At 41.0% G+C, this 72089-nt stretch overlaps 2 protein-coding genes and 1 long non-coding RNA gene across 3 annotated transcripts in view; 1 reads left to right on the top strand and 2 right to left on the bottom strand.

Annotated features, from left to right (window-relative positions):
• Positions 1 to 16477: 16477 nt before the first annotated feature.
• LOC115369672 (uncharacterized) lies at positions 16478 to 20979 on the bottom strand. The gene is made up of 5 exons (XR_003929190.1): positions 20622 to 20979; positions 19823 to 19896; positions 19627 to 19718; positions 16996 to 17167; positions 16478 to 16906 (listed from the first exon to the last, which is right to left on the bottom strand). It is a non-coding gene; the product is annotated as an uncharacterized LOC115369672 (long non-coding RNA).
• Positions 20980 to 24129: 3150 nt separating this feature from the next.
• Positions 24130 to 38756, bottom strand: LOC115369670 (TRPM8 channel-associated factor homolog). The gene is made up of 11 exons (XM_030066338.1): positions 38110 to 38756; positions 36745 to 36958; positions 35847 to 36144; positions 34575 to 34876; positions 34275 to 34449; positions 34052 to 34146; positions 33184 to 33394; positions 30897 to 31133; positions 28500 to 28723; positions 27853 to 27966; positions 24130 to 24884 (listed from the first exon to the last, which is right to left on the bottom strand). The coding sequence occupies exons 1-11, from the start codon at positions 38754 to 38756 to the stop codon at positions 24642 to 24644; spliced, it is 2760 nt and encodes a 919-aa protein (XP_029922198.1). The 3' UTR covers positions 24130 to 24641.
• A 29991-nt stretch (positions 38757 to 68747) lies between these two features.
• LOC115370508 (uncharacterized) overlaps positions 68748 to 72089 on the top strand; it is a 5417-nt gene continuing 2075 nt past the window's right edge. Inside the window, exons 1-5 of the mRNA XM_030067535.1 lie at positions 68748 to 68827; positions 68954 to 69146; positions 69301 to 69390; positions 69805 to 70027; positions 70139 to 70292. Of these exons, the coding sequence (XP_029923395.1) occupies positions 68748 to 68827; positions 68954 to 69146; positions 69301 to 69390; positions 69805 to 70027; positions 70139 to 70292 (740 nt within the window). The remainder of the gene's footprint in view (positions 68828 to 68953; positions 69147 to 69300; positions 69391 to 69804; positions 70028 to 70138; positions 70293 to 72089) is intronic.

The raw sequence follows: 72089 nt of genomic DNA on the forward strand, positions 1-72089 counted from the left end.
GAGTCTCAGGTATGGTTTCACAGCTGTAGAAAGACATGCTATTTTGAAAAAAACAAATTGCCAAAAAAATAAAGGCAAATGGGCATAAATGCCCACTAAAAATAAAATACTAGACATTTTGTTTTAGGTGTTTGTCACACTGCCACTGTGCTATTTGAGTGTTTTTTTTTGTTTTTGTTTTTTTTGTCTGTTTGTTTACCTACCATATGTAACTTATTTCTTTCCTAGGAGACAGAATGTCAGTCAGGAGGAATGACTTTAGAGGTCAGGGGGAGAGGCACTAAAAAACCTCAAACCTCAATGACCAGCACTAGTACAGACTCCATGGCCAAACTAGAAGCTACAGATGCAAGTAGGGGTAATTTGAATTCTGCGTGATACAATTATTGTGAGTGTGTTCATTGCTATAAACAATAAAATTGTGTATTGTCCCATCCATAGATGCAAATCCTATCAACATCACTAAGAAATCTTGTCTACACAGGCACCAAGAGGAGACCAGAGGCCACAGATGCGAGTCCTAGCTGGATCACAGACACCAGGGGGAGACCAGATGTGACCGGTTGGATACGACTCTGCGTTGTAGGAAGGGTCTGAGACGATTACACCTTTGGAGGCAGTCTCCGTTTATTTCGCACCTGACAAAAGGCATATAAAAAATATTTCCCTCCAGTCAGCTCCCCCAAAACACTGCGCCCCTAAAAATTAAATGATAAATAAACATGTTGAAATACATAGCAAGCACCTCACAGCTAGCTATTAAACATATAAACAAAATCAAACGATGCTAACTCGCATAAACTTCCGAACTACAAGACCGCTTACCTCTCCCATGGAGATCAATAACAAAAGGGGCGGTAAGGGCGCGAAAAACACAATATATAGGGGCGGTGCCACACAATATAAGAACGTTGGGGGGTACAGACTCATTTATGTTACGGTCCCTATGAATTGACTTGGAGGCCCAACCTGTCAGGTACTAAATGAATAAAAATAAAATAAATGTAAAAAACAGTACACAGATTTTGGGTAATTATAACAGTAATAATTATAACAAACAATAACTACTGTACATAATGTTATATATTTGCCTGCTGCACGATTGACCCTGTTACACAGAGACTACAGATGCAAGTAGGTATCATTTGAAATGACAATTTGACATACAGTTGTTGTGTGTTTTATAGAGATGAACGCTATTGTATACTGTCCCATTCTTAGATGCAAATCTTGTCTACACAGGCACCAAGAGGAGACCAGAGGCCACAGATGCGAGTCCTAGCTGGAGCACAGACACCAGGGGGAGACCAGAGGCTACAAATGCAAGTAGGTATTATTTGCATTCGCTGATATAACTATTCTGAGCGTTTTTGTTGCTATAAACATTAACATTGTGTATTGTCACATCCCTAGACGGAAATCCTATCTATAACATGGACACCGGGGAGAGACCAGAGGCCACGGATGCAAGTCCTGTCTACATCACAGAATCCAGGGAGAGGTTGCAGATGTGAGGCCTAAATGCAGAACAAGGTCTAGGGAGGGAGATATGATAGAATTTTTGAGTTCAAGTGTCACTGGTGATGGCACTAAGCCATATCAACCACACCCTAAATTCATTGAGAAACAACCTCTGGCAAAAAAGGCTTTGTCGTTCCAAGAATCATGGTTTAAAGATTTTCCATGGTTGCATTACAGTCCATCTGTAAAAGGTGTCTTGTGTTTTTATTGTAGCAAAGTCTATTCTGGCAACAATTCAGGTTTTGGCAAATCAGTTCAACCTGCTTTACAGGCTTCAGAAACTGGAGAAAAGGCCCAGAAAAATTTGGAGCTCATGGAAGAACCCCCGGTCATTGTCATGCTGTATCAGTGATTGCACATCAGTCTAAACCTGTCAGTGTCCAGTTATCCAGTGCATGGGGAAAACAACAAGAGGAGGCAAGGCATTGTTTAGAGAAAATTACCGGCTCAGTACAGTATCTTGCAAGACAGGGCATAGCCTTAAGAGGCCACACTAGTGAATCTGGGAATCTTAACCAGTTGTTGAAGCTTAGAGCAGAGGACGATCCTGTGTTCAAAAAGTGGCTGACAGCACGTAACACTCAGTACACCAGTTGGTATGCACAGAATGAAATTCTGAATATAATGGCAAATACTATCATTCGACTATTGACATGCACTGTCAGCAGTTTTCTGTGATTGTAGACAGTACGCAAGATGTTTCTGGTAAAGAGCAGGGGCCAGATTCTCCAAAAAGTTCTTACTAATAATCTTAAGACGTTTCGTAAGAGGAAAAAATGAGAAGTTCATAAGAATGTTCTCAAGTGCTATTCCCCATTATTTTCTTAAGAACTGCACATTATCTTAAGAACTTCTTAATTTTTTCCACTTACGAACTTACAAAACAATATCCATTATAGTCTCAACTTTGATTTGATGTTATAAAAGTGTTTTCTCAAAAATTGAAATACATACTTTGTATTGGACAGTGACGATATTACTAACCTATTAGTTAATGGAATCTAAATATAATTGACACATGAATGGTGACTGGTGGCTAAACAAAATGTCCTCATATAGACTCAGAAACAATAGCCTGTGTCTAAATACTGGTTTAGATATTAGGCTGAATTACAGTTTAGATAACGATTATCACTATGTTAACATATACAATGTAAAATTATTAAGGTATTAGCCTACTACATTAATCTATGTTATATAATCAAATTTGGCTCTAAATTAATCAAAGATGTTTGAAAAATAGCTTACCTTCACACAGCATATGGTTACTTAAGACTACCTTTACCTGTCTTAAAGTTACGATACTATTTAAGAAAAATAGTAAGATAATTTCTTTCAAGAATCCCATTTATTCTTAAGAAAAATCTTAAGAATAAAGTTGAGAACATTCTTAAGATCTTTTGTTTGGATTCTTAAGATATTTTGTTTGTGAATTCAAAAATATCTTAAGATTCTTCTTAAACCCAAACTAAGAAAAAAAGTGGAACTCAAGAAGAAATTTAATCTTAAGAACCTTTGGAGAATCCGGCCCCAGGAGTCTGTCTGCCTGCGTTACATTGATTTTAACTTGGTACCGCATGAGGAATTCATTGGGCTGTACATGGTGTCTGAGACAACTGGTCAGGCAATTGCAAACATGATTACTGATGTCCTGCTGAGGCTCAATCTACCCATGACTGGTTTACGTGGCCAAAGTTATGATAGAGCTGCCAACATGGCAGGGAAATACTCTGGTGCACAGGTCATTCTGAGGGAGCAACAGCCGTTAGCTCTCTTTGTCCATTGTGGTGCACATTGTGTCAACTTAATTACACAGGCTGCTTGCTCTGTCTCCCCACTGATTCAGGACTCTCTTTCTTGGGTCCACCAGTTAGGGATTCTCTTTGGCCAGTCAGGGAAGTTTAAAGCTATGTTTGAGAACATTGCCATATCAGAAAATCAGATAGTGACCACCCTGAAATCTCTTTGCCCAACAAGATGGACTGTCAGGCATTCAGCAATAATGGCAGTGCTTCGTCAATATGGGAGTGTACTCAGCAGCTTGGAGAAAATGGCTAGGGGTACATCAAAGACTGCTTCAACTGCCAGTGGCTTATTTGAACACTTTAGGAGGGGCAAAACAGTGTTAGGTCTTACGCTTGCTTCTGCTGTAGTAGGAGAACTGGAATGCCTCAACAAATCTCTGCAGAAGAGAACTGCGACTGTGTCTGTTATGCTAGCTGCTGTTGACTGTGTGCGCTCTGCTTTTCAGGGCAAACATAATGATGAACACTGTTTCCCTATCTAAACAGGCAACTGCAGTGGTTGAGTCTGCACAGCTAAAACCCATTGATTTGCCAAACACCAGAGGCTTTGCTGGGAAAGCACTTGATTTCTATCGTGCAGAGTACTTCAAGATCTTAGACAATTTGGATGTTCAGATTGCTGGCCGCTTTGACCAGGAGAGTTTTAAGATCTTGCAAAAACCAGAGAGTATGCTCCTCACTGGACAGGTGGGTGATGTGGTAGATCAGTACCCTGAGCTGAAAAGGGATGATCTTGCTGTGCAGTTGCCTTTGTTTCACAGTAAATATGACTTCAGTTGCAGTGTGGAGGCAGCAGAGATACTCAGGGGTCTGACAAAGGCAAAGAGGGAGCTATTTGTGCAAGTCGAGGCTCTGGTTAGACTGTTGTTGGTGGTGCCAGCGTCTACCTGTGACCTCAAAACATGGCTAAGAGCCACCATGAACCAGGACAGACTGAACAGCGTTGTTGGATAGGAAAAATATTTTGGTTTGTTTCTTTTGCTCGTTAAATTGCATAGGTCTAGCCACTAGATGTCCCTAGAGCCTATACATAATTATAATAAATAAATAAGTAAATTAAATGATTAATAGGCTGCTTAAGTCAGTGCAACAGCCAGAGAAGGCGCAGACTGGTGACTTGTAGTGTATAACGTGCGACTATTCCAGCGTGTGCATTCTATATTGTACATTGGTTAATATTGGTGTACCCCCTCTCTTGAGATATTGAGGACTTGACCCCCCAGTGTTGGAGTTGGATTTGCACCCATGGCTGCCAGCAAAGCTTGCCATCAATACCCTAGCAGGAGGGTTATTCATTGCACTCTCTCGGGTGCAGGGATGAAAGTAACCCAGTATGATCTGGTTCCTCGCACCACTAAAAGAATTCAGTGGCGGTTAGAGAACCGGTTGTAAATTGGTACCGGCTCCTGACTGGTCGGTACCAAAGTATCGATAAGCTTCTAGATAAACTGTGCTGCTATAGGTATTAAAGCCTCATTCCACTTTTTGGAGTGGTGACTTCCAGCACCAAGCGTAAATGTACACCATTTGTTGCAATATGACAAAAGTGTTTTTCAGAACATATTTTTGGATTTACTGTCATAGCATATGGATGCTACAATGTCCTCATGAACATATGTTCTTTGTAATTTTCCAGCTCATGTCTTCACCTGGTGTCTGTGGAGTGCTACTGCATCTTCTGAAGGCAGTGTTTCCCAAGTTGAATCAGAAACTGAAGATCTTCCTGAAAATGACCCTCTCCAACAGATTGGCTTTGGCACAGGCATGGACTCAGTACTAATATCAGCTGGAACAACAACAAGGGCTGAGGCTGTGCTCATGGTGATGAGTTATGCAGCAAGGCATAACATAACAGGGACACAACTGGATGACATGTTAAAACTCATAAATTCTCTTTTTGGCAAAGAGGTGTTACCCAGATCCAAATAAATGTTTAACACATTTTTTAAAAACAATTCTGACATTGTAGAGTTCCACTTTTACTGCAAAACATGTAAGATATATATTGGTGCACAGGAGGACATAAAGGACAAAAACATCACAGAGTGTGTAAACTGTAAGACTCCTATTGAAACTAATTTGTTGAACAGTGGAAGCTTCTTTATCAATATCCCAATTGCACCTCAAATCCAAACACTACTGGAAACCCCTGAAATTCAAAACAACATTAACTACAAACAACAAAGGGCAGAATGTGACCGTGTCATATCTGACATATATGATGGTGAAATGTATAAAAACTTGTCAAGACCAGGTGGAGTTCTGTCTCATCCAAACAATTTGGGCTTGCTGGTCTTTGGTTTGGTGCTCAAGAGCCAGTAATGTCGATTTTTCTCAGACCTTCTGTTGATCAGGCCAAAACACTGACATCCAAAGGTTTATCATGGAGAAAAAATGAAACCTGTGTGAACAGCAACATTGTTGGACTCTGTTGTTGTGTGGATTCAAAGGCAAGACCAGCAATGCAAAACACCAGACAGTTGAATGGATACTTTGGTTGTGGTTTTTGTTTACACCCTGGCACTCTTGTAGACAAACAGGTGAAATACACTGTGACTGCAACATAATATCTTGAAAGAGAAGCCAAAGAAATGTTGGCAGATATGGAGCAAGCAGTAGCACTAAATAGAAATGTAAGAGTGAAAGGTCCATCATCACTCATAAACATGCCCTATTTTGATATTGTGTGGGAATTTGTTCCGGATTATATGCATGCTGTGTTACTTGGAGTCATTAGACAGCTCACAGAACTTCTCCTGAGCAACAGTGATCAGCATTACTACATTGGGAGTCCCAGTACAATGAGGGTAATAGAGAACAGGATCAAGGGCATTAAACCACCCCACTTGATAACAAGACTGCCCAGACCCCTTGTCGATTTGAAGTACTGGAAGGCCTCGGAGTGGCATGCGTGGCTCTTGTTTTACTGTTTGCCTGTCCTCAGTGGTGTGCTGCAGCCACAACATTCGAAGCACGTAGGCACCGATATGCTGTTAGTGAACAAGTGAAGGAGTTCTGTGTGGAACTGACAAATACCTCAAGAGTTAAGAGTGTCACAAAATGTCAGGATACAACTGTGCTAGATACTGGCAGGGTGACTCAAACAACCCATGATCAGAAGCGCACTTTTGATTCTGCACAGAAACACACACCTGATGAAGTTGTGATCCACAAGAGGATGGTGCATAAAGGACTGGTGTAAACTAGCAAAAACTACAGCCTCCAAAAAGACAGAGGGACTGTTTTGATAAGCTCAGTGATGGTGTTTATGGGGAAATTCAGAACATTGTGAACTTTCCCTCAGGTGGACGTACAGAAATTGCTGTACTCTTTAAAGAACTCCATACACAAATGCTTCCCTTTATCACAAGGGAATGGGTTTGTGCCCCATATCACACTTGTAAATGGAAGTATTTTCTCCCCACTTTGTCTGATATCAGTTGACAGGTTGGAGCAGAAACTTGATATATATTTGTGACTTCCCAAATGCAATTGAGAGAGACTAGTTGCGATCATTTGTTGTGAGTTGATATTTTGCATTTAGCTGCAGTGTCATTAATGAGCACATTAATGAGCTAACAGCCAATTCAGTCATTAAGTACTGAAGTTGAGGGCAACTGGGCTCCCTTTGATTCTTGTAGATGTTTCACCTCTCATCCCAAAGGTCTCTTCAGTTCTAAAGGCTAGTGTGAGAAACCCAGGTATTTTAAGTCTAGCTGGGGACAAAACACCTTGGAGGTGGTCCTGAGGGTTGGCCTAGTCATGCGGGTCTTTAAGGTCACATGAGCCAAGGTGTGACTCAAGAGAGTTGTTGCCCCCACACCCCTCCCCCCACCCTCTCTGTCTGGGATGTTAATTTTAGAGCACTTTAATATTTTATATCCTGTACATATGAATTGATTTTCTTTATGTAAGATACTGTTTTTGCTTACTATTTATATGATGTGTGTACATTACCCATGCCAGTGCATGCCAGACAATGGACAAAACAGCAGTCTGCATTTGATTCTTCTCCCTTACACTGTCAGATAAATGATTGTCAGAGATCACAATGTTTGATGTTGTTTTTGTCATAAAATATCATAGGTTAGAACTGTTGGCTATTGTTATACTGTACTTTATTTGATCATCAACAAATACGAGCCAATTAATTCACATTCTGCCCAATGTATCCCACTCACTTACAGGTGCCATGATGAAGTGTTACTCAGTGTTATTTACAGTATACAATGAATGAATGAATGAAGACCATCTAATAGTAGCAACCAGCGGTCTGTTTCAAAGACCATCATTAGACAGAAACACCTTTTGTTATGCTGCTGCATAGTGTTGACAGTGTAGACTCTCTGTGAAGGCCATACTTTTTTTTTTTTTTTTTTTTACAGCTACAGTATAAAATGCAGAATGAGAGGTTAGGTTACTTTATTGCAGTAAGACAGCTAGCCTTAATTAAATGTCAGTCACTTTCTATAACCAGTTTCACAAGAAAGATCATGCTAGTGGACCAGCATGCTACTATACTCGTGGTAATGGTGGACCAGCATGCTGGTGGTGTTGCTAATGATGCTCGTTCTCCCAGCATCATTAGCAACACCATGCTGGTGTACCAGCATAGCTATGTTGACTCACCAGCTAAACCAGCATCAATCCAGCATAGACCAGCATAGACCAGCATCATTTCCATCTGGTCTATGCTGGTTTTTCTAGCAGGGAGATGTGATGTAGTTTGTTGCAAGCACTCCAGGCCTGTCCCTTCCTTGTCAGGAAGTCTGTTTTGCTGCTGACTACATATGACCCAAGGTACTTGAATTGCCGATATGACACGTACTTCCGCTTCATGGTGTCAGCCACCACATAAACTTTCGGTTTGCGTCTAACACAACAGCAATGGTTGCATTTTTCACCTGCTCCCTCCTTGATCTCCCGAAAATATCAGTGACAGACGTTAACAGAATCATCCAGGCTAATTCAGCCACAGCCGGCACAAGAATGGACAAAGGATTTAAACAACAACTATGAAGGTAAGGTTAACGTTAAGTGTTTTACGTTAGCCTCTAGTCTAGCGTACTTGTTAGCGAGTGGCTAACAACATTAACCTTCAACGTCATCAGTTGCACTAATGATATTGCTGTTGTATTTTGTCCTGTGTCTTTTTGATATAACGTATTTAACCCAAATCTAATGTTAATCACAGTTTCAAACAAGCGTTCGACAGGGCTAACAATTAGATGCCAGTGCTACAGGTCTATGAGGAAAAGTCAACCTCCTCACAGCCTGAGTGTAAGGGAAAGTCATCATGCAGGTTCAGTTCAGGTTCCTGAGAAAACAAGTTACTCAAATCAAGTTTTTGTGAGACATACCATTGTGATAAAAGTCGGTTCGGCTTACAATCGACTCTACTAGTCTTTATTTTGTTCTGTGTGTTAGACTAGTGTATGAAAGCAGGTAGCCTATATGCTAATGAATGTCTCACAGAAACTAGACTGCGTTCAGATTTCTCTAACCTTTCTTTTACTTCTTACTAACCTTCCTCTACTCTTATCTAGAATGAGTGTAATCTTGAAATCTGGACACAGCGTAGTAGGCTACAACCTATTAAGTAGTCTAGACAGGCCAAATTGACTTTTTTATGCTTAACATCTCACTTAACTAATCTTTTCTCCCAAAATAAGTTCTGTTCTTAAACTTAAAAGTTCTCAAAGTACAGTTCTCAAACTGTTTTAAAGATTGTATTGAAGGTGCAGTCAGTAATGTTAGATGATGTGTAAGGCCAAGTAATCTCAACAAAGATATACAGAGGCATGTATGTTTGTTGATAGTCAGCTTTTATCCAACATTTTTTTTTTTTTTTTTTGTAACAGTTAACAGTTTATGGTATTTATAGAACAGGGGCTTGAGAATTATAGGGGTCTTATCAGGTGAATGCTCCTGTTTATTTGCTTACACATCTCTTTATGCTCACTGTACCTGTAATGTGTTGCAAATGCAGTATTTTCTTTTGTCTTAAAGGCTCCATGCTGTGCACTTTTCCAGGGTTTTATTTTAACTGCTGATATCCCTAGCATGATGTATTTGTGGTTTTGAGTACCTGTGGTCTGATATAGTTTTACAGCTCCTTTCTCTTGCCTTTATCTGGAGCTCTGGCAGCATGGTTCGTTTAGCCAATCAGAAGAGAGAATCAGCACCTCTCCACTGATTGGCTGACTGATTTCTGAGTGACATATGGTCGGGCCAATCAACCGACGTCTCTACGCAATGCAGTTTGGGACGTAAACAATAGAGCGAGAGAAAAACGGAGCCAACAAGATACAGTAACTATTTGAAAACATGTCGAAACCGAGTTATCATCTTATGTAAGATTGTCATGGCTACCGCCAAGCGTGATGTTATACAACCGTACGTATCTGAGTCCGACTCCGATCCTGAACCACAGACGAAGCCGGCATTGTGTTGCTATGGTGACGGCAGCGTGCATGGACGCAGCGGCCCCTCCAGGGATCAGCGAGAGTGAATGTTTCAAATGTTTTGCTTAACCCAGACACTCAGACTGCATAACCTACAGCCGAGAGACTTTGCTAAACATCAGGGTAAAGCATGCTGCAAGAACTGAGGCTCTCTGCTTTGATGTGGACATACTACACCAGCACTGGATTTTACCTGTGTCTACACTGGCAGTCACCAGGGAGAGGAGGAAGTGCAAGCGGTGCCAGCGTAAACAAAGGAGGGGGAAGAGAGCCGGGATCCGCGCTAGGCTGACTTTACCCATCACTCAGGGATCCCAAGTGAGAAACGCTATCCCATTTTGTGTGCACTACTGCTGTATGTGCAGCTAAATGACAATAAAGCTTGATTTGATTTGATTGTGTCGGGTTGATAAGACAGTCGGCGCTGAAATGAGCCCAACAGATGAGCAAATTTGGACTAAAACCCTGCGGGGACCCGTGAAACTGGGACCCTGAGCGTGATGGTTTACAACCGTACGATCCTGAACCACAGACAGCAGGAGAAATCGAACCACCTCAAATCTGTTTATTACAAGATGTTTCAGAATGGTACGTTATTTTTGTTAAATATGTCGTGAACTGGCTAATTTAGCTAGCTTGGTAGCTTGTTGGTTGGGGACTTGAAGCTAATTGGCTGGGCTCGTTAGCTTGGTAGCTTGTAGCCCGAGGAGCGTAAACAAACTGAGTTGGCTGGCTTCAGAGTTGGTTACCTGGGGAGGGACGGCGGGCTGTCAGCGGAGTCACTGACATCAGATATACTGACGTCAGGAATTTCCAGGAAGTGAAATCCGCTAGTTTTACAGGGACAGTTTCAAAAAACAGGCTGTGTGCACTTCTCCATTTATCATAGGTGAAATGCATGGGACAGTATAATGTGTCGCCAAGACCTTCCCTATCATGCAAAAACAACGAAAATCTAATTTTTCAGTCCATGGGGCCTTTAACGTGTGTATTGTAACAGATTGTGCTGAGGGATTCACGCCCTGTAGAGCTTGACAGCTGCCAGTGTTCGTGTGTGGCCGGCACCGCCCTGTGCAACCACGTAGCAGCTCTCTTGTACCAGACTGCCCACTACTCGCAGAAGAAGCTCATCTCCCTCCCACCAGTGCAAGCCAAGAACCATGGTAACTATTTGTGTGTAGCTGTCTATAGTGTGTTTACCTAATACTAAATAATTATCTTGTTTCACTGCAGGGTATTAGCCTAGATCCGGTTATGGCATAAGGTTTGTACTGTTACTTTCTGTATCACCTAAATGCTGTCAAACTTGAATCACAATCTCTCTTTGGTTTTATGAGGATTTAAAAGCAGGCAAATTACCCAGTCTGATTGCAACTAGCTGTAATGACCTTACCTACCTCCTCCTACTCGGCAATATCTTCCGAAAATTTGGTATCCATTTTCACTGCTTCGCGGATGACACCCAGCTCTACCTGTCCAGTAAACCCGACTCCTCTCTCCCACTGCCTCTCAGAAATTAAATCCTGGTTCACCTCAAACTTTCTTAAACTCAACAGTGATAAAACAGAACTCCTCCTAGTTGGTACCAAATCCACCTTATCCAAAGCCAACAGTTTTTCCCTCACCATTGACAGCTCCACAGTGTCCCCCTCTCCCCAGGTTAAGAGCTCACTGTCCTTCCACTCTCACATCAATAACATAACCCGCTCTGCATATTTCCATCTACGCAACATTAACCGTCTCCGCCCATCTCTCACCCCTCACTCCACTGCCATCCTGGTTCACAGCCTCGTCACCTCCCGCATTGACTATTGCAACTCACTCCTCTTTGGTGCCCCTCACAAATCCCTCCATAAGCTTCAACTGGTCCAGAATTCTGCAGCCCGTATCATTTCTAGAACCCCCTTCCTTTCATCACATCACTCCCGTCCTCCAGCAGCTTCACTGGCTCCCGGTCAAATTCAGAATCAACTTCAAAATCCTTCTGTATCCTTCCCCCTTCCTCCTCCCTCCACCTCTCTGTACCCACCTCCCGTCTCAGCACTATGGGGAGCAGAGCTTTCAGCCGCTCTGCTCCCCAACTCTGGAACTCTCTTCCATCTGACATCCGTAACATCGACTTTCTTCCCTTGTTCAAATCCAGACTCAAAACTCACATGTTCAAGATAGCCTACTCTCTGTAACTGTTCTGTTCCATTTTTTAAATATATATATATATATATATATATATATATATAATGTAAAAGACATGACCAACAGGCGACTTCCATTACTGAATCCTTAATTATTAGTGGTAGTGATCAAACATGGGTCTGCAAGTGTGAATCAATAGTTGTTGTAGTTTATATTGTGGGGTGGGTGTCACAATGTCTAATTAAGTATTTTTCTATGATGTTTTCTTATGCTGTGATGTCTGTGATGTTTTTATGCTGTTTTTTTCTGTCGTTGCTGTATTCTGTATTTATTTTTACTGTAAGGCGACCTTGAGTGCCATGAAAGGTGCCATAACAAATAAAATGTATTATTATATCATATAGTACATGTACATGGTGATGAAAACCTTAATGCCTGACCTTTCTGACCTCAATGCTCAAATTTCTGACCTTTGTGTTGTTTTGCCCGACCGATTTATTGGCCGGCCGATTTAATCGGCCAATTATAGCCATTAGAGAATAATTGGTAAATGGCCAAAAGTTGGCTGATTGACGCCGATGTCAACACTTACTTTTCACTAATAAAATGCTGGGAATATTGTGAAATGATGTCCTTGTGTTACATATCCAGTAGAGGACGCTCCAGCGCTCCACAGTCACCCCACAGCAGAGTGAAGTAGTAAGAAGACTGAAGAGCCGACAGCGCATTTACTGAGCCGAGCGGTTTGCCTCAGTGGTAAGTTTATAACTAGTTTGTGAAATAAACAGTAACTCAATAAGTTCCCCATTCCCCATGGCGTGCCTCGTTGTGTCTGTCATGCGTGACTGATGTGTTAGCAAACTAAAGGATAACCTAGCTTAAATATTAAATAAATATTACCTTACACTTTAACCGAGTCAGTGACGGCACAATAAACGTAACGATAACATTACAGTACCTCAAAGTAATATTATGCTCACTCAGGCAGCTGCATGCTAGCAGACTAGATAAGACCGGAGCAAATTAGGATAACGCGTCGTCACCGTGCAAAAAACGTTGTGGGCTGCATTTGTTTACAGCAGGTTTTTTCTTTTTATTGAAAAATGTAAAAATTTAATTGGCCAATATATCGGTTATCGGAATTTTTTTATTCCCTAATATTGGAATCGGCAAACAATAAAACAAAAGATAAGGCCATAGCGTTTGCATATATAAAAAAGTCAAAACTCAAATAAAATCAGAAAAGGCTCTCCGCTAAATGTATGTTTTAAGAAGGGATTTAAAAGAGGTTACTGATTCTGCAGACCTAGGGCCCTATCTTGTGCCACCCGCTATCCGCTGCCACGACCCGCTACCCGCAAATTGCGGATTTAGGAACTTCCGCTATCCCTAAACGGTATCTTGCGCCACCTGCTATCCGTTATGCCGACTCCGTCATTTGCGCCTGGAGGTGTGTCCGTGGGCGTGTTTCATGCGCTATCCCTAAAGTTGCTATCTTGCGCACACACTTTAGGGATAGCGGATAGCGGGTGGTCCTGACCACCCGCTATCCGCTATACTGTGTCCACGTTGTGTGATAGGCCAGTCACACACAGCGCCCCTCCCTTACACACACACTGTTCACTGCAGCTGCACCGCTCACACACACACACAGTGACAACATCTCGCTCATTCTCTCAGGTCTGACAGGTCACGTCGTGTCTCTCGTCAGTACCAGTGAGGTTTTTTCAGCTCGCTCTTACCTCGGTCTGTAATCACTGATAGTTTCGAGTTTCTGGTAAACTTGATTAGTAATAGACGTGGTGCTTTTCAGCAGACAGGCTGAATGTGACTCGGGTTGCGTCTCTCACTGTCGACACACCGGACGGGTTTTTTTTTTTTTTTTTTCATCTGCTCTCACTTGGAAAATTTTGCTTGTAGTGGACGTGGTGCAGAGTCACAGTCTCAACACACAGAAAGTAAAATATATATATATATATATATATATATATACAATATTTTTTTTTACAGCAGTTTTAAAAAGAGGTAAATTTTTTGTTCTCTGGGGGGTCCCAAAGTAACTTTTTAAAAAAAAATCTAATATTGCACAAAAAATAATTATGCTTAATGAACAATATTGCCATAAATCAACATATCCCAGACTGTGTTAATATGAGGAGAGGAAAAAATACATAGCATTTAGTTTATAGAACAAAGTAAAATTTGTGTGTGTGTTTTTTGTTTTTTTTTTTGACTATTTGTTTTTAAGGTCATTGCATTAACAAACTTGCATTAAAATCGTAAAAATCCTGAATAATTAATTAATGAATAATTTATAGGAATGGGGAGCACTGAAGTCGGTGAAAGCAATTAATCAGTTGAAGTTGAAATTAATCATTAATATGTAAAATTACACCCTATCAATGCCATCAATACACTAGCACCTTTTCGGCTTGACACGGTTTCTGTCGTTTTCCATAACAATTGAGTACCACCTCACCGTGGCTGGAGTTGTTATAGCAAGGCGGCCCCGCCACCAAGCACAGAAAAGTCTCCATCTCTTCACTTGACCACGGGACCGGTTTGCTTTCCATTTTCCAACTTTGCCAACTTCAGGGATGATCAATATGCAAGGTCGCTGTTGCCGTTTTTTTTTTTTTTTTTTCTTTAAAATGCCGGGTTTGGTTTTCGTGAAGGAGTCACTCTCATGTGTTGTCACTCCCTGTCCAATCAGTGGCCTGCACTCCGTTTATGCCACATTTTTGGCTTGACTCAGCTCAACTGGTACCAGGTACTACCACCTAATGGAAAACCTTACAAACGGAGTAGAGTCGAGCCAAGTAGGTGCTAGTGGAAAAGCGCCAAAAATGTGCCAAGGGGACCCAAGGTATAGTGTTTTAAAGGGGTCCCAGAGGGTCAAGTCTGCAGCCTGACAAGTATAACTAAACAAACCCCCACAGACTGTGTCAGTGGAAAACATCCACATACATCAGTACTAAACAAGTCCATGACATGACTATTTAGGCAAATTGAAGACTAAATGGTAAAATGGTAAAAATGATCGATAGATTCAACAAGGAAAATAATCTTTAGCTGCAGTCACAGTGGACTGTCTCTCTTTAGTGGACAGTCCAGCTGATATCATTCAATGCAGGCACAGCAGTATGCGCAAAGAAGAAAGCCACCACAGACACTGTTGCAGAGGGGGAAAGAGAGATTGAGTAAGAGCAAGAGAGTGTATTTCATAGGAACAGATAAAGATAACAAAGGCTTTGCAGTGAAGTCTAATGACAAACCCAGTTACCAGCAGAGGAGAGCTGCGGTTACACCTCAAGGGCAGCTTGGACAGAGTCAACTGTCTGGCAAGGATATGTGAATAGATTACTGTAAATTTGTGTGTGTGTGTCTGTGTGTGTGTGCGTGCCTGTCAGGCTTCTCCTTTCTGTTCAGGAAACGCCAGTAATTGCAGATGTTGGGAGGAAACATCAATTCAACGGTGACATGAAACACTTATAATCAGCATTTTTATTTCCAATGTGAACTTTTTGCATTGTACTCTGGTTTAGAAACTTGGCTGAAAAGACTTTTCTAAGTCAGAACATGTCAGTAATAAATGACCTGTCATGCATACACATTCCTTTGCTTGAAGGTGAGATGAACTGTGATAAAAGTAGCTGATGACAACATTTTACTCAAGAAATCAAGCAGCACAGAGCTGTTTTGACCTGCTGTGTAGAAATGTTAAGTTAAGTGGGCATGTAATTGATATTTGGATTCATTTTTAATCAACTTCGAGCGAAAATGATAACATTTAATTTGTCAGACTCTCAGAGGGCACTTGGAGGCTGAAATGTCCACTACACCCTCCGTTTTGGTCTGTTTTGTTTTCTTGCTAGAGTGACTGGGTTCATACATAAACATATTTCCAGGCTCTGATACAGTGATCTTGACTCTTCACTGTAGCCACATGAGAAACGATGATGGTGTCTTTGAAGTTAGAAAAGGTCCTCTTCCTCAACATTTTCAGTTTATGTGTTTCTTGGTAAAAGACAGCAGAAATGCTTGCTGAAATAACCAGCAGTTTAACTCCCAGGTTATTTTTGGGAACTTGTCTTGCATCATCATAGCTCTTCATTATCATATCCGTCATGGTCACAGTGACAGAGTGATGAAAAGCTGCTGTCTGTAGGATTTCATTCATATTTCTGTTAACGTGTAGGAAAACACTGTCAAGTCCATGAATTCAGGTTTATTGAGCTCTAAACAATTTAATAATTTCTCCATTTACAAATGTTTAAGGAAACAAATAATTCACCCATTTAACAAGACAGACCTGTGTGCTGTCGCATTATTCAAAGCTGATACTTCAAACTGCCAGCAATTAAAATCCCTATGTAGCTGCTTTAATGAATTTATGCTCAAATACGTTTTATGCATCTGGGGCGGTGGTAGCTCATGTAGCGTGAGGGGGGCTAGTACATAAGGTTGCGACAACGCCACCTGGGGAGTTTCACCCCAGGAAATTATCAGTTAAAGGGCTAATGCACAGGGGGGCCACTCAGGTTCACAGCATCACAGGCAGAGACATTTCAATAAAGAAATGTTTATTAACAAAAAAGAAATAACAACAAATAAACAGAAAAGGGAAAATAAACAAGAAACTCCACAATAATCAATATAAAAAAAAATGTTTAACTTGAAAGACAACAAACCAATAACAATTCACTCAAACAAAACAAAAAATAACTCAAGGCAACTCTCTAAACGATTAAACAACTTAAAAGCAGATCCACACTATGCAGGCGCTTCTGTATTATTATAGGGCCGGCTTCCGGGGTGTGAGGTCCGGCCATGCACTGCCTGCGGGGACAGAACCGGTCCTTATCGCCGCGGGTTAGCGGCTCGCAGCTCCAGCGGCTGGCCGGCGACTTAACCCCGTGAGAGGGAGCATAAACACACACAAACAGAGCCGAGCCAAAGCAGCAGCCGATCCTGGATCAGTAGCTGAAAAACACCAAAAAAATTTAGCACAAACAGATAAAAATTGTCAATGAACCGCTAAATAATGGTTGGAAATTTAGCGTGGTACATACCCTCAAGCTGTGCCACAGTGCAACCTCACTGTGGAGGGCGGGAGTAAACCCATCAAGATGCAAGTCAACAGACAACCACGCGACAGCGGGCCTCCAGCAGAGCAGTCTGTCCGCCCCTGGACCAGTGGTAAGCCACGCTACGAACAGGTGGAGACCGTCACCGAGATGCCTGCTGCGCGTTCCACAGTAAAAGAAAAACAGCACGAGGCCTTACCTGAGCGGTATTATGACCCTCGTCGACCGCCACGCCAAACAGAGGAGCCAAGCTGCCCAGCACGCTGCCTCTATACACCCGGAAGATGCATCGGGGAAAGAGGAAGGCTCAGGCATGGGCGCCCCCGACATATATATAGGCCTCGCTGATAATTAAAGTTTCGGAATGCTGGCACAGTGCCACACAGTGGCCGGGAGGGAAGAACCACTTGCCACACTCAGAAGTTAGAAAAGCTGACTTGTGCTAATTTTAGACCATCAGAGAAAATGTGGGTGGGGGACGTGACTGACCACTTCCTCAAATTTTTCAGTTTACGTGCTTCTTAGTAAAAGACAGGAAAAACACTTGCTGAAGTGACCAGCAGTTTAACACCAAGGTTGTTCTTGTAAACTTCTGTGTCATTCCGTGTCAACTCAGTGAAGGTGGTTGCTTGACCATCTCAGAATCTGTTTGTAGAAATGATCTTTGGCATCTGCGACTGAATCTGCCATTTTTTTTTAGTTTAAATTCCAACATTTTCATAATTTTTTACCGAATAGAAATTTTTAATAAATCACAATAGAAATTTAAAAAAAAAAATCACTTGAGAATAGGAAATTCAACGAGATGCCACTTTCAGATGTCCCTATCTCTTGAAGTATATGTCTTCATATTTTCAGGAGATGTTCAGAAGAGAGATTGCAGCAAATTCTGGCAATCAAGCCTCAGTTTTTTGCTTAAGACCTCCCAAATTCAGGATTTGTTCAAAAATTGCAAATAAAGTGGATTTTCAAAAAAATAGAAAAAATATACCCCCAATTCATAGGATCTATTTTTTTTTTTTTTTTTACTGTTTTTATTTGTCTCTGTGTTTTTATAGTTTTTACTGTTATCCTTTGTTTTTACGGTCATTTTGTGAAGTACTTTGTGAGCCTTTCTCTGTGAAAAGTGCAATATAAATAAATTTTACTTACTTAATATCTGACATTACCAATGCTTAGAAAGCTTTCATATGTTAGTATAAATGGGAGTTATGGCCAATCAGAGTTGACATAGCTAAAAAAGTAATTAATTTCCAAATGGCCAGATGGACCAGTACTTGGTCTCTAGTCTCAGCCTCTCCTGTTGAAAGGCGACCACACATGTGCTCATCCTTGAGCAGACATGTCTTTTTAGGGTTTGCCCAACTCTATGCAGCTTTTCCATCAGGATGTCTGGCATGTATTTCTCTTTGGTCCTGTTCCCATCTAGTATTAAAATGTGTCTTTGGTGATCCAACCACAAGTGGACAATCCGTCCATTCACACCTGGCGTTTAAATAAAATAAATAAATAAATCTCCACGTGTGTCTCGCCTGCCCGCTTGTGATCGGATCTCACTTTCCCATTCTATGTGCAAATAAGTTCTACTGGAAAAGTGACGTCTGGCTGGTGTTGGGGGTGTTGGGCTGGGCACGTGCGTCCTGGGACACATGTCTGTTTATACCTCTAATGCGATGCAGACACAAGCGTCCCAGACCACATCTGAATGCACTTTGAGATCCAGCAAATCAGGACTGTTCTTAGAGATGTCAGCTTGTGAACGGATTTCTCAGGATGAATGTTAATACCCTATGTTATCTGTGTCCCTATGTTATCTGTGTTTTTTATTTCTGTGCTTACAACTTCCATTGCACGTCTGTCCGTCCTGGGGAGCGATCCCTCCTCTGTTGCTCCCCTGAGGTTTCTTCCTATTTTTTTCCCCTTTTAAAGGGGTTTTTTAGGGAGTTGTTCCTCATCCAATGTGAGGGTCCAAGGACAGAGGATGTTGTATCTCCTGTAAAGCCCTTTGTGACAAATTTGTAATTCTGGGCTATATAAATAAAATTGAATTGAATTACCCAGTGGGGACAGGGCCTTTGACCTGCGATGCCCTCTCCATCGTGGTTTTCCACGATGGAGAGGGCACTCGCACCGCAGAAAACCACGACTGAGAGGGCATCGCAGATCATCCATGAAAAGATGACCTGTTGGTCCGTGGTTGTCAGGAAAAAGGACAGTTTGGTCATGACAGCCTTGGTGATGCCCACAGCCGGTGGACTGAGCCACTGTGACGGCACAGCTGAGGACAGGCTCAGGGGATGGACCCAGAAGTCCTGCAGGACTTTGGACACAACGTTAACCTGCCATGTCTGAAACAAAATATGATGGACGATTCAGATTTGATGGATTTTCAGTGTAAAACTTGCATTATGTATTTATTCCAAGTCTTTTCATGATAATGTTCTTATCAGCATGAGGAGAGGCTGGACCTCAGTTTCCGCTTCACCCTCGAGTGAGAGCCTCCACAGAGACCAAATACAAAGGTTTTCTTTATTTTTGCTCTATTGCTGACTCATTGGAAACAGACTGACTTGAATGTGTACAGTTAAGACAGAATCAGAGGTCTGTATGTCTCACCTCTGTCACCAGTCGGTCATGTCCTCGGCTGTCAGGTGGGATAGGAGCTGCTTCTGCTGCTGGAGACAAAACATCTGAACCAGCGTTTAGTTCTACAGGACAACAGCGGAAATCAGAGGCTTTGAGGAATTAACATGAGACCAGAATTCATCATATATTATTTTAGTGTGGGCCTGAAGTATAAAGTGGTTCTTACCTGTGAAAGGTAAGATTTCTCCTCCTAGCAGGTCTGCACAGTCTGATCACACATTGATGCTTACAATAATGGCTCTGAAGGAAATGAGATACAACAATATTACTTAACAGCCTCTGACACTCTTGAATTACAGTACAGCTGAAAATCTTTACAATGTAACCGCAATAAAAGGTAATCAGAAACCCTCATGGTATTCAAGAGGTCTGGAAATGAAATTCTTGCACACGGATAACTGTATTAGCATGATTATTTTGTTGAAAGTTTGAACTTTAGCCTGGGATTTTCAGTTCCTCCAAGCAAATGTAAGATAAAGCCTAAGTTGTTTTAACAGCAACAGCTCCTCACATTCAAACATGTAAATGCTGAGATAAAAGACACATTCTTCTTAATTGACCACAAGGAACATTCATTACGCTCATTAATTTACATGCAGACCAGACAATAAATCAATAAAATAAGTAAGCAAACAAACAAAAACTGTGAACAGTGATACTCTATTTGGCCAGCTGGTGATGCTAAGCAGCAGAAATAATTTGAATTTGTTAGACTGGCTGATTTCAACACTCTGTGGCAACATCACTGAAAATCAAAATAGTCTTCAATTATTTAAAATCTGGAAGATGGGCAGCCTGTTGTCAGTTGCTTTACCAAGAACACACACACACACACACACACACACACACAAACTGACAGTAAACTATTCACATATCTTTGACAGACAGTGGACTCCGTCCAAACTGCCCTTGAGGTGTAACCCCGCCTCTCCTCTGCTGGTAACTGGGTTTGTCATTAGACATACCTGGAGGTCCTTTGTTATCTTTACCTATTCCTACGAAATACACTCTCTTTGTCACGGGGCTGGAGGAAGGTGGAGGACCCAAAAGCAGGAGCCGCAGGCAGGAAAAAAGCTCAGTGGCAACAAAATATTTAATAGACTTGCAGGTGATGCAGGGAACACGAAAAACTCAGGCGGGAAGCAGGAAACAGAATGCAACACAGCACAGAACAGAACAGGACAATACAGCACAATGAACCGACGAAGAACAGAACTCAAACAGGACTTAAATAGACAAGAACTAATCATCAAACAAGACACACCTGGGGAAGGGGCTGGAGCACAAGACAGGAGAACACAGAGGATAGGCTGAGGGAAACACTGGGAGGGATCAGAACAATCAGGGATGATTAACAGACACAGGACAGGTGTGGCACAGGGAGGAGCAAACAAGACACAGGTGAAATCACTAAAAAGAACGAGGCAGATGAAACACATGAAACAGAATCAAACAAAACACAAGAAACAAAACCATGACAGAAACACACATGAAACAGAACCAAACAAAACACAAAACCATGACACTCTTGCTCTTACTCAATCTCTCTTTCCCCGTCTGCAACAGTGTCTGTGGTGGCTTTCTTCTTTGCGCATACTGGTGTGCCTGCGTGGAAGGACATCAGGTGGACCGCACACACACATCTGAAACCTAAAAAGTCCATTTGTGGATGTTCAATGCCAGAGAAGTCAGATATACAGCTCAACTTAAAAAAAAATGAAAATGACTCCCCTACTACTTCATACTTAGAGGCAGTGCACATCCACTCTCAAACAAACAAACAAACAAACAAATGGTAATCTACCTGCATTGAGCTGCATCCCTGATAATATACTTTTATCATAAATCAGTGTGCCTGCACTGGTTTTGTTTAAATTAAAACATGTTACTGGGGGCCATGGGTGACAGCTCGCTGTCTGTCAGCACCCGTCACTTGAATTTAGTTGATTCAATGTTTTGTGTCCATGTGCTGGAGAGGAAAAATTACACACTTCAGTTATATACACTTAAGTTATATAACATAAAAACAAAAAGCAAGGCATCTCTGTGTAGCAAGTGAAGTGGATCAAAGTGGTTCTTTTGTGTATAATAACATTTTGAAATTAAAATTACATCATATATGCCTCATTGTCATTGTCAGTGTATTTATGCGGGTGCTGTTGCCTAAATGTACATATAAATATATATTTTAGGATTCCTGAGACGGAGGCCATCAGACCGGAGCTGCCCGTTGTGATCCCTGGCATTGAAGAAGGTAGGTTTAACAGCAGATATGTAGATTTAAAAAACTTAAAAACTGTGCAGGCCAGTCAAGTTCATCCACACCAGACTCTGTCATCCATGTCTTTATGGACCTTGCTTTGTGCACTGGTGCACAGTCATGTTGGAAGAGGAAGGGGCCCGCTCCAAACTGTTCCCGCAAGGTTGGGAGCATGGAATTGTCCAAAATGTTTTGGTATCCTGAAGCATTCAAAGTTCCTTTCACTGGAACTAAGGGGCCAAGCCCAGCTCCTGAAAAACAACCCCACACCATAATTCCTCCTCCACCAAATTTCACAGTCGGCACAATGCAGTCTGAAATGTACCGTTCTCCTGGCAACCTCCAAACCCAGACTCGTCCATCAGATTGCCAGATGGAAAAGCGTGATTCATCACTCCAGAGAACGCGTCTCCACTGCTCTAGAGGCCAGTGGCGGCGTGCTTTACACCATTGCATCTGACGCTTTGCATTGCACTTGGTGATGTGTGGCTTGGCTGCAGCTGCTCGGCCATGGAAACCCATTCCATGAAGCTCTCTGCATACTGTACTTGGGCTAATCTGAAGGTCACATGAAGTTTGTAGCTCTGTAGCAATTGACTGTGCAGAAAGTCGGCGACCTCTTTGCACTATGCGCTTCAGCATCCGCTGACCCCTCTCCGTCACTTTACGTGGCCTACCACTTCGTGGCTGAGTTGCTGTTGTTCCCAAACGCTTCCATTTTGTTATAATAGAGCTGACAGTTGACTGTGGAATATTTAGGAGCGAGGAAATTTCACGACTGGATTTGTTGCACAGGTGGCATCCTATGACAGTTCCACGCTGGAATTCACTGAGCTCCTGAGAGCGGCCCATTCTTTCACAAATGTCTTGTTTCACAGTCTGCATGCCTGAGTGCTTGATTTTATACACCTGTGGCCAGGCCAAGTGATTAGGACACCTGATTCTGATCATTTGAATGGGTGAGCGAATACTTTTGGTAATATAGTGTATTATATATTATATTATAAGCGAGTTAATTCGGGAGGTGGAGCCACATGTGTCCAAGTGGACGTGTCACAAGGTTGTACTGATTGAGTAAAAACCCCGGGTCACACCACACACACACAAGAGGCAGAGGTGGAACTATGTGTAAACTAATTTATTGACAAGGTGGATTGGGCAAATAAAATATTAAAAATAAAAATATAGCACAGCTGCTGGCTTATGATAAAACAATAAAACATGCTGGCGTAAGTGTCCAATTAAAACAGTCTTTCCTCTAAACAGTCTATATGAGTAATATACTCAGTCCATTCCGGCGGCGTCCCGGTATCAGTCCGACCGTGTGCGTGGCGAGGCTCCGTCGGGGCGCACATTGAAGCCGCCTGGGCGCGCTCTCATAACAGCCCAAACTTTACCGATAGCGGATAGCGGTCCCTAAAGTGTGTGCACAAGATAGCAACTTTAGGGATAGCGCATGGAACACGCCCACGGACACACCTCCAGGCGCAAATGATGGAGTCGGCATAACGGATAGCGGGTAGCGGGTGGCGCAAGATACCGTTTAGGGATAGCGGAAGTTCCTAAATCCGCAATTTGCGGGTAGCGGGTAGTGGCAGCGGATAGCGGGTGGCACAAGATAGGGCCCTATATCTTTTTCAGACCCTTCCAGCACAATTAAGGTCATTACTTTGTTGATGTACACCATCATATTCTTCAAGATGGAAGGAAATAGAAAATACGATGGCAGAAGGGATTCCAATAGAAGCAATAACAGACAATGTACTATAAAAAAAGATGGCAAGCAATGAGAGTCATTGGTTCAATTTATTACTGAAAATCCCGCAGGAACATAATTTACAATCATGTAAATCAGAAGAGGCAGCTAAATTGTTAGGACGGTGTGCTTATGATTCCCATTTTGTACCAAATAGATCTGATGACAGATTCCAAAAATGGAACACAAAAGGTCTTACTAACTACTATACATTTGTCCACAAGGGGGCATTCCCAAGTTTTGAATCCTTGTAGGAAAAATATGACCTGGAAAAGAGTGATTTTTTTTAGCTACCTTCAAGTTCAGCATTACTTCAATCAAAATCTGAATACAGTCTTAGCAACAGATGAATTAGGTATTATCAAATCATTCTTAGCAACATCTAAATCCACCACATGCAATAAAATTATCTCCAGAATGTAGAACAGCATTCTCCAGTGTAGGTCTGAACATACGCTTTATATTAAAGAGAAATGGGAGAAGGAGGGTAATTTTCACTTCCAGCAACCAAGCTCAACAATAAATGACATTTTAACCTCATTCCTGTCTCCCTGCTTCTTTATTCAGTACTTGGGTTCTTTAGCCTTCACAGGCTCTATGATGCAGAGGTTTTGTATTAATTTTCTTTTAGTGTAGAGATAAGAGATATGTGTGAATCTTTTGCATGGAAACAAAGAAAATAGTTCAATGAAAACAGTAATGTTTGAACAAATTCAGAATACCATTTACAGCTACAAAATAAAGAGCTCTGTGTCCTGCTGCCTGGACAAGAACATTGCAAGCTTGGAGATATGCTGCTGCATTGCAAAAATAACCCTCAGATAGTCATTCAATCAATTAATAATAAGAATTAAGACTAAAAACCTTTTTTTTCCCAAACAACAATTTCTCTTGTAAATGTGTGTAAATCAACGTACTTTGAGAGCTTTCTTGATTCTGGTCTAGCTCTATCAGTGATAATCGACACAGTTAGCCGTACTGGACCATGGGGTGGTCAGTCCAGGCAGGCAGGCTGGACAGCTTCTCCTCAGTGGCTGCATCAATCGGCCAGCCCCAGGCCTTGAAGAACCCAGTCAGGTCCATCCCTACGGTCTCGGAGAAAGTCTGGGCGTACAGGTTCATTTTTCCTGGGTTGTCACTGGGAGTGTTGGTCATCTTGTGGTAAGCAGCGAAGACCTTCTTAAAAGCATCCCATCCAAACTTGTCCTGGAGCTACAGGGGAGGAGGCAGAGGTAGAGCAGTAGACCTTCATTATACCACAAGAGGGAACTCCGCTGGGCAGCTTCAAGATATATACATTACAGTTTTTTTCAATTGCTTACACACACAACCTTTATATATCACACTATTTCTAAACTCTTTCACTCAAACCTCACAACTTCACCTCAAATCAGCAAAACCATAAACTAATTCTCAGTCTTGACACAGTTTTCAATTTAGCTATTCACTTTTTGCAAATCAGTACACACAATTCTCTAGCTAACACACAAAAATCTGTCAGGAAGTAACTTGATTTCCCATTTCAAACACAACCAATCAAAATGCCACACTTATTCATCAGTGCCTCAGACTCTGTCCTCACATGTGTAAACAACAGTGATGGGAGTAACGGCGTTACTAACGGCGTTACTTTTATCAGTAACGAGTAATCAAAGAAATTACTGTTTGCCCCGCTGTAACGCCGTTACCGTTACTGACTGTCATGTCTAGAAAATTATGTTGAATGTTGTCTCGTGATTTCCTGTTTTATTTTGAAACCCCACTTCCCTTCTGTGTCAGGTAACTTGCCCTTCCTGTTGTGTTTCCCCAGTTGATTGTCTTTCCCCGCCCTGATTGTTTCCACCTGTTCCCCATTACCTTGTGTGTGTGTGTATATATATAGTCAGTGTTTTCCCTTGTCCTGTGCCAGTTTGTCTTGTGCCGTCTGCCGAGAAAACCACGCCAATCTAGTCTTGTTTGCCACAGCTTGTTTAGTGATTTTCGCCTTATTGCCACAGTTTTTCTGTTGTTACTTTGTCTTGCCATTTACTTTGTTTTCCAGACCACGCCACTGTGAGTACTTCTGTTGATACTTTTGTATTTAGGATTTTAGTTGATACTTTGTTTTATATTTCCTCCTAGTTGAGTGTGAATTCCTCCTAGTCGAGTGATTTTGGTTTTGTTTATGTCCTCCTTGCGAGAGAATATTTAAGTTGTTACTTTTGCCCGAATAAAGACTGTTTTCCCTTCAGAACCTTGTCTGGGGTTGTGCTTTTGGGTTCGCCTTGCTCGGACTTGTCATGACAATAAAATGCGCCGTTACTTGCCGTTACTTTCTACTAATACTTATTATTATTATTTTACTATCCTGTTTGAAAAATGTGCGTCTTGTGGAGAAAAAGCGGTGTGTCAATTTTCAAACCGGTCGGACTTTGCAGTTTTTCGTAACTTATCAACATGCATGGAGAATGACTGAGCACAAATTAGAAGAATCGTCTGTGTTCTCCGACGGCAGAGCGGATAGTTTCGCCGCCTGTCGAACAGCAGACCACGGGTTCAATTCCCCATCCTGACTAACTAACATCACTACTTTAAACTATAATGTATTACTTTTTCAAAGTAACGTGGCCAACAGACAATGATAGATGAAATTTGACAGCAATGTCCACACTGCAACAGCAACGCAAAAATATGTGCATTAATAAGATTTAAGAAAAGAAAAAAGTAATCATAAAAATTACTTTCCCCAGTAATTGAATTACTCTTCTGCAGCAGTAATTAAGTAGTAATCAAAATTACTTTTTTACAGAAGTAATTAGTAATTGTAACTTATTAGTTTTGTGAGTAATTGGTCCAAACACTGGTAAACAATAATTGTTTTACTGAACACCCCCCCCCCCCCCCCCCCCCCCGACGCCGGCAACATAGGCTGACGATGTCGCGCCGGTCAACAATCCCGCTGCTGGCGCCCCTCTGGCCGCTAGCGGTGCCCCTCCAGCAGATGGCGCCCTTGGCAATTGCCTATATCGCCTATGCCAAAAGCCGGCCCTGCCAACACCATCACCATAATGTTTTTTTTTTTTATTTGAAAAATGTATTTTTGTATTAAGAGACTATTACTTTAATAATTCATCAGCACCAAAGAAACATTTTGTAAGCATATTCATTTAAAACAAATATAACTGCCTCTGACAGTGGTGACACTAATCTGAGGGTGGTGACAGTCGCCTCATTACAACATACAATTCCAAAATTTATACCACTCAAGTCAATGGCTTCTTGCTTCACAACTTTATTTAACTATTTGGTACAAAAAAAAAAAAAAACCTACTCTTTCACATGATAAGCATGAGTTGTTCACATTAGCCAGCTTGTTTCCCTCCTGTTGCTACCTACATCAGACCTCTTCTTAAAAAGTATACATTTATTCCATAATCTAATCTAATATTTTTTATACAAAAGTGACGGTGTAGACAATTTATGGTTGTGACAGTAGCAGTGTCCAAAAATATGAAGAGATTTAAGAGAAAACAGCAAACTTACAGGAGCCTGAGTGGTCTTGAAGCATGCAGTAGAGCTGAAGGTTTGAAAAGGGCTCCTCAGGAATGTAATTGACCTTATATTTGTAGAGTTTTTTTTTTTTTTATTAAAACAATATAATAATAAATATAATATAATAAATATCTGACGGTGGTGACGAATATGTAGGACACGTTTTGAGCAACCACAAAATAATAGTAAATGTTGTTCAAAACTCATTGTTTGTAGTTTTTAATACATATTATGATGTACTCTTTCATGTGGTAAATATATTATTCAATGAAATTATTACTTTTTGTTGTTTCAATCAAGTTGAAGTGATTATCTCCTATCCGAGGACAATTGGTTTTGTAGGCCATGGGCCAACATATAATCATTAAATTAATAAAAATTAAAAATAAACCTATAAAAGAACCTTACAAATGTGCAAAGGACCCCCTGATTATGCCCTTGATTCTTTTTATTCATTAAAATGTGGTAAATTTCCAACAGAAATAGCATTTTTCTTAGTGGGGCATGATGTATCCAAATTCCCAACAATCAGTGATGAAATTAAATAGGAAGACAAACACATCCATGACCGCTAATGGCACTCCTACAAAGATACACACTCCAGTGTGACACAATGACTGTTTTTCCTGCAGTGGACTGTAATCCTCACCTGCATGTACGTCTCCAGGGCCACCCAACGATACCAGTTGACCAGACTCCTGCCGCCCTTCACATACTCCTCTGTGCGACTCTTCCTAGCATCGGGGGTCATAGCACCATGTGCCTACATCAAACACATGAGAGTCACCACAATTTTACACTGATCAAAGAGCAATGACCATGATATAGGACAAGTGGAGTAGTAATCATGCAGTTTACATAAGACAAATTCTTTACTATCCATGATATTTACTGCAAAGGAAATTTGTCTTTGGCATTCTGGCAACAGTAAAAACAGACACAGTTTTTTAAAACATAGTTAAAAAACAAACAAACAAACAAAAAAAAAAAAACTGTGCATTCCTAGCAGAAGCAGTAGTGTTCATGGGATTTGTGGGGAAGAGGAACTATTTTATTATGTTTCTGTTGTGAATGGCCACAGCAGAAGGCACAAATAATCTTTTGCATGCAATTTTCCTTGCTAGCGGGGCCTTGCGTCTCCTGCCTGCTGGCATAAGCTGGAAAGCTAAGCAAATTTTTTTGACAGAAAATTAATGGCAGCAGGCTTTTGACAAAACAACAAACACTTTGGACATAATGGCTTGTTAATATACTATGATACATACTGTTACAATACTACACTATGATTTTCTTCACCTTTGCCCTGTTGATCCCCAGCACCTCTTCGTGCACGTACACTGACCACAGGTTGCATGTGCCGTCTGTGGTGTGTGGTGGGAATTCCCAGCATGCTCTCTCCTGGTTGTGGCCCAGCTCATGGATGGGACCCCAGATATCTGTATGTCCGATTTTTTCAGGGTTGACCAAGCTATCTGCGTCAAATGAGTGCATCATGATAGGATAGCCTGAGTGCATCCCACCTGGATGGAGAGAATATAGAGAAAGAGAATGGCTTCATGGTTCAGCGACTCTGGAAATGCATTCAATTTGGAAGAATATTAGAGAGACAGAGTTCTCCTTAACATGGCCTCTGGAAAGATAGAGGAACAGGAGAGAGAGAAAGAGTGATATCAAAAATACATATTAGTTATACTGCATACTTATATGGCTAAAAGAGTTTGTAAAGTGCTTCATGTAAAAACAAGGCACACAGCAAATAAAAGATGACAAATTGAAACAAAAGAGGATAGCCATGCATGAAAACATTAAAAGACAATAAAATAAACTACTATGATTCATCGTTAAAACCTCAGGATACTGTTCAGCATTGACTTTTACTATTAACCTCCCTCAGTAATGAAGCCTCCACTGATAATTGTGAGGAATTTCATTTCTTTTTTTTTATTGTCTTCAACAACAGATTCAGGTGAGAATATGAGAAAAATATGATTATGAAATTTGATCAGTAATTAATCAGTAATGATTATCTCTGACAGGCAACAACCTGGAGGGGATCATGCTTTAAGTTGCGTGTATCTGTCCATATGTGTGTGTTGGTGTGTATCTGTCTGCAGCTAATCTTGCATACTACTACACTGTTATGACTGGATGATGAAGGATTTCTTGTGGTTGTGGTGACTCAAAACATTTGAAAAACCTGTTTTATACCATAATCCTAAGTCCTGCCCCCCTTAGTTACTGTTGCTAGGTCGGACAAGGTTTTTTCACCCAGCCATGGAGAACATGACATTCAGTGAAAGGCTACTCAAAGTGTTGTTTGGACAGTTTTAACATATAGGTTACATATGTATACTGTCTTCTGCTGAATCTAACCATGTCAGGGAAAAGAAATTTGACCTCCACTTTTTACAAGGTGACCTTTGAAAAGGCGGCTCCACCATGACCAAGACACACTTTTCCAGCAGAAAGTAGATTCAACTGCAGAAATGCCTATGTAGGTTAACTTATCACTTATAGTGGCATGATAATGAGCTGTGCATAATGTCTCCTCCTCATTCCGTTCCACAGCTGGCACCTGGAGTGCACTCTACTGAGTGTACTGAGTGCACTTTGAAAGCTGAATATTCAGTCATTTTACAGTTTTTCTCAGTTGCTAAAACACTAAGCTCCATTCTCTGAACCAAATTCTCAGTGGCCTAAACTCATTTTTAAACACTGTTCAGGTACTTGGACACAAGTTGTGAAACTCATCCGCTCTTTTTTGCTAAACCCTAAACACATTCTCAGTCACTAAACACATTTCACAGTGTCATACACTCGTGTTGCAAAACTGTAAACACTGACAGCTAAATGTGAACACAACTCCAACACAGCTGTCACCTTTTACACACAACAACTCAAAACTGAACACACGCGTTTCCAATGAGATCAGACTAGTTGGACGGGATAAAAGTCAGTTCAGAGTGCATACAGAGAGGCAGAGGACGAAGAGTACGTATGTATGAGAAGTGGTGGACGAGGAGGAAGGGGGCGAGGAAGAGGAAGAGGCCAAGGAACACCAAGGACTATCATCACTGATAAAATCTGGGCAACTATTGTACACCATGTCCTTGTTCATGGGATGACAATGAGGGAAGCAGGACAAGGACTTCAACCCAATTTGAGTAAATATTGCCTGTGACATGGATGAAGTCCTCTGGCCAGCCCCCCAACAAAGACATGATGTTAGAGAATGAATCTCAGTGACTTGATTGTGCAGTAATGTGCTTTTCATTTAGTTTTATTTTTTGCTACGAAAGTGCTGAATGTAGTCTACATATTGCTTTGACTATGATATTATTTTGCTAAATGCATTTACAATAAACATTTTCTGTTAACTACATGCCCTGGGTGCTGTGTCCTAAATTATTTTATGTAGTGTCTGACCAATGCTCTGAGGTGACTGTATTTTTACTTGCTGTGCATGATCTGAATACATTGTTTGGTTTTGAACACAGGATAAGTGGTTTTGAGGTGATAGTTTGATTTTGATGGAAAAGTCTAGGGTTTTGTGAATGTAGTTTTGGTTTTTGGATATGTGTTTAAGGTTTTGAGAAAATGGGTGGAGGTTTCAAGAAATGTGTTTTAGCAACTGTAATATGAAAAAAAAAATGCAAATCAGAGGTTGGGGTAAGTTGCTGTGTTCCCACTTACCAATGGAAATCTGCACATCTGCCACAAAGCGTTCCTTGCGGGGGAACTTGTGTGGGATGGCAGCCAGGTCAGCGATGCCCCTCATGATGTCATCCCAGACTGCCGCCACCTTGTTGGGACACTCCAGGCCCCGAACAACATCTGATGGTACGGTAATGATGATGTTCTCAAACTCCAGCTCTGCCCAGGGTGTCGGGGCTTTGCGAAGCAGTGACCAATCAGCTGCTGTCGTCACACCTGAAGATAAATCAGGGGTATATTGTGAAGTTTTATTTGGCTATGGGAATGTTACTGTAACAAATACTGAAACTCTTTCAGGGCCAGTTGAAAATCACATCTCAAGTCTTTGTAGTTGTAAACCATGACAAGTCTTGACTGGCATCATGGACTGCTGACTTTACCTACACTACTCACAAAAAGTTAGGGATATTTGGCTTTTGGGTGAAATTTATGGAAAATGTAAAAAGTTCACGCTACAGTGATATTATATCATGAAAGTAGGGCATTTAAGTAGAAGCATACACTGGTGATTTCCTCATCTCAAACAATTTCTTGAAACAAAAGCCAACAACAGTGGTGGATATACCACAACAAAAAATGTCAGTGTCAATAACTTGTCATGTGCCCTTGAGCATCAATTACAGGTTGACCACGACGTCTCATGCTGTTCACAAGTCGAGTTATTGTCTGCTGAGGCATGGCATCCCACTCTTCTTGAAGGGCGGCCCTCAGGACATTGAGGTTCTGGGGTACAGAGCTCCAGCCTCTACACGGCGACTCAGCTGATCCCATAGGTTTTCTATGGGATTCAGGTCTGGAGAAAGTGCAGGCCACTCCATTTGAGGTACCCCAGTCTCCAGCAGCCGTTCCCTAATGATACGACCTCGATGAGCTGGAGCATCAAACACCTGATGTGAATTTTGCCATTAAACTCCTTGTTAGAGAACAGCAACTTGTGCAAAAAGTACTCAAACACTGAACAGTTGGACATGTGCATTCAAAAGTTTACAGAAGGTCACATTAAGTTCACCTGCAAAGGTTATAATGCATTTTAGGTTCATCCTGAAATTTCACTTGAATATCCCTAACTTTTTGTGAGTAGTGTATTACAATGGCACAAGAGTCCTCTTTTCTGGACCTCAATTAATTATTTTTGATTCACTGTTTTTTCCTTCTCATGTAAGCCTGGCTATCTTGAACAAAAGCAATACTCAACACAACTTGCCAAGAAGTTATTTAACAGATCAAGCAGGTTCGTCTTTAGTCCCTCAGACTTTCGTGTGAGATCTTCTTCACTGGACGAAGAAGCTGGGAGATTCTCCTCAAGAATTTCTTAGTGATCACTTTAGTGAACTTTTTACTAATTTCATGTGAATTTACAGGGTCATTTCTTGTTAATTTGTTCATTGCCTTGTTTCCCAGATTTTGGAACGAAATTGAGTGAAAGTGCTCAGGTTTCAAAGTGTTAATTATCAACGGATTTTCAAGTCTTGGTCAATTGTTGCTTGAAGGACTCAGGTCCAGCTTCAAAGTAGCAGGTCTCAATTTCATAACTTGAGTCCGTCTCAAGTCCAAATCTCGAGCCTCTGGTCTACAGCTTTGGCCGACACTAGACACAACTGTAGCAACAGTGTCCTCTTGTTGTCTAAAACTGCCTAGCTCTATTAAATGTGTGTTACACTGTACATGCAGGAGTGGTTGTTAATAAAATTCTGAGAACACCTACTGCAAAAGGAGACAGACAACGCCCAGTTGAGCAGTAAATTCATTTACTTGCAAGGAGTGAGTAGCTTACCACACTGGGCAGCGACCTCTCACTGAGGAACTTGTTCACATGTCAGCAGTTATCTACTCTATTCTAACAGGAAATTAATCCTTATATGGTCATCTTCAACTGTTCAGCTACAACACATATCATATTTCACTCTCACTTGGGTAAAGAGTGGAAAACTACTGTCTGCACTCTTCCATGCAGTGCCATGGAAATAATGGTAATATCATAATGCAATTTTCATAACAGTGGTCACCAACGACTGCCAAAAAGTAGTCAACCAGCTGAGTGGAGGATCAGACTTTGAGTTTGACGTTCGAAGTGCTGCTGGACAGTAAAGAAATTTCCACCTTGGGCTGTTTGGTTGTCTCAAAAGCTCTACACAGGCTCCAAATTATCAGCCTATCAGCATCAGTCTAGTGGACAGGTGGGCCCAACAGAGAGCACTGAAACAGTTTGAAGAGAATGACACACACACACACACACACACACACACACACACACACACACACTTACCGGACTTGTAATATGGTGCAGATATGGCAATATGCACAATGACCTCTGGGCCCTCCAGCTGTGTATTGGGTGGGGCCACCAGGTAGATGAGCCCCCCCCACAGGTTCCACACCTGCATCACCTCTGAGGTAACAGGGAAGTGCTCGACGACATGTGGTGCTCTCTTCAACTCCTCATGATTCAGATAGTCCGTCTGACAGCCGATCTGGACCTGAGCAAGACACAGAGTCAACGTCACCACGCGACACATGTATGAACACATTATTTATGTTTACATACCTGCATATGTAAACATATGCAGGTACATATGTTTATGTGTGTTGTGATATACTGACTTCTATTGAAGATTTGAAGCATACATCCTATGTTTAACCACTTGTTTTTCTGGTGCACTCATTAAGTTGTTTATAATACAACAGGAGTTTTAGTCCATCAAACACTGCAGTTTATGAGGTTTGCACCCATAGCTGCTTCTGATAAACTTAATGCACCCTGCGTCACTCACAATAATGGCAATGCAGGGACACATGTTTTGGAACTGGACAAAAGCAGCTAAAATCCCTGGAGTCCCATCAGACACAACTCTATCTGCAAACTTCCATTTTATCAAAACTTTTAGAGAAAGTTGTCTATAGCTTCCATGAAGCACAATGACAACTTTGATATTTAATATGTCTCTGTCTGCTTTTACAATGATGAATAGCATTATATAAACAGGCTGCTGTAAACTGTTGTATAAATGAACACCACTACTAAGCCACATGCCATGGCAATATATTATGTATATTTTGAATATAGCCTTGATTTGAATTTAAGACATGATGAACTCAATAACCTTGATATTTTCAGATAATGAAGTGTACTGTACCCTCCAACCCTTGTTGACAATCTCTGCTGGCATGGTCATCTTGGTCTTCATACCAGGAGAGAGGTAAAGACCTGTACTTAGCCACGTGTCGGCTCCTAACACACACACACACACACACACACACACACACACACAGCAACAGCAGTTTAACTTAAATAAATGTGAATGTATGAAAGGTGCTGGACATTTGTTGTCTTGTTGGTGATCAACAAAGCGGTCTGACCTCCTGTATTGGCATTAATCTTGATCTTATAGTTGTAGACAACAGGCATCACAGGATTATTCTTGATGAGGTAGGGCAGGAGGGCATCAGGGTCTGGGCACACCTTGTAGACCTCTGACCCCAAATTGAGGAGCAGGTGGTCTTTGGGGGTGCGCACAGGGCAGCTCTCACTCACCTTCATTAAAACACATGAGTAATGAATAAATGTTGGTTGAAGATGGGTCTTAAAAGAACATCAAGTAATCTATGACCTTTAGTGACAGCGACTGTAAAACAGTGGTACACTGGTGTGCTGCCTACCTGCGGCATGTCTGACTTCTTCAAAAAGTCTGTAAGAGTAGACAACATCTGCATGTAGGGGTACCAGTCATGAGCCTTCATGTGCAGATAGGTGGTGCAGTCTGAGCCCAGCTTTTTAAGAAGCGACTCCTCATTCTTGGTAAGTGCCTCCCCTTCAACAACATGACCAGCAAAGCGGTGTAGTAGGTGGCGAAAGTGGTAGTTGTCTTTAGCAGCCTGGCCAAGGACAGGAGCCTTATAGGAACCTGGTGCCAGTGTCACTCCCAGCAGGCTCAAGCCCATCTTGTTGAGGATGTGGTTCCCTGCAGTACAAGAGGTGAATTACTCGATTGTCTGGTATGGATGAATCTATTATGATGATGGGTTGTTTTTTCCAAGGCTACTACTGCTAACAGTATTTTTAGAATGGAACCCCTGTCAATTTTCAGTATCTTTAAAAGCTAGTCTGTTCTGTGATGCCATATGGGCTATAGATGCAAGCAACGGTAGGCTCCTTAAACAGTTTAATCTGCAGATTTCTGCTATGATCGCTCTTTAATTTTAGAGCTTGTGGCAACGCTGCTCAGTTACAGTAAAACAAGCTGCTGTCTCTTTAAGTCTCTGGGGTTCTGATTTTACTCATATTTCCTTTACTTTTTTCACTGTATTTATTTATTTATTTATTTTTTATTTTACAACTTTTTAAACTGTTTTAGTAGCATTTCGGTTCCATTAAATAGTAACAGTGGAATGAAAGGAAGAACAAGGCAGAAAGAAGGGATGGCACCCACCCATTTCAAAACAGTAGCTCATTGTTATCCAACATAACATGACTCAGTTTTAAGTAATCAATTCACTACCTGATTTAGAGGAACTGAGTTAGCTGAATGATGTAAGCCAGATAATTGAACCAGCTAAAATCAAAATAGCTGGGATTAAATAAGCAGTTACTCAAACCCAAACCCAAATATCTGTGAAAGCCAAAAAGTAGGGTGCCAGGTCACTGATGGCAGGTGTTGCCACAACTTCTGCACTCTGTAAAAGGGGACATCACCTACCACTAAAGACCCGGTGCCCTTCTTTTCACTATTACAGCTCAGACTTGAGAGAGATTTGGATTTGGGGTTTAGTGACCCTTTAAACTATGAGTGAAGGACCATGTTGGAAATAAGTGCATGCACTTTTACACATCATCCTTTGGATTAGTTTTAGCTCTATCCATAAATAAATAAAATCAAATCAAATCAAATCAAGAAAGGCACTATGGTCAGTGTGGAATCAACTGTGAATTACCTGCAAAGTCTGTCAGTGGGTTTTGCCCATGGTGTGTCTGTGCCCAGTACCAGGCGTGCCCACCAATCAGAAGGCCTCCTCCTTCAGCCACAAACTCCTGGATCTCCTGTGCGTGATCATCGCTGTATGCTTGACACACAAACACACTCAGGTCTTTCCTGAAGTTTGTCTTCTCACAACGCAATCCCAGGTTGCTCAGCAGGTTGACATAATGACCGAGTGATGGGACAACACCGACTACTCCATTCCGACCCTCATCCAACCAGCGAATAGCATTTGTCAAAAATGGAGCCATCTCCTGTGATGAAGTTTATTGGAGAGACATAGTAGAAAATAAAAGATATTGAATGCATTGAAAAGATCAGTGCACACCAACCACACACTTTATGTTTTGGCATCTTAAGTCTTGTAAATTCTAATCTTGTAAGTTAGGGGCCATCAGGGCTGAACTGGGCCAGACTTTTTCAGGCCACGCATCAGTCAGGTAATCAGGCCAGAGCCGGGTAATGTGGTTCGACTCGGATTTTTTTTTTTTTTTTTTTTTTTTTTTTTTGAGGGGGTGGGGGGGTGGGGTGGGGGGGGGTTTACTTTACTACTTTACTAGCCTGTCTCTTTGACTTAAAAAAAAAAAAAAAAAGGGTCAGACTGGCGAGGCCAGCTTGACCGGACCGGCCTGACAGCTGATTGGCCTGGCCGGTGACCTGTCTAAAAAAAAAGAAAAAAAAAGACAGGCAGGCCATCAGGCCAGGGACAGGCCGGCACTTCGGGAATTCTTCCGGTTCTCCCGATGTACCGGGCCTGATCTTCATTACATAGCAAACACACATAAAAATCCTAACCCAGTGATCAATTTATTTCACAGAGACAAAGACAGATCTTTCAGGAGTTCAAAATTCACCTGATGCCCCAGGGCTATTTCATGTGTGACCACAATGACCCGACCCCGTCCATAGTACGCTCCTGCCACAAAAGGCTGTCCCTGCTCGTTGCTGCCAATAGGGAAGGCCAGTGGGCCATGGACCAGCACTTCAGAGGGTATCCCATCACTGAAGTGAAACTCTGACACACCTTGGAGAAGGAACTTGAGGTCGTCCTCAAAATCCTTACCAATTCTGTATGTGGAGGGGGAGGAGAGGAGGGAGAAAAAGATAGAAAGAGACAAGATGGGGAAAGCAGAAACTGCCATTTTAAAGAGATATATTTTCATTTCAGTGTGGCTTTTATTAAACCTAACAAGGTTTTGTGCATGATAAATAACTTCTCAACAAATGATTATCTGGTAAACAGTTGTGTGATGGCTTAATTACATAGTGTAAATGTGATATAAATGGCTTAATTATCATCAAATTAAAGGCGATGAGTGTTTGACACCACTAGTTATTTAGCATACGCTAGGACAACCAGGTCCCTGTTTTGTAAAAATGTTCCAGCATGCCATGTGCATTGGGGTGACATATTAAATATGTTCATATTAAAAAATGCAACTTTCAAAATATTCCAAAACAAGGCTTTTCAAATGTCTTCTGAAATATCAAAAACCTCGCTCACAGAGCATCTGCATGTGTGCGCTCAACCAATCGTGTGTATCCTAGCGCCATAAAAGAAGAAACTCCTCCTCTTTTTCTTTTTCTTCTCCTTTTCTTCAGGTTCAACATGAAGTGACAGGAAAAGCTACACACGACCTTGAACCACATTATTGAGCAAGGTCAACACATGAATTAACTCCACCCTCAGGGAGGGTGGAGTTATCCCCCCCCATCAGGGGCTGTGATCTGAGTGGAGCGTCATGTTTCTCCTTATTCTCGTCACAGCGCAGTTCAAGGAGGTCTTGATGCCGCTACAAGCGCTTCCAGAACTGTCAAAGCTTAAGTGAAGACAACACTCAGCAAGACTTGCAAGCCAGTGGGTCCAATAAGGTGTGCTCAGCGCCAAGGCACATGAAGCACTGCCTGGTGATGAAACCCAGGCAGGTGTGGCTCTCCTTTGTCTGGTCCAAGGAATCCGTTTTTCCTGTGGATGATGTGTTTCAAGAGTGTAGTCATTGTCAAACCTGAGGAAAACAGGATGAAGAAAAAGCAGAGGAGTTCCCTCTTTTACAGGGAACTTGCGGAGTGCTAAGACACACACATGATAGGTCAAACTCATGCAAATCCATGCAAATGGTCAGTGAGTGGGGTCATTCATATAATGGGAACAGGCCTACGCCCATAGAATCTGCCAAAGGGCAAAGTCTTTGTGACACAGGACAGAAGAAAATACTCACGCTACACTCTGCCATGAGGCTGGGATCTGAGGGTAGACTGGCAGCCACCCAGCCTCCCCGCAATGCTCAGTGAAGTAGATCCCTGCCACACTGGACACTTTATTCCCTGGAAAGTTAAGGAGGGTGTTCTCCTTAGGGTGCTCTTGAGCCCAGTGCCATGCCTGCCCAGCTATCAGCAGTCCTCCTCCAGCCTTCAGATACGCCACCAGGTCTCTCCCATCAGCTTCCACACTGTAGGCATCTGTCACATACACTCCAACACCCAGATTATCATGAAACTTTTCCACCACAGTAGCTTGGAAGCTTGATCTGCTGAGGTTATCTGCCACTGCCTTGACACGCTGGTGGACTGCCACAGACAGGTTATCAGATTTGTCCCCTCTCAGCCAGATCAGGGCATTTTCTACCAGGGCAGGGAAGGTGGTCAGGTAGCTTTCATGCCCCAGGACCACAATGCGTCCACTGCCATACAGGGAGGCAGCCATCAGCACCTGGCCTCGGGTGTTCATGGCTAGAGGGAAGGCATCGTCTCCAATCAGGACCAAGTTGCTGGGAACACTGGGGCCACGAATGTCCAACTCCTTCAGGCCTTTGGTTAAGGAGGCGTAGGCCTGCTCGTGGTAGGAGGGGGTTCGCTGGGTGGACATCTTGAGGACTAATGATACTTGAAAGGTAACTAGATAAACTATAAGGATTAGGTGTAGGCAGAGGGTCTGGTATAAGGATCAAGGTTAGCTGTTGAGCTAAATCACAGTGAAACGGTTGTCAGGTGCTGCAGACAGAGCTCAGAGAGTTAAAAATGAAGGTAAAATAGTCATTAACTATCTATGTGTTACACATTTATAGCAGTGAAATGATCCACAAATAAAGAAAATCAGTGGTTTTCTATCAGGCACTGTCAGGACAAAAAAATCTGCAGGTTTTCATTCTAGCCAAACACGGCAGTACCCAATTTACACTTTCAGAAACCAGAGAGGATAAGCCAGTTGGGTGATCTGGGGGTCCCAGAGGGTCAAGTCTGCAGCATGACAAGTATAACTAAACAAACCCCCACAGACTGTGTACATAAATACATCAGTGCAAAACAAGTCCATGACCATGACTGTTTAGGCAAATTGAAGACTAAATGGAAAAATGGCAAAAATGAACAATAGATTCAACAAGGAAAATAATCTTTAGCTGCAGTCACAATGTCTCTGCAGTCTCTCTTTAAAAAGCAAAAAGTGAGATTTAAGATTTAGTAAACATACAGTACTGATACTAAAACTACAGCTAACACCATAGTGATCCTTCAGTTTTTACCTTCAGGTTGACAGTCCAACTGATGTCAATCCACGCAGGCACACCGGTATGCACAAAGAAGAAAGCCACCACAAACTCTGTTGCAGAGGGGAAAAGAGTGGATGAATGAGAGCGAGAGAGTGTATTTTATAGGAACAGATGAAGATGACAAAAGCCTTCCAGTGAAGTCTAATGACAAACCCAGTTACCAGCAGAGGAGAGCTGCGGTTACACCTCAAGGGCAGTTTGGAGGGAGTCATCTATCTGTCAAGGATATGTGAATAGCTGAACACTTGAACACTTTTTGTATTGTAATCTGGTTTGAAAACTTGGCTGAAAAGACTTTCCTAAGTCAGAACATGTCAGTAATAAACAAAGTACCTGTCATGCATACACATTCCTTTGCTTGAAGGCAGGATGAACTCTGTGATAAAAGTAGCTGATGACAACATTTTACTCAAGAAATCAAGCAGCACAGAGCTGCTTTGTCCTGTTGTGTAGAAATGTGAAGTGGGCATGTAATTGATATTTTGATTCATTTTTAAACAACTTAGAGCGAAAATGATAACATTTAATATGTCAGATTCTCCGAGGGCACTTGGAGGCTGAAATGTCCACTAACATATTTGCAGGCTCAGATACAGTGATCTCGACTCTTCACTGTAGCCACATGATAAATACAAATAAAGCACTGCATTATATAGAGATTTGTCAGGTATGCATCTGGGGCAGTGGTATCTCAGTTAGAAAAGCTGATTTGTGCTAATTCTAGATTATACAGTCCTGTATCCCTGCTCAGAATATCTGGAAATGTGAGTGGTCTACTTCCTCTTACAGTTTTTCTCAATTGCTAAGACACATTTCTCGAAAGTTGCTCTCCTTTTCTCTAACCTGTGAACACAAAACCCAATTTTCAAGCTACATTCACAAAACCTCAGACTCCTCTTGCAAAACCAAACTTTCACCTCAAAACGGTTCAATCTGTGCTCAAAACTGAACTGTGTTGTCAAATTGTGCCCCGAGTCAATCAAAATTAAAAACACTACTGAGCAGTCACTAAACACTACATAGAAAAATAGAAAACACAATGCTCAGGACATGAAGCTGTAGAAATAAATGTTTAGTGTTCACTGTAGGCTAAATGCATAATGCAAAACAAAAAACTGTGCATTTAGCACTTGTACATAGTAAAAAAAAAAAAAAAAAAAAAAAAAAAAAGTACAAAAAACAGAAATCTTGTGCATTTAGCCCTTGTATACAGTAAGCCTACGTAAAAATAAAGTACAAAAATATACAAATGAGAAGTGCATTACTCAGCCACAGCATCATTTCTCCGTACTGGGTCGACCACCTCGACCTCCTTGACCTCCTCGACCTCCTCTCACACAAACTCCTCCTCTCAGATTTCTATCCATTGTAGGGCCTCATAAAGCAGTGCTCTCTGAACTGGCTTATACAGTTTTTTTTTCAATCGCTTTACCTCCTCTGTCAACTCAGAAACACTGGTATCAAAACAGTTAATCCATAGGCCTAATGAGAGGCGCACTTCCCAAAATAACACATTTTGTTTGCAAAAGGCTCTTACCATGACAAAACATTTCAGACATGCAGCAAAAGCACATTTTGTCACCGCCCAATACAACTTGCAGTCAGGCGACATAATCCAGCCACTCACTCACTTCATACTCATCACCAAAATGCAACATACCCTTTTTAGTCTGAGCAGGTTCAACCTTACTTTTTCCGGTGTATTGCAGTCATATTTTTGACAATTTACATAGTTACATATTGTAAAGCAAGTAGCAAAATCCAATATTTCCCTCAAACAACTCAACTTCTGCCCAAATGAGTAGATTCCTTCAGTCAGCTCTACTGTACTGTAACACAGCTGACAGCAGAATACAAAATACAGCTGTCAGTTTGAACAAGGTTCTCCTGTGAGCTACACATTCAAATGTGAACTTACAGTAAATAATTGCATCCAAACTCAGAAAGACTTTGAAGTGAAATTGTACTGTATTGATGGCAAAAACTGAAATACTGTAATTCACATACAGTATTACACAGAAAAACTCAAAGGAGTTGAAAAAAATACAGAATACAATTTATAGGCCCCTTTTTTGTGGGTGCATACTGATTGATTGGTGAATGGTGATTTGTGGAAAGGGTAGTGATGCAGGTGCACTAGTGATTTCACAGTGATGAAGCTCATTTCTATCAGCTGTGAGCAGATGTTTTGCTTTTGACTACCATAGTGAGGTCAATGGAGTCAGGGCCGTGTAAATGACACATGTAAGAAGTGTTGTGCAAAAGAACGTGAAAAATATGTGAATCCAATGAAAAGGTATGAACACATTTGCAAAAGAAAACTTCTGCTGTGGTTTGGAGGTGAAGATGACGACAAAGTGGATCCCAGTTTCATTATACTGGAAAAAGCGAATGAAAAAAACTGTATATGTTCCCTCACATCATTAGCCAAAAGTGTGATCAATTTTGAGTTGTTGTGTTCAACCAGTGACACCAGTGCTTTGCTTGTGTTTGAGTTTTGCCACCAGTGCTCACCATTATGCAACACAGGTGCATTACAATGAAAATGTGTTGGTAAGTTGTGTCTAAACAGGTGAAACGTGCTTATCATTTTGCCAAAAGAGTGACTGATTCAATCAGTGGGTTCAGGCAATGGAGCATTTGGTTCAGACAATAGGGTTTAGCGTTTTAGCAATTGAGAAAAACTGTAATGGGCAGGGTAGTCTACAGAGAAGACTATCCAATATGACCTGGTCTTTTGCCACCTCAACTGGATCCTCTCGATGCGGAGGAGCAGCGGCTCTACTCCGAGCTCCTTCCGAGTGACCGAGCTCCTCACCCTATCTCTAAGGGAGCGCCCGGCCACCCTGCGAAGGAAACTCATTTTGGTCGCTTGTATCCGCGATCTTGTCCTTTCGGTCATTACCCAAAGCTCATGACCATAGGTGAGGGTAGTAACGTAGACTGACTGGTAAATTCTTCACCATGACGGACCAGTACACCAACCGCATCACTGCAGAGGCTGCCAGATGTGATGTAGCTTATTGCAAGCACTCCAGGCCTGTCCCTTCCTTGTCAAGAAGTCAGTTTTGCTGCTGACTACATATGACCCAAGGTACTTGAATTGCCTATATGACACGTACTTCCACTCCATGGCGTCAGCCACCACATAAACTTCCGGTTTGCGTCTAACACAACAACAATGGCTGCATTTTTCACCCGCTCCCTCCTTGATCTCCTGAAAATATCAGTGACAGACGTTAACAGAAGCATCCAGGCTAATTCAGCCACAGCCGGTGCAGGAATGGACAAAGGATTTGAACTCTACATGTCAAATTATGTCCATAACTATGAAGGTAAGGTTAATGTTAAGTGTTTTACATTAGGCTCTAGTCTAGCGTACATGTTAGCGAGTGGCTAACAACATTAACCTTCAATGTCATCAGTTGCACTAATGATATTACTGTTGTATTTTGTACTGTGTCTTTTTGATATAACGCAGGGATTGTCAACCGGTGGTCCGCGGCCCTCTGGTGGTCCGCGGCCCTCTGGTGGTCCGCGGCCCTCTGGTGGTCCACGGCGGTATTGCAGGTGGTCCGTGAAATTGTAAATGGAAAATAACAATAATAATAATAAGAATATATTATTTAGACTTAATTTATTTTCCATTCATTTTTGTGAATAATTTACCCATCCAAATTATGTCAAATAGAGCTGATCGAGATTCTCCCAAGCCTCATGTCACCACTGACTTCCCATCTTGGCCGCACTACACAGGACCACGGACCAAAAGAAAAACAATGAAAAAAACTGTGCATAACTTTGCATAACTTCGAGCCGAGCCCTGCTTAAGGTAAAGTAGGCTAACTGTTCAGTACAATCTAGCAAAATCAAGTGACTTTGAATAAACGTTAGATTTTTCTTTTTGCAACTTGGCCAGTTTAATTTAATTTCATTTTCCATCTTTGATATGAGTGCTAACGTTAGTTGGCTGGTGAGCATATTGCTAGCTAATGTGGATAGCAGAGTGACTGTTAGCCAGCTGTCATCATGGACGGATTCGTTGTCAGAAAAAAAAAAACTGCAGAGCAGGCCAAGACCACATCCTCCACTGGAACGTCGGAGGAGGAGACTGAAGAACCAGGCCCCCCAAGAGAAAGATTCAAGGAAATGTAAGAGGGAGAGGCTGGCAAAAAGAAAATATGATGCAGACAAGTATATTAAACTTGGATTCATTTTCACCACCAACAAAGCAGGAGATGAGCTTCCAGTATGTTTCATATGCTCAGCACACCTGTCAAACGAAGCAATGAAGCCCTTCAAACTAACACAGCATCTGGAGACCCACCATAGTTCACTGAAAGGCAAGCCTGTTGAGTATTTTCAAGAAATGCTGCATATTTTTAAGGGACAGCAGACACTTATGAAAAAGAGTGCAAAATGCAGTGAAAATGCTCTTAAAGCTTCATATCAGGTGGCACTTAGAATTGCACAATGTAAAAAACCCTATACAATCGCTGAACAACTTATTTTGCCAGCAGCTGTAGATATGTGTACAACCATGGTAGGTGAAGAATGTGCAAACAAATTAAAAACCATCTCCTTGCCGGATTGTGTAAATGGCCCGTGACGTTAAAGAGCAGCTTATAGAGAAACTTCAATCAGCTCAAGGATTCTCAATTCAAATTGATGAGTCTACCGATATTACCAATGATGCTGCCAGGGCGAACAATGTACGTAGTGAAAGAAGAAAAACAAGTTACTCAAATCAAGTTTTTGTGAGACAGACCATTGTGATAAAAGTTGGTTCGCTTACAATCGACTCAACAAGTCTTCATTTTGTTCTGTGTGTTAGACTAGTGTATGAAAGCAGGTCTATCTGCTAATGAATGTCTCACAGAAACTAGATTGCATTCAGAGTTCTCTAACCTTTCTTTTACTTCTTACTAACCTTTTTCTACTCTTATCTTGAATGAGTGTAATCTTGAAATCTGGACACAGAGTATTAGGCTATGATCTATTAAGTAGACTAGACAGGCCAAATTCACTTTTTATGCTCAAGATCTCACTTAACTCATCTTTTTTTCCCAAAATAAGTTCTGTTCTTAAACTTTCAAGTTCTCAAAGTGCAGTTCTCAAACTGTTTTAAAGATTGTATTGAAGATGCTGCCAGTAATGTTAGATGATGTGTAAGGCCGAGTAATCTCAACAAAGATATACATTGGCATGTATATGTTAGTTGATAGTCAGCTTTTATCCAAGAATTTTTTTTAAAAAAGTTTATAGTATTTATAGAACAGGGGGCTAGAGAATTATAAGGGTCTTATCAGGTGAATGTTCCTGTTTATTTGCTTACACATCTACTCTTTATGCTCACTGTAGCTGTAATGTGCTGCAAATGCAGTATTTTCTTTTGTCTTAACATGTGTGTATTGTAACAGATTATGCTGAGGGATTCACACCTTGTAGAGTTTGTTATGACCCTGGGTCATAATCAGGCCCGGACTGTACATCGGGAGAACCGGGAGAATTCCCGAAGCGCCGGCCTGTCACTGGCCTGCTGGCCTGCCTGTCTTTTTTTTTTTTTTTTTTTTTTTTTTTGGACAGGTCGCCGGCCAGGCCAATCAGCTGTCATGCCGGTCCGCTCTCCGGTTGGCCTGTCCCTTACAGAGGGACAGGCCAGGCCAGGCCAATCAGAGGCCAGCAGCCTGTGACAAGCTCAAGACGTGATTGGTTTGTTTTGATTAACACCCGCCCCAACAGTCCGAGCACGCTGTAAACATAGGAGGGGGTGTGGCGACTCGCGCGAGTGTGTTGGACTGTGGAGGAGAGCGGAGGAGGCGGAAGGAAAGGTTTAGTGATTACATTGCAGTTGATAAATACATTTTTCCATGGACCCCAATCCAAATCCGGGGAAAAAAAGAGGAAAGGTGGGGCAGAAAGGGAGAGAGAGAAAAAAAGAAAGGCACTCGAGGAAGACGCTGCCAAGTGCCTCAAGTTGCCCTTGTTATTCAGCCCCCCCCAACCCCCCCCCCCCCCCCCCCCCCCCCCCCCCCCGCTGTCGCACCGTCAAAAAAAACGTGATGCTTCAGCAAGTGAGTTTTCTAAAACACACTGGTTCTTCTCAGCAGGAGGTTCTTTAGGCCATGTACACTCTCAGTTAGAGTTGAATTAACACTGAGGATTAGATTTTACACGTACAGTGTAGAAATGTAGGACCTGGACTTGAAATTCAAAAGTTTTGAAATTAAATAAGGATTGAGGTTTTAAAATCACTGATTTACAAGCCATATTTTTTTTTACTGCCTTTGAGATTAATTTTTTTGTGCAACAAATGGGATATAATCATTCCATTATTCTTATAGTGAATGCAAAACACAATAATTCTATGTTTGCTATTCAAAGGTGGTGGTGAAAACTATGAATGAACACATGTGGAGTTATGTACTTAACAAAAAAGGTGAAATAACTGAAAACATGTTTTATATTCTAGTTTCTTCAAAATAGCCACCCTTTGCTCTGATTACTGCTTTGCACACTCTTGGCATTCTCTCGATGAGCTTCAAGAGGTAGTCACCTGAAATGGTTTTCCAACAGTCTTGAAGGAGTTCCCAGAGGTGTTTAGCACTTGTTGGCCCCTTGCCTTCACTCTGTGGTCCAGCTCACCCCAAACCATCTGGATTGGGTTCAGGTCCGGTGACTGTGGAGGCCAGGTCATCTGCCGCAGCACTCCATCATTCTCCTTTTTGGTCAAATAGCCCTTACACAGCCTGGAGGTGTGTTTGGGGTCATTGTCCTGTTGAAAAATAAATGATCGTCCAACTAAACGCAAACCGGATGGGATGGCATGTCGCTGCAGGATGCTGTGGTAGCCATGCTGGTTCAGTGTGCCTTCAATTTTGAATAAATCCCCAACAGTGTCACCAGCAAAACACCCCCACACCATCACACCTCCTCCTCCATGCTTCACAGTGGGAACCAGGCATGTGGAATCCATCTGTTCACCTTTTCTGCGTCTCACAAAGACACGGCGCTTGGAACCAAAGATCTCAAATTTGGACTCATCAGACCAAAGCACAGATTTCCACTGGTCTAATGTCCATTGTTTGTGTTTCTTGGCCCAAACAAATCTCTTCTGCTTGTTGCCTCTCCTTAGCAGTGGTTTCCTAGCAGCTATTTGACCATGAAGGCCTGATTGGCGCAGTCTCCTCTTAACAGTTCTAGAGATGGGTCTGCTGCTAGAACTCTGTGTGGCATTTATCTGGTCTCTGAGCTGCTGTTAACTTGCGATTTCTGAGGCTGGTGACTCGGATGAACTTGTCCTCAGAAGCAGAGGTGACTCTTGGTCTTCCTTTCCTGGGTCGGTCCTCATGTGTGCCAGTTTCGTTGTAGCACTTGATGGTTTTTGCGACTCCACTTGGGGACACATTTAAAGTTTTTGCAATTTTCCAGACTGACTGACCTTCATTTCTTAAAATAATGATGGCCACTCTCGGCGTGTACGCACGCGTGTACTCTTTAGTTAGCTGATTGGTTCTTGCCATAATATGAATTTTAACAGTTGTCCAATAGGGCTGTCGGCTGTGTAGTAACCTGACTTCTGCACAACACAACTGATGGTCCCAACCCCATTGATAAAGCAAGAAATTCCACTAATTAATCCTGATAAGGCACACCTGTGAAGTGAAAACTATTTCAGGTGACTACCTCTTGAAGCTCATCGAGAGAATGCCAAGAGTGTGCAAAGCAGTAATCAGAGCAAAGGGTGGCTGTTTTGAAGAAACTAGAATATAAAACATGTTTTCAGTTATTTCACCTTTTTTTTGTTAAGTACATAACTCCACATGTTCATTCATAGTTTTGATTCCTTCAGTGAGAATCTACAATGTAAATAGTCATGAAAATAAAGAAAACGCATTGAATGAGAAGGTGTGTCCAAACTTTTGGCCTGTACTATCTATATATCTATATATCTGTATCTATATCTCTATATAGATATCTCTATATATAGATATCTATATATAGATATATATCTATATAGAGATATCTATGTAGATATCTCTATATATCTATAGATATCTATCTATATAGATATAGATATATATCTATATATATAGATATAGATAGATATCTATAGATATATAGAGATATCTATATAGATATCTATATATATCTATAGATATCTATATATAGATATATATCTATATATAGATATAGATAGATATCTATATATATAGATATATAGAGATATAGAGATATATAGAGATATATATATAGATCTATCTATCTATCTATCTATCTATCTATCTATCTATCTATCTATCTATCTATCTATCTATCGGGCTCTAGCGTGCGACCTAATTTTTTTTTAACCCTCCTGTTATGTTCACATTTTTGAACATCCTTTATGTTTGGAGTCAATTTGACCCCTGCAGTTTAAACTTTCACAAAATTATTATAACTAAAATTGTTACCAAAGTTTATGTGTCAAGTACTTTATGTTTCTTTGTTGACGACCTAAATAGCCCTTTAAATAAAACATAACTCCCCACCACCCCCACTTATACATCCAGTATTCCTATTACACGACAATGGAAAAATATTCAAATCACCATAAAATCTCACTGACTGATCTAAAATTGGAAAGAAATATTAATTTTTGGTGTTTTAATGGCTTTATATTATTTCTAAGTACAGATTTTTGTTATTTATAACCGATGTGTTACAAAGTGTGTACAGGACATTGAAAACATATCATCATGTCAATTTCATGTTTACCTGGTAGTGCCCATTACATTAGGAACACTCATTAAATATGAAGCAAAAAAATTATGTTAATCATTTATTTAGAGACGTTAAACATTGGCTGGGGTCAAATTGACCCCAAACATAATAGGAGGGTTAAGGTGAGAGTTAAAATTTAATTACGTCGCGCCGGTGCTACTTGCAGGAGGACGAGTGAAAAAAAATCATTTTTTTCTCTCATCACTCCCGTGGCTATGTTAGTGCAGTAACGGTTGTGGTTGATAATAATCTTAATGCGTGACGTGCACAGATGTACACGCGCGTACGCACGCTCACTGAATGATCACCTACGATCCCGCTAAAAAAAACTAAACTAAGAAGATGAAGCGGGAGGCTGTTGATGCTGGAGGGTCTGAAAATAGAGAAGCGACAAGTGAATTTTCGACTCGGAAACCACTCCGCTCTATTCTCACTGGCTAACAGCAGCACACTGGCTACTCAGTCAACCCTCAGGTGAAATAATTACTGATGTATCCTCTTGTCATTTTTGTTCAATCATTAATAGCATATCATTTCCTGGTTTTATAGAAGTATCAGATCGGGACTCAGTATCAGCAGATTCTCAAAATCAAATGACTCGGACTCGGGGGCAAAAAAACGTGATCAGGACATCCCTACTTTCATTTTTATGTTTTGTTTATATGAAGAAGATCTATTTTGTACTGCTGCTGCAGAGAAACGTAAAGTCCAAATTAAAATATTTTGCAGACAAGTTTGGGTCATTTTTAATCTTTAAATTTCATCAACATGATAAGGTCATGCATTAATAACACGCTATACAAAGAAAAATATGGTGCTACCTAATTTCTTTTGGTGCTACTAAATGAAAAGCTAGGTGGCACCAGTGCTACCTGTGGAAAAACTTAGTCTGGAGCCCTGTGTATATATATATTTTTTACAGCGGTTTTAAAAAGAGTTATATTTTTTGTTCTCTGGGGGTCCCAAAGTAACTTTTTTAAAAAATCTAATATTGCACAAAAAATAATTATGCTTAATGAACAATGTTGCCATAAATCATTAACATATCCCGGACTGTGTTAATATAAGGAGAGGAAAAAATACATAGCATTTACACTGGAAAAAAAGCTCAAAAATACGGACCTCTCCAAGGTCGGATATGTTTATTTTTCAGAGATACGGGGGATATCCGGAAGAAAACACACTGGATCTTTGACAGATCATGTATTGATATATCTCCGTAAACGGACAAGTTTGGATCCTGAAAAATCCTGAATCAAGATACTTATCTGTGAAATATACGGAAATATCCTGCAATGTAATCTGCTGAAGATGCGTATGTCAGATCTTATATTTTAACCGCATCTTTAACGTATCCTGTTTTAGGTAATAGACCGGATATCTAACGGATACTTTCTTATATTTATTGGATCTCAGAAATGCTGAAATATACATAGAATATCCTGCAGTTTAATATGCTAAGGATCTTCATGTCTATGTAAAATGCACCTGTGATCTATCCTGTTTATGATTGACTATCAGATATAGATCTGATACCCGATAGATATAATTTCTTATATTTAACGAATTTCTGATATCCTGAAAAATCCGAACTCTACATACCTAATAAATGCTAATCCCACATTTAAAACAAAATATCCAACATTCAGTTTTTCCCATATGCATTGTTTCATTTTAAGTATCAACAAGGATCCTGAAGTCAGATTTTCATATATCATACATTTTCAGACAAACACTGAATCAGCAATCCAAAAATAACTGAAAGTAATCAAGGTACATGAACTTTTTATTTCCTTATAATACAATGTTTTAGACACACAACCATACAACAGTACCGCACAACCTGTTTAATTGCCCTTGAAATATTCAGTCTTAACCCCTCCGCGAGGCTCTCTGATGCTGGCCATGCCAGTGGCCACCCGCCGGTGAACCATCTGCGTTGCAGATGGTTCACAGAGCTGCGTTGCTGCTCGTTTATTTTCTTCTGGCACTGGTGTAGAATGTCAGTCAGCCTGTTGGCCCTCCACGCGGCTGGTTTACTTTCCATGTCTGCCTGTCGTCCTCATCAGATTCTTTATCGCTCATGAGGCATGCAGTGACATCCTTAAAGTGTAGTCCTCTGCGTTCAGAACATCTTCTGCCACTGCCTTACGAGCTTTCAAAAGCTGAAACAGAAGAAACGGAGAGAATACTTGCTGTTTTGGTAGACACAACACTTAAAATAAGACATCATGTGTGCAGCTTTACTTAGCCTTTCTTAGCCTACTAACCAACTCTGATGCCAAAATAGTCATAAGAGGAAGATTTATATGACCTTAACAACCAAACTTACAATACTTCATTTTGATTATGCATACCCTGTGTCGCCGGTTGTTGAGGGCTTTGGCCCAGCAATCTTCTGCCATCTCGTTCTTGACCAAAAGCTTGAATTCCCTTTTCACATTTTCGTAATATCGATTGCAGGCTCCTATCAACAAAAAGCCATGTTAAAAAAACAAGACTTTAACAAACACACTGCACACCATCAAATATGACAATGATGGATCAGTCGTAAATTCAGCCCAGTCATTTGGATATTAGCAGTTGGCATTTACAAAAACACAACACAAAAATTAACAGTGCATCTCCCAGTCGCAAAATACCGTTTTCCCCCAATTAATCGCCCGGCCCCAAATAGCCGCCTGGTTCTTTTAAACGCCTGGGGTCTGCACCCATTTTACGTATTACACGCCTACCCGAATAACCGCCGGGAGGTAACCCGAAATAAGGCTATTCACCTTATTTTTGCAGAAGTAAACAGTTAGCTGCACAATAACTGTGCAGCACTTCTGTTTCCTGTCAAAATAAGAGAGCTAGCTAACGTTAGAAAAAAGGGTGTACCGTAATCTTAAATCGACCGACTGTAAATATGTTGGACAGTAACTGTCATCACAGTAATGGCCTGGTGCAGGTCTGTGCAAAAATAAATAAAGGGCTGCAGCGAATAGCCGCCTGGTTCTTTTAAAAGCCTGGGGTCCAAGTTGATTTTGTGTATTAAACGCCTGGGCTATTAATTGGGGAAATACAGAAGAAATTAATACTTTTATTTATATCTTTGCTTTTTCCCCTTATTTCCCTTCATTTGGCTTTGGCGCTAATGCTAGCGCAAACGTTAGCTAGTTAGCTTAAAAGCTAACGAACATGAACTCCAGACTTAATATAGCAAGCATAATAATAACAACTGCTAATTAACAATGCACTCAACGTAATACTGAAAACCTTAGTAAACCAGCTAGCCACTTACCTTACTTCCAAATATCATCCGCTGTGAAGGCGCCCTCTTGTCTGGTCCTGTCCAGAAGACCTGGACCTCGGAGTTTCAGTAGTCATTCCCATGTCACTCTCCTCTGAGTCTGAATAAATTGGCTCTTCGGTTCCTTATTGGCGGCATAACTAAAATAAAATATTACCGGTAAAGTGCCAGTGGTACCTGATTTCAAGAGATTAAATGGTGATCTTCCAACTCATACGCGGGGAAAAAAATTGTGCACAAGTATATTTGAAATCTGAAGGGTGGGTGATTGGCTAGACTGAAGGTGACGCAAAAAAAAAAAGCTTCTCGGACTGTGGTGCGGTGTGGGCCACAACCGTTACTGCAATCAATAAAGTGCATGAAAGTCGTCAAATCTTCTTAAAAGAAGATTATAATATGCTGATATGTTACGACATTGAGCACCACCCTTTCAGTCAGCGAAACACAGCGGGTTGAAAAACCGTGGAAACACGTCAAAATAGCACTAAAGATTCTTTTTTTTTTTCATAATACATCTTTACTCGTGATATAAACATAGGCTACATGTTAAGGTTATGCTTTTGCTGTTGAAAAACTACCGTATGTATGTTTTATAAACCTAATTTCAAAACTTTTACCCTAACCCGGAAGAGGGGTACCAGAACTACAATCTGTGCGACGTTGCAACACACAGAGGTGTCCTGCGCCATAGATTTTGTAGTTCTAATATGTTATGTCTATTATATCAAGTTGTGATCACTAATTTTACAATCTTAGTTATAGTTCTTGGGAATGGGAAGAACGCCTGTTCGGTCAGATTTTATTTATTTTTTTCTTAAGATCGTCAAATCATGTTTTTCCATGTTTTGACACTAGTCAGTGGCGCCCCCTATTGGTTTGCCATCGGGTATGATAGTAGAGGTCAAGAGCTTTCCAAAAATGTTGACCCCATGTCTGTATCATATTTTGTTGCTGCACTGTAAGCCTTTAAAAGTGTCTCAGGTGGCCATGTTAAGTTAATGGGAAAATCTGAAATATGAAACACTGATTATTTTATGGGGGAAAAAAGCTTTGAAATGGTCCAAATTGAAAAGTATGACTGTGTATAAGACTAACACCAATATTCTAAATAAATTTGGCCATTAAATACCCCCTTAAAGAAGTTTGACTGATTTTATCAAGCTTGGCCCTAAAAGAGGTCTGCAGATGTACACCTGAGACAGCCTTGGCTTGGAGCACGATGAAAATCAAACTTTGTCACAGATCGTTTGAAAGGTCTTGACCTATGGAGTAACATATCTCAGTGTGAAACCAGTGGGCAGTTCCTGCTCCTCAGGAATGCCCTTTGAACCTTGCACCTGAGACACTTTCAAAGGCTTACAATGCAGCAACAAAAAATGGCACAGACATGGGGTCAACATTTTTGGAAAGCTCTTGACCTCTACTATCATACCTGATGACAAACCAATAGGGGGCGCCACTGACTAGTGTCAAAACATGGAAAAAACATGATTTGTCTATCTTAACCCTTAAGGCTGAATTATGCTTCAGCGTTGGAAGAGCGTACGGGGGTTGTGCGAAGCACGCATTTCCAACGCAGCGCGTGTGTGTCCAACATACCTCTGCAAACACACAGAGCAATTCTCCTCCCACCAACGTAGACCCTGTGACGTATGGTCGCTGCTCTTCTGTGGCGAGTGGACGAGTCGTATAGGTGCGGGCACTCTCCAAAGTTTTCAGACACAACCGACGAGTTGAGACACAACAGTTTTTAAAAAAAAAAAAAAAAAAAAAACGGCGCTGACGGCACAACAACAGGAATGTGATGCCGGTTGCAACGAAATGCCGGAAATAGTGTACTTGGACGGACCAATCACAGCTCTTGTGGGGCTGCGGAGGGTCCGCGTAGTTACAATTTTTGGGAGGCGCGCGGCAAGGCTCTGCGGCGGTCGCACAACCCCCGTAAGCTCCGCACAACCTCCGTACGCTCTTCCTACGCGGAAGCATAATTCAGCCTTTAGATGCATGGCTCACCAAACCCTACACTCTTCCATGGGTGGGGTCAAAAATGACCCCAATTGAAATGAATGGGTTTTACGCTGTAAACTTCCAAAATGTCTTTTATTTTGGTTAAAGATGATAATTTTTATTGTATTTTAGTCAACAAAAGAATTATTTCATGTTTGACATGTCCATTTATCACTTTTAATAAACATTTTATCAAAAAACATATTTTAAATAGGTCAAAAAAAGTAAACATCCAAAAATTATCCCTATTAGAAACAATGTGTTTAATGCAATATTTCTTCATTTTGGTTTTAAAATAATGATTCTTATTATATTTTGGTCAACACAAGAATAATTCCATGTTTTACATGTTCATTAATCACAGGGCTACTCAACCCATGGCCCAGGGGCCACATGCAGCCCGTACGTCATTTTTATGCGGCCCGCCACTATCATATAATAAAAATGTTATGATTCTATCTAATCTTTTTGGGAATAAAGCCTCATTTTGTTGTAACCTGATGATTTCATCATTAATCATTGCATGACAATCTTTTATTCAGTGAGGTTTGGCCTTGGATGGAAAGGTCTTCTGTATGTTTCTGTATGTTTCATTCATTTGACAAAATTATTGTTTAAACGTCCAAAACAGGACAGACATGTTTAGCTTGTGGCCCTTGGACAGAGCTGAATTTTGCTGAGTGGCCCCTGAGCCATCTGAAGTTGAGTAGCCCTGATTTATCACCTTCTTTCATTTGATCAAAATATTGCTATCAATGCAGCTATCAAAACGCCAACATTCATTGTTTGTGTGTCCGTCTGTCTGTCTGTCTGTGCACGTCCACACATATGTACACACACACGCGTGTCTTCTCTCTTCTCACTGTGAGCAGCTGTTACAAACTACTTGTTTGTGGCTGTGAGCGCTGCACACAGGGTCACTGCATTTCCAACACTATAGCTGGCTTTGTGATCTTTGTTTCTTGGACATATCTTACACCTCTTTCTCTTCTGCTGGCCCTTTCTGCTTCTCTCCTGTGACTGGATTGCAGCCTTTGTCATTCTACACCTTCCCATTGCTTCAGTGATGTAGGTTGGTAGGCGTGGGTTACCTTCCAGTCATCATATATATATTCTGAGGTATAAAAATGATGATAATACTTACATGTATGTTGCTGTGTAAAAATAACCTTCAGGGTGGTGAGACTGCTGGCATTAGATGTGTGGATCAACACTAGATGTATACCTGACATTCACAGTTGATAAAAATCAAAGGTTCCTAGGGTTAACCCTTGAAAATCCATAGAAAATGCTTGGGGTCATTTTTGACCCCACGTATGGAAGAGTGGGGTATTGATATAAAAAATGCAATTACTTAAAAAATATAACAATTAGATACAAATCCAAATGGCCTCATGTCAAAGACTACATATTTGAGGAATACATGGAAGATTGAATGATAAAAATTTAAAATGACTAAGATATTGCAAAAAAACCACCTCCGGGGTCATTTTTGACCCCACGTATGCATCTAAGGGTTAAGAAAAAAAAAAAAAAAAAATCTGACCAAACAGGCGTTCTTCCCACACCCAAAAACTATAACTAAGATTTCAAAATTAGTGATCACAACATAGATAGATAGATAGATAGATAGATTTTTTATTGTCATTGCACAATCATATACGTATAATAATGCAACAAAATAAGGGCTCAGTCCTTTTGGTGCAGGGGAGAATAGAAAGCATCGTGTATCTTGCTAGTTGAATAGCCAAGTCCAGTAATAGATGGCTGCAGCCATGTCTCTGATATCAGAAAAAATTCAACAGTCACGGAAACACTTGTTGGGTGTGCAAGCACAGTTCGTCATCCCGTGTTCGCCATGGACCTGGCACTGGAAAATGCTGGGAGGCGGCGGCCCAAAGGGCTGTCCTTTCAGCCGTGTCAACGCACCGGCCCTGCAGCCTCGGTGTCCTCCGGAATGTCCTGGCAGCGATGAAAGTCCGGTGAAATTGGCATCCCGCAGCGCAATCCCAAGCTCAAAAGGTCCTGATAACTGTTGTTTCCTTTTCTTGTTTACGTTTCCTCCTGGACTTGTCGCTGGGAAGAACTATCCACGGAGACCCCGGTGTTCTAACGGCGTCCTCCGGAATGTCCTGGTAGCGATGAAAGTCCGGCAAAATTGGTACCTCGCAGCACAATCCCAAGCTCAAAAGGTGCTGACGACTGTACGCGTACATTGCCCAACATAAGGTGGTGTTTTAAGCTAAAAACACAACCGTTCACACATACAAAAACATATAATACGGCACCGAGAGTGGAGAGCTGTAGCCGCTGTGTCTATGCGCGCTGCCATGGCAACCACCATATTATAGACATCATATTATAGACAAAACATCTATGGCGCAGGACACCTCTGTGTGTTGCAACTTCGCACAGATTGTAGTTCTGGCACCTCTCTTCCGGGTTAGCGTAAAAGTTTTGAAATTAGGTTTATAAAACATACATACGGTAGTTTTTCAACAGCAAAAGTATAACCTTAACATGTAGCCTATGTTTATATCATGGGTAAAGATGTATTATGAAAAAAAAAAAAGAATCTTTAGTGCTATTTTTGACGTGTTTCCACGGTTTTTCAACTCGCTGTGTTCGTTGACTGAAAGGGTGGTGTTCAATGGTGTAACATATCAGCATATTATAATCTTTGACGACTTTCATGCACTTTATTGATTAAGATTGTCAAATAGACACGTTGCTGATTAGGATTATGGGTAATGTAGTGCTTCTCTGTGATATGACACGCTTTAAAACGTGTTTTCTTAAAATAAAGTTGATATTATACGGGACTTGTGGACTCGGCAGCACATGCCATCGTTACACAATCTCATAGCTCATGGTAAATTACGTTATGGCTAATAATCCGAAATATTTTTCAGAATATCGATTCAATTTGCACTTCCGGCATCTATGACCCACCACCAGAGCTCTGCTACCACCTACAGCGTGAGGTCTTTGGAGCCGAGAATCCGTGTGTCCAGCACAGATCCTCGTTGACTTTCAGTGGACACTCTTTGTGTGGTGACCACACGGAATTAAAACCATAGAAATCTATGATTTAAAAACGTTACGTGCGAGGAGAACGCAATGCGTTATTAAGAGGTCGTGCTCATTTCACCGATTTCTGTGGGATCATGTAAATGTTATGGATATGTCGCAGATATCATATCCGGACAACATCATATGTACGGATCTGTTAGGGATCAGATCTTCCAGTATACTCTCCGTAAATGTTATGGATATGTCACAGATATCATATCCGGACATCATATGTACGGATCTGTTAGGGATCAGATCTTCCAGTATACTCTCCGTAAATGTTATGGATATGTGACAGATGCATAAACTTGTATACTGTAGGATATTTCCGGATACAGGCCGTTTGTGTAACAAATCATATCAAGTCTTTGTAATATATAACTAACACCAGATGTCAAAAAAAATATGTTGTGAATTTAAAACATTGGATACATTGCTAATTTGTGAGTGTTTCCACAACTTCATTCAAAAATCACCACAAACTGTCACGCCACCTTATTGTTTCTATGGTAAAAACATGCTGTTTGTTCAGAATTTCTGTGTAGGGGATATGCCAGGTCATGGGAAATACCATCATTACATTTCTCTGTATCTCACTAGGCAGGTGCTTCCATTTTTAGATCAACAGTCCTTGTACGGTAATACACATTTGAATCTGGTATCTTACATATATGTATATGGATAATATCCATAAGCATATATGACAGATGCGATACTCCGGATATCTATGGATATGTGAAAGATAAATTAAAATGTATACCAATGGATCTTTCAAGTTAGCTGCAAGCACCTTTGTCTTTCTAAGATTTTGGGGTAAAGGACACCTAATCTATATATAATTATAGCCTAAATATTACAATGTTAAAATTAATCTTTGAGAAATCACTAGGCTGCATGAATCTTTAGAATCTAAAGGATATGTCGCAGATATCATATCCGGATCTGTGACATATCCTTTAGAATCTAAAGGATATGTCACAGATATCATATCCGGACAACATGATATGTACGGATCTGTCAGGGATCAGATCTTCCAGTATACTCTCCGTACATGTTATGGATATGTGACAGATACATAAACTTGTATACTGTTGGATCTTTCCGGATACAGGCCCTTTTTGTCCAGTGTTAGTTTATAGAACAAAGTGAAATTTGTGGGGGGGTTTGTTTCTTTGTTTTTCAAGGTCATTGCATTAACAAACTTGCATTAAAATTCTAAATTAAATTTAAAAAAATTAAAATCCTGAAAATTAATGAATAATTTATAGGAATGGGGAGCACTGAAGTCAGTGAAAGCAATTAATCAATTGAAGTTGAAATTAATCATTAATATGTAAAATTACACCATATCAATCAACTGAGTACCACCTCACCGTGGGTGGAGTCGTCATAGCAAGGTGGCCACACCGCCAAGCACAGAAAAGTCTCCATCTCTTCATTTGACCACGGTACCGGTTTGCTTGCCATTTTCCAACTTTGCCAACTTCAGGGATGATCAATACGCACGGTTGCTGTTGCCGTTTTTTTTGTTTGTTTGTTTGTTCTAAATGCCGGGTTTGGTTTTCATGAAGAAGTCGCTCTCATGTGTTGTCACTCCCTGTCCAATCAGTGGCCTGCACTCCATTTATGCCACATTTTTGGCTCGACTCAGCTCGCTTGGAACCCCGGCCGAGTAGGTACTAAAATAGTAACTGGTACCAGGTACTACCACCTAATGGAAAACCTTACAAACCGAGTAGAGTCGAGTCGAGCCGAGTAGGTGCTAGTGGAAAAGCGCCAAAAATGTACCAAGGGGACCCAAGGTATAGTGTTTTAAAGGGGTCCCAGAGGATCAAATCTGCAGCCTGTCTCCTACATCTAAACAAACCCCCACAGACTGTCAGTAGAAAACACACCCACATACATCAGTACAAAACAAGTCCATGACATGACTATTTAGGCAAATTGAAGACTCAGTCGTAAAATGGCAAAAATGATTGATAGATTCAACAAGGAAAGTGGACAGTCCAGCTGATATCATTCAATGCAGGCACACCAGTATGCGCAAAGAAGAAAGCCACCACAGACACTGTTGCAGAGGGGGAAGGAGAGATTGAGTAAGAGCAAGAGAGTGTATTTCATAGGAATAGATAAAGAAAACAAAGGCCTTCCAGTGAAGTCTAATTACAAACCCAATTACCAGCAGAGAAGGTTTGGTTTAGAAACTTGGCTGAAAAGACTTTTCTAAGTCAGAACATGTCAGTAATAAATAAAGTACTTGTCATGCATACACATTCCTTTGGTTGAAGGTGAGATGAACTCTGATATAAGTAGCTGATGACAACATTTTACTCAAGAAATCAAGCAGCACAGAGCTGCTTTGTCCTGCTGTGTGGAAATGTGAAGTTTAAGTGGGCATGTAATTGATATTTGGATTCATTTTTAATCAACTTAGAGCGAAAATGATAACATTTAATATGTCAGACTCTCAGAGGGCACTTGGAGGCTGAAATGTCCACTACACCCTCCGTTTTGGTCTGTTTTGTTTTCTCGCCAGAGTGACTGGGTTCATACATAAACATATTTGCAGGCTCTGATACAGTGATCTCGACTCTTCACTGTAGCCACATGAGAAACACAAATAAAGCATTGCATTATATAGAGATTTTGTATGGTATGGTATGTAGCCGGGGCGATGTTATCTTTGAAGTTAGAATAGCTCCTCTTCCTCAACATTTTCAGTCTACGTGCTTCTTAGTAAAACACAGGAAAAACGCTTGCTGAAGTGACCAGCAGTTTAACACCGATGTTGTTCTTGTGAACTTGTCTTGTGTGTCATTCCATGTCAACTCAGGTTGCTTGACCATCACAGAATCTGTTTAAACTTTGTAGAAATGATCTTTGGCATCTGCATCTGAATCTGCCAATTTTTTTTTAGCTGAAATTCCAACATTTTCAGAATTTTTTACCCATAGAAATTTTCAATAAATCATTTGAGAGTTGGAAATTCAACGAGATGCCACTTTCAGATGTTCCTATCTCTTGTAGTGTATGTCCAAGAGTCTGTTCAGAAGTTTCTGGTGAATGGAGAGATTGCAGCAAATTCTGGCAATCAAGCCTCAGTTTTTTGCTTAAGACCACCCAAATTCAGGATTTGTTCAAAAATTACAAATAAAGTGGATTTTCAAAAAAAAAAAAAGGAAAAATATATCTCTAATTCATAGGGGGTCAATGACGTGATGCTCATTTTTTAGTGTCCATAAAGTTTGGTCAAATTTAAAGTGTTAAAAATGTGAAAATAAATGAACAAATGACTTGCATACATTCCCTTTTTAAGTACTTAATCTAAAATTTCTGGTTTTAATGAATTTTGAGAGAATATCTGGGGTATGAGGGCATAAATTTTCAATAAAACATCCTATAAACTAGTTTGGCGTAATCTTACATTTGAACTACTTAATAGTGAATAAAAGCAATGGAGTGCCATTGCACTGAATATTATAATTAATTTCGGGAAGTTGTGTCACCAAGTCACCTTCCTAAAGTGTCAATATGGTGTAACCACCATTCAAGGAGCCATTTTGTTAATACTGTGCAACATATCATGTGACAGGAAATGATATCACAAAGAAGGACCCCTGATGAGCCTAACTGCTTCATGCCAAGGTTATCAACTCTCTTTAAAAAATTAGAGAATTTGACATTTTTAGGGCGTGGTCAGGTGTGACGAGATTTACATGTCAAATGGTATGACCTCAGAAAAACTCTGATTATTCATGATAATTAAGCAATGAAATTCAAGCTTTCCACTTTGGTGGCAGCCGCAAGCAAGTTACAATCCACACCTGTGTAGTGTATATGGCCTCATCATCCTTCTCCTACGCCACTCTCTTAGTCCAGTCATTTTATGAAAAAACCTAGGACAAATGGCAAGAGAAGCAAACTCAACTGATTTTGTATCCTCAGTTTGTCCTGAGTGAGGGGAAATAAAAGTCCCAAGGAATCCTATTGGTGGAAAGTTTTGAAAATTACCTATATATATGACCCTATAAAACCAAAAAAAAACTGTATTTAACACACAGGGGAAAGGGGTTCAAAATTTTACTTTCAGATATCACTATAAAAAATCACAAGTTGATTACACACACCAAGACAAGAAAAAAAGTCAATTACAAGTCCTTTGAATTATTCTGTTTACACATGCATATCACACATTATCTGATTTAATATGCGCTAATTGGAATATAAGGAATAAATGCCAGAACAGATATTTAAACAGTGAATTAAAAGGTTACTATATATAGTAACCTTTTAATTCAATGTTATATAGTAACCTTTTAATTCAAGGTTACTATATATATAGTAACCTTGTAATTCACTGTATAAAAAATTTTTGATGCTGTTTTATATAAAACTATGCATTTTAATGATATTTTTGACCATCATTCCCATATTTGTGAAAAGAACAACATGACAGTTACTTAGTTACTGCTCACTGTCTCCCTTGTAGTCTCGCATGCAGGTCTAATTCATCTCCAAAACTGTAGACTCACTGGTGGTGGCATTGGATTTGGGCTGGTCAATTGGGGATTTTTAACTTTTACTGCCAAAAACAAGTAAAAACAAAGAGATCATAATGACAGTATTATTTCTGAAATATATATAGGCTATATTTACTCGATGATGGTTTAATAATTTTATGTTAGTTTTACCTATTTTTTGGGGCCCCTGTCAGGCAAGGGCCCTTGGAATGGTCCTAACTTTTCCCCCATATACAGCGCACACACACACACACACACACACACACACACACAAACATTTATGCACACTTCCCCCACATTAGTATATACGCACTACCTGTTTTTTTGTTATTATGTGAAGCATGTTGTTTGTTTTTGTTGCCGTGGTTTGTAGCAGTAAAAGCATAGAGAGCACAGCTTCATCAACTATTGAACTGAACATTTTTTGCCACTTTTTGTTTGACTGACAGTTTTATTGATCACTAAGATAGCAACAGTGTTGTGCAAGTTCATAGTTCTCATGAACTAGTTCAAAGTTCAGTTCACACAGTATAAATATGAATAGTTCACGTTCATAGTTCACCATTTCAATTTTGAACTAGTTCAAAGTTCAGTTCATTTCAATTTTTTTAGGTGAAAAGTGAGAATGAAAGACTGACCTTGTTTTTAAAAGAAAACTGACATCCATCACCAACTAAAACTGTTCACTGTTTACAATTATGTATTGTCCTAGTGGAATTGTAGAACAATATTGAATATAAAGTGGTTTTCTTTATTTATGCTTTTTAGCCTATGCATGTTTATTTCTTCACACCCTGCAAACAAAAGCCACAACAAATTATAGTGTTTCATGCAATTAAATAAATTATATCAATCAATTATATTCTATCACATAAAATGGATTAAGTTATTGCATATGGAACAAATGTGTGGATAATGGACACAATTTTTGTTTTGTTTTGTTTTATTCATCTGTTTCCTCAATACTGTTCCTCTAGAAAAGGACTTCAATTAAGAAATAAATCATAAAATCATAAATTCTTTTACCAATTGAGGTACTATTAACTTTTCAGATTACCTCTTTCATTGAATATTAAAGAAAGAAAAAAAATATGCTCCAACATTCTGAAATATTGCTTAGGCAGCTTGACAAATTGGCAGTGACATCATACTGCATTTGAACAACATTAAATAAATCTTTAGGATCCCCAGGATGCTTTTTTACTCTTTATCAACTGCATCACCCATGTAGAAGTAGGTGTTCTTCTGTAATGGGAATGTGAACACTTTCCCAAACTCTGAGTAAACAAACATGAAAAAAACAAACAAACACGTGTTCTTATTTAGCTATGTTCACCAGCAAGAAAAGAAATGCTCCATAGTGCTGAAAAAGCTTAACGAATCCTAGTGTCATACTGCATTTGAACAACAGAAAATATCTTTATGGTCTCCAGGATGCTTTAAAATAATAAAAAAAAAAACTCCTTATCAAATGCATCACCCCTGTAGATCTAAGTGATGCTCTGTAATGTCACTATGTCACTGTAAACACAATAAACTAAAAAGTAAGCATGATGAAAAAGCTTCTTATTTTGCTACACCATTAATGTTGTAACATCTGTTAATGAAATTTTAAGCCCCCACAAAAATCACAATATTGGATAAGCAGTCCACTCTGAAGTCCACAGACTAGGCCTACTGTTTTCACTTAAGTCCAGACTACTGTTTTTTGTTGGCATTTAAAAGCAATTTCTTCTCAAAGTTGGCATCACCCAATCTGTTTCTCCTGGGCCTAAATATCTGGCCACCAGTACTGAATAGCCTCTCCACTGGAGCGCTTGAGGGGATTGCTGTGTTGTATTTGACGAACAGCTTTTTCAGTGTGGGTAGGAGCATGTACTCAGTGAACTCATCAGTGGTCTGTGCATCCAGGTAGATGTCCACCTCAGATTTTTTGACACTTGATGGGATACGGTTGAACTTGAAAAAGGACGAAGCACTGCTTTTCCTCTCAAGTTCATCAGAGGGCTGGGCTTGATCAGAGTCATTAGCCATGTCAACAGACTGAAACTCTTGCTTCAACATCACTCGGTATTGCAAGCGCTTAATCTCATCCTCCACCCAGTCCAGCTTGAACGCTGGGAGCAGTATAGCTGCTAGTATGTGTTCTTTCTTATCAAGCATGCCCTCCAGTCTTGTTGAGAGTGACTGCATCATGTTCTGGATGAGGGGACGGCATACAGTCAGACCTTGTGTAGCAGTAGGCTTTAAACTCTCTTTCAACAGTCCATTCAAATCACTTTTCAACTGCACAATAGTGGGTGCCAAGTACCCAAGGAATGTGTTTTTCTCCCCCTGAAGGATGTTTAGTGCAGATGCTAAGGGGCTCATTACACTCACAAACTTGTGTATAAAGTCAATTTCTTCTGGAGTGAACCGACGAAGACCAAACTCATCACAGATGGTGTGCAGAAGGAGTCTGTCATATGCAGGAATAGGATCCATAGACAAACTGCTGGCCTGGGGAGTTAAGGTGGCTATGTGAGACAGTCGCTGCATGGAGAAGAACATAGAGTTCCAACGAGTGTCATTTGGAGTGACAAAGCTAATCCCAAGCTTTTCCTCAACAAAATCTGAGGCTTTTGGACTTCGTTTTACTCTGTTCCACAGTGCAGATGCTTTTGAAAACACAGGCCTCGCTAGTGTTTTGTACTGTTGATCAGTTACCTTTTCTGTGTCTTCGGCAACCAGATTTAAGGTGTGAGCCAAGCACCTTCTGTGGGGGGGAGGGGGGAGACAAGGATCCTCTAAAGCTGAGAGAGGTGCAGGCTCAATCCCATCATCATCATCATCTTCACAAGCAGGGACAGACTCTGATTCATTATCTTCAGTTGCTTCATCAGCTGCTGCTGCATTAATAGCAACACTCTCTCCAAAACAGTTAAATGCTTTAACAAAATTTGAAGCATTGTCAGTCACTGTGCACACAGTCTTGTTTTGAATTTTAAATTCCTTATACACATCTGCCAACACTTTTGCCAGCACATCATGTGTGTGTGCTCCTCTGACACGGCGGCATGCAAGAGCTGCTGATCTCCTGTGTGACACATCATTTTTGTCAAGCCAATGAATGGTAATGCCCATAAATCCCTTGTTGACAGCTGACCAGCAGTCTGCTGTTGTGCATACATAGTCTATCTCAGCAAGTTCAGCTTTTAGGTTAGTGATAACCTCACTGAATTCTTTATTTAACAGTCCCTGCACCTGCCTTCTTGAAGGCACACGCCTGCTTGGTTGCAAACCAGTCACTAGCTTGATGAAGGAGGGTTTTTCAACCTTACTCAGAGGCTGTAAATCTCCAACAATGTAGTCCATTATCAATTTGTCTACGTGTTGCTGGGAAATCATACCCCTGAAGGCTGCAGGCAGTGTGACTTGGGTCGTTTGGGGCTGGCAGGGGGTGTTCTTGCCCTTTCCTGATAACTTTTTGTGATTGTCAAGGACTTGCAGATATTTTCTCACACTGGACGGATGCTTCAACTCCAAATGCCTTTTCAAATTTGAAGTTGACGAGGCTGACGTGCGGACTTGTTTTTTCAGCGCAGGTGGACATGACTTGCACAGAAAAGTTAAATTTTTACTGTCGGAAACGATGGGAGACAATACATAAAATTCGCGTAAATACTCATAAGCGGAGGCAGCTGCGCCTGCAGCGTCTTCATCTTCACCTGCCATTTCATTTGACTGCACCGGGCCAGCGTTGCCATTGGATTGCTGGTTTGTTATGCTAGTAGTGTGCGCAATGCTTCGCGGGTAATGCAGTGAAGCAAGTCGAGTACTTTATGTGTAGCGCTGCCCGCTGGTAAAATGTGGGCAGTGACAACAACATGCTGTTGCAGCCGGAGTGCAAATATCTCTCGTCAGGAGAAGGGAAATTCCATAATAACTGGACCAAAACATTGGCGCTGACTCTCACATAATCTTAACCAGTTCACATTCAAGTTCTTTATTTACAAATACGTTGCGTTCAGTTCAACGTTCTTAGAAAAATGAACGTGTTCAATGAACGCGTTCTTTTGAACTCGTTCACGCACAACACTGGATAGCAATGACTTGGGATGAAGTTGGTTCAGTGTGCTTTGATAAACTACATTTTGTCACTGTGTTGTAGGTTAGCTTGCTACATTATCTGGAGGGTAGCTTCAGTGCAGTGGCGAACTTAGCCATTCGGGGGCTCCAGGCAAACAGTGTCAGTTTGTGGATCGCTGGATTGACACGAGGACTGTCATCGGTGATAGGAGGAGCTTCAGCTGCAACGTCACCGGCGGTGAGAGCAAACGGTGTAGGCTTCTCTTGCTCCGCGGCCGCCGACGGTCCTGCTCCCGCAGACTCCGCTGCCACGGTTCCAGTAAAAAAGTTAGATAGCTTTGGCAGCTTTGAAATGAAGTGCTGCCTTTGGTCCCCCTTTTTCTTTTTTTGTGACCCACTTTCCATACTTGCCAACATTGGGTTGTGAAAAACAGGTCGATTTTTTTTTTTTTTTTTTTTTTTTGTAAACTTTCTGAAGAAACTTTGATGTGCTTGCCACCCTTGTGACCGCATGGACATGCGCTAAACCAGCAGCCCTATGCTGTTTGTAGGTTGTTTAGTGTCGTTGCTCTTGCCCAGGTGGGGAGTTGAACCCTTCATGGCAGGCAGAGACACTATCCACTGTGCCAATGGGGCCTGTGTAGCCCAGGTCAGAAATGAGGCTCTATAAAGCACACAGCATGAGTGACAGTGGTGCTTGGGAAAGACTCGCCTAAAAGTAGTGGTCAAACAAATGCTTTTATCTCAATGACAGTAAGTCCAAGTGGAAAATATAAGATATCATGAGAAAGGAAAGGCTTTGGGCTTTCAAACTGTGTCAAGTTATTTTCTAATTCCCAAAAATCCCTGAGATTCAGCGAGTTAAAAAAGTGTGTGTTTCTCCTCTCCTCAGATTTTAGGTTCCAGATATAATGGGAGTCTATGTGGGAGAGAGCTGGCACTCCTGCCTCGTTAAGTGTCACCGTTTTAAAAGTTTAAGCTACTTTGTTTTTGTATTTACATTTTTCAAAGCAAAACTAGTTTTCCTACTACTTTATCCTGAATTTATGCATGTGGAGTGAAAACTGTCTCTCTTTCTCGATCCATCTCGTCTGTCTGGACGCTGAACTGAGCGGAAGACAGAAACCCCGCCGGCAGTATCAGCGCTACTTAGTGAGTGACTGAGTGATGTCACCGGCCGCAGGCAGGCCGGGGTCGCCAGATACTGCGACAAATACCCCCCACAATCTGACTTGTTTCCTTCACTGTAAAATCGGGAGATTAGCAGGAGAAATTACTGACCAGGAGCATTGCGAGACTGAAGGGGGTGCACGGTTGGTAGAAAGACCGTCAAAACATGAATAATTGATTAGACATCCCGATGCTACTATTGTGAAGAGATTTTGATTGGAAAAAAGGAATATGGGGACTAAAATATAAAGAAGGCATTTTGGGGGCCCCAAGGGCCTTATATGGGGCCTGAGGCTCCAGGCAAATGCTTGGTTTGCCTAATAGTACGGCCCGCCTCTGCTTCAGTGTAGTGAAGCTTCATTTAATGCAGAGTAACTGGTAGCTTAGCTCACTACATTTTCTAAGTATCTTACCCAACACTGATTGCAACATATGATGAATCAGTACCAACAAATGTCCCAGCTGTGAAAGGTACACTGAAAATTCACCAAGTGACCTCTGAAGAGCCAGCTGTAATTCAGTGGAAGGAACTTTCATGTTTGTGCAAGACCTGGAATCTGCAAGTGCTGTGATCCAGCTGCAGTAGATTTCCACAACCAAACAGAAAACCTCCCCTCAACATCTACTGTCAGCAGGATCTGAAAGGCAAGTTCATTCTGGTCAGATATGAAGATAAGCCTTTTGTTGGACATGTCATCCAGGTGGTTTGTAAAGACATGGAAGTGCGCTGCATGCAACAGCTAGGTGGGAAGAATGTCTTAACCTGGCCTCATCCACAAGACCTCCTATTCTATAATAGGCCCGTTTCCACCAAATAGGTTCCTAGTAGTATTTGGGGGGTAGGAACCACTACAGGAACATCCTCTCGCTCTGCCCTCTCAACTACCATGTCTCCACCGAGAGAAAGGTGTAAAGTTATCGGGCTCTGGATGTGATGTAGGTAGGGTGGCCATACGTCCGGATTTAGGCCGGACAGTCCGGAATTTAAATGCCTTGTCTGGCGTCCGGCGCAGCCTCAAGCCGGACGCTTATTTGTCCTCCTTTTTGGAGTTGCACTTGAACGCAACACTGGCCCGGACTGTACATCGATATCAGTCATATTTTTCGTCATAGACTTTTAAATTACAATCCAGAAAGTGCATTAATTGGATGCGCGTTAGTTTTTCTCCTCCTGCGCTGCTGTGTGCTCATGCCGGAGTGCGTGTGTGTGGCGCTGTCTGAAGTCTGAAGTAACAGCAGCACACTGGCTTAGCTTGTCTATTCAGAGAAGAGGTATCACTTCGGCTTATTTTTCAATCTATGTTATCACATGCATACTACTGCTCATTCATTGGTAGCTGAATTGTTAGGTCTGGTTGATAAGTAATTTACATTTTTAAAATAATAATTTAAAATATTGTTAAATTAAAAAAAAAAAAGCCAACATGATGCAGGTCAAAGACTAAAAAAGAATATTGACTAAAACTAGACTAAAATACTTTGGATTTTCTTCGACTAAAACTAGACTAAAATGCCAAGACTTTTCGTCGACTAAAATGTGACTAAACAAAAAAGAATTCAAGTTGACTAAATATGACTAAAAGTAAAAAGGGCATTTGACACTAAGACTAAAACTAAATTGAAAATAGCTGATGAAATTAACACTGGTGGACCTGACTCGACCCCCCCACCCCGGGCCCGCATCGCCACCCCCCAAAGTGTCCTCCTTTTTGGTGTTGTGGAAATGGCCACCCTAGATGTAGGCCTAATTGTTGAGTGTTTGACCGGGGTGACAAAATGCGTGCTGTTAAAAAAGCTTGTTGTTAGCGTTAGCTAACGTTAGTTTACACATTAGTGTTAGCTTGGTAGTGTCAGTCGTGTTGCTAGGGACGCTAGCGCTAGCTAATGTTAGCTAATGCCGGCTATTTTGTCACTTTCTGTTGACACCACATCCCACCGTGAGTATATCCAATCAGCACCAAGTAAACCCCAAGCCCCACCCAGGAGTTTTTCGGAGCCGTTCAGAGCATAGATATCTATAATAAAGGCTAGATGTCTTACGGCGGAGTCTGTAACGTCATCACCGGGCGGCCATCTTACCACAGGCAATCTTTCTGGCGGGATCTATGGTAACCGACGGAAGGTGAGTGATCTGCACAAACTTAAATACTCTTATCTCGCTGAAATCTTGACAGATTTACAAACGGTTTGGTTTTTTACAAACGTTATTAACGTGGCTACAATTCTGGATGTTTGAACACGTTAAAAATTGCAGCTTTTCTCTTCAAAAAACGACCTAATCATGCAGCATAGTAGTGTAAGGCTGAGACCACCAGATTTAACTTGTTAAACTTGATAAACTTAACTTAAAACTTAACTTAACTTAACTTGTTAAAGTTTGTTAAAAACATCTTACATTACGATTCCTACAGATAAAGATGCCAGACTTTTGTGCAGCATACGGATGCTCTAATCGCCGTTGTGCTGAAACCAGAGCCCGTGGGATCACCTTTCACCTGTAAGATATTACAATACTGTGTGTGTAATGTGTGTAATGTGTCCTTACCCTTAATGTAAAAGGAAATGAGAATTGATGATGTTGACAATAATTTATATATCTGGGTACATTTCTCACGTTTTTAAGATTTCCCAAAACCGGAGAGAGGCGGAGGAAGTGGGAACTTGCTTTAAGAAGGGAGGGTTTTGCTGCTACTGACAGGACACTGCTCTGCAGTGAGCACTTCAGAAGTGAGGACTTTGACAGGACGGGACAGACTGTCCGGCTTAAAGATGGCGTTGTGCCATCCACATTCAGCTTTCCAGCTCATCTTCAAATGGTATGTGTATCATTGACCAACAATAATTCAAGGTGTATAAGATTGATATGTCAATATAAATATGTGATTAAATGTCACACTTCAGTAATATAATGTGTTGTTTATTACAGCACATTTTAGACACTCAAAACTTCTCCACTTGTGTTTATTTTAGTCAGTAGCAACAAGAACCACAACCACTTCTAAAAGAACAGAAGACAACCTGCCAACAAGCTTGTCTCAGGATGCACCTCAACCTGATGTTGTGAGTATTTGCTTGTGGAATGTCACAAACAAATGAGAGCATCATATGGCTTGTTATATTAAATCCTTTATCTTGGTGGTACGCAGAAAGGTCTATAATGGTGTTAGTAGTCTAAGAGACCAACATTATTTGAGGTGGTAACAGTTTGAAAACCACTGGCTATCTCACTTTCTCAAAAACATATTTTTGCCTTACAAGTGGACAAACCTATACAGTTTCTTTAAAAGTATGCTGTTGTGTTTTCTGTTGAAAAATTGGAGAACACAAAAATGTATTCAGGCTCACAGAATTGAAAAGTGCAGATGGAATTGTTGAAAAAGTAAGTTATTAATTTCTATTTTACTATTATTCATATATTTGTATATTTTGCCAAAACAACAGGGAGCCACTGGACAGAGGGGTTTGAGCCGCAAGCGGCAGTCCACTGACCACTTATACACACTGCCTGCTTGCCCCGATGCTATAAAGGCCAAACTCCAAGAAGCCTCAGCAAGAGTGACGAAACTGCAGCGGGACAAGAGTAATGCCTTGAGGAGAGAAAAGAGGGCCAAGAACAACATGCAGGCTCTTCTGGAGGAACTGAAGGAGAAAAATCTCATCAACGAAGAGCTGAAAGACAAGCTTGAATGCTACTCAGGTAAAATAAAAAAATTACATTGAATATTTTATGTATTTTATGTTTTTTGTTGACTTCCTAGATACCATTAAAAGGTGACCTACTGAATCACTTTTGCTAATTGAATTTCAGATCTTCCAGTTCATCTCCTGTCGAGGCAGGGCGTAGAGTACACCAAGGCCCAGAGAGATTTTGCTCTTACACTCCATCTACATGGTCCAAAGGCATATCACTACCTGAGAGATACTCTGCATATTCACCTGCCACATCCCAGTTCATTGCAAAGGTATTCTTCATGATGTATAATTTTAAACTGAATTATATTAAGCACTACAGACAATATTATCATGAGTGGTTAATTCATTGGCTGCTAATGACATTTAAAGACATCAAATAAAATACAACAGTTCACTGCCAATGACGTCTTTAGACATCAAGTATGTTTTTTTCTCATACTGATACATGTTGATATTATAGCTATTTATTGTATGTCAGGTGTCCACCATAGGGACTTGGGTTAGTGGTTTAATGGCTACATGGTGAAATGTCTACTTTTTAATTTTACTAAGGTGGCTGAGCTCTCTTGATGCCAGACCTGGTCTCAACAAAATGATGTTGGACATGCTGGAGAGACGGCATCAGGAAGATGAGGCCAAATACGGATGTGTCACTCTGATGCTGGATGCCATGGCCATCAAAAATCATGTCCAACATGATCCTCAGACACAAACAATGCTTGGATATGTGGACATGGGGGATCGATTGAATGAGACTGACATGGCTTCCGAGGTTCTTGTGTTTATGGTGGTTGGGCTTCAAGGTTATTGGAAAGCTCCAATTGCGTATTATTTGACCAAGTCCCTCACACCAGAAACACAGAAGGTCTTAGTAGAACATGCATTAGAAGAGCTGCATCACCGTCAGATAAGGGTCGTGTGCGTGACAATGGATGGTCATGCATCCAATGTTAGTATGTGCATCCAACTTGGGTGCGATCTAAAAGCAGACCCCTGTAAGCCCTTGAAGACCCATTTCCCACATCCAGTAACCCATGACAATGTTTTTGTTATGATGGACGCTTGCCACATGCTGAAGCTGACACGCAATATGTTGCAGGTACGTGCTCATTATTGTCTATTTGCTCTGGTTGACTGTTCTGCTTTTTATACATTTTGATTGTATTTACATAATTGTGCAAAATGTGGTACTTTACATTTGACGTGTACAGTGAAAAAAAATCTGATTCTGCAGGCATACAGCCCCATTAGAAGCAAAACTGGCAGTATCGATTGGAAGTATATAGTTCAGCTGAACAATGTTCAAAAGAAAAGTGGACTACATGCTGCCAACCGAGTCACAGATAAGCATGTGAACTTTGCTAATCAGAAGATGAAGGTATGTTTGCATGATGATTTATGTATAGAGGGCCCCAATAGAAATGGGCTGTAGGGCGTTATTGTGTTTTTATACTTTTTGATGATGTTTACATCTTGTAGCACTAATGTGCTCTTCATTTCCCCATATAAACTCAATCAAGGTCTCCCTGGCTGCTCAGACTTTGAGTAACTCTGTGGCAGTGGCGCTCCGCACCTTGCAGGACGTGGGCTATGCAGAGTTCAAAGATTGTGAGGCTACTTCAGAATTAATTGAGGTAACCCCGAAACGAGGGTGGTTGTTAAAATGTGAATGCCACCAGGATTAACCCTTTATCTTTTTCTTCTTTTAAAATTTTTTGGCATCAGGAACGATTAAATAATTATGACCGTCCTCAAATTCAACAATATGCAAGAACTTGGATAAAACTGTTTATACCTACCTCATACTTACCTCAGAAGCACCCTTATTGTCACATCTCAGATTTACAGATTTAAAGCAATGCTGCAATTTAATTTTAAAAAGCATAGCTACAGAGGAAATGGAGAGAAAACAAACTATGCCTCATACTTTAGTGTTTACTATCTGATACCTGTTTACACAAAGTTATAGTGATGATTTCAGTGCTTCCAGTTAATTTACAAATTTGTTTATAGATAACAGACAGGCTGTTTGACATCTTGAACAGTCGCAATCCCAGAGCCAAAGG

Source organism: Myripristis murdjan, chromosome 13, assembly GCF_902150065.1.
Source record: "Myripristis murdjan chromosome 13, fMyrMur1.1, whole genome shotgun sequence".
NCBI lineage: Eukaryota > Metazoa > Chordata > Actinopteri > Holocentriformes > Holocentridae > Myripristis > Myripristis murdjan.

Coding starts and splice junctions, on each gene's coding strand:
- LOC115369670 (XM_030066338.1), bottom strand. CDS start 38,756: ATGTCCACCCAGCGAACCCCCTCCTACCACGAGCAGGCCTACGCCTCC. Junction 33,395..34,051: donor TTGTCAACAAGGGTTGGAGG/GTACAGTACACT, acceptor TGTCTTGCTCAG/GTCCAGATCGGCTGTCAGAC. Junction 28,724..30,896: donor AGATGTGCAGATTTCCATTG/GTAAGTGGGAAC, acceptor CTCTCCATCCAG/GTGGGATGCACTCAGGCTAT.